The following is a 64,545-nucleotide window of genomic DNA, read 5'->3' as shown; positions in this document are numbered from 1 at the left end:
ACACACTGGGGGCACGAAGGAACAAACTGACCACACACGACCAGCACACCTGATCACCCAAGACTACAGAAGCGGACACACCACGTAAACCAACACGGAAACAAAAACACGCCCGACACAGTGAAACACAGAGACACAAGGGACAAGACGGAAACAACCTCTGTGAGTCCTTACACACTCCGTGCAAGCAGACGTACACACACTACAGTACACCTTGTAACACACTCTGACCAACACGAAACAGATTATAGATACCTAACTAAACACTTGCACAGAATGAAAACCCAAATGGAAAAACAATTGGCACCACATTGTAAAAAAATGGGCATAAGAACTTGCACAAACTTTGAACACACTTGCACACACTTGCACAAGAAACTTGCACACACGTGCCCACCCACACAGATTGCACACACTGGCACACCACTGGCACACACTTGCACACATATTGCACACCACTGCACAACAACTGGCACACACGGTGCACACACTTGCCACACTTCGAACACTTGCACAACTTGCCCACACTGCACACCAATGGAACCACACACTTCACACACATGCACACACTTGCACACACTTGGACACAACACACATCCACGTGACCCGCCACTTGCACACACTTGCCACACACGTTCACCACACTTCGCAACACACCCTTGCACACCTTGCGAGTGGACACACTTGCAACACTGCACCAAAGTGCACACCTTGCAACACACTGAAAACACTTGCACACACTTGCACACCCACTTTATTGCACTGCAACACTGCACACTTGCACACACTTGCACAACTTGCCACTTACACAAACACTTGATACACACTTTACACACACCGACAACACTTACACACAAAAACCACAACCCACTTACACACACTTACACCCATGAAACACACACTTAAACAACTCTAACAAACACTGAAACACACACACCCATACAACATTTACCACACATATCCACACATTTACACATACTTAAACACACGCTTACACTCACTTACACACATGACAACACTTACACACACTAACATAACTTACACACTCTTACACACACTTACACATATTTATAGACATTACAAACACTTGCACACACTTGAAAACACTTGCACTCACGCCACACACTTTCCAGCACACCCCACTTGACACACACTGCACACACGTCACGACTTTACACACACTTACATACACTTACACACACTTCACACACACACTTCGACCTGCGCATACATCATTTTACACACACTTACATAAACGTCACAACACTTACACACACCACACACACACACGACGACACAAACAGGACACACACGGAAATACACAGGACACATACACACAAACACTGCGCATACACTTCGAACAGGAAATCCACACACTTACATAAACGTACACCAATACACACACTTACAAAACACTTACACACGTAACACTTACTGACACAAGTTACATATACAACGCGTAATAACCCTTACACGGACCACACACTTACACACACTGAACTACGAAACAGTAAAAACACACACCCAGACACACACACACAGTGAACACACGTCACAAGGGGGAAACAACGTGACAACACACACAGGGTACACACACTACACCACACCGACACAACACTTACACATATTATGGGACACTTACGCACACTTACCCACACTTGAAACACTTGCACACACTGCGCACACAACATACACTTAACACACTTACGGACACTCGTTGCACACACTTAAACAAAACTCTTACAAACACATTGAAAACAACACACCCACCACCATTACACCATCCACACAGAGACACACATTTACACCACACTCTAAACAGATGAAAACCCGGACACTAATAACACACCCCCACTTACACACTCTAAACGACACACGCGTACACACCCTTTCACATATTTATAGACACTTCTTCTGTAAAAACACATTTGTAAAAACTTAATAGAAATGCACACTTTTGCACACACTTACACACACTTACACACACACCAAAACCCACACACTTACACAAACTACACAAACTTTAACAAACACTGAAACACACACACACCCTACACATTTTAGCAAACATATACACACATTTGACATATACTTAAACACTCGCACTCACTTACACACTGCACAGGACGTACCACACTACTTACACACATACACACTTTACACACACTTACATACTATACTATAAACTTACACACGCTTGCACACACCTGTACACACGTACTTGTAGACACTTGTATCATTTTACACTGCACACACTTGAATAAACACTTGTTTCACTCACTTCACACACACTTTGAACTTACACACACTATGCACACACTGCCAAAACACTTGAACACACTTACGTGGGCATCACACTTACACACACACACATTTACAACACACACTTACACACACTTACACACACACACACACACACACACGGACACACACTTAAACACTTACACACACTACACCACACACGTGCACACACTACACTTAACACACTTAATAAACTTACAGACACACAACTGTACACACACTACACAACCTTAACACTAGAACACCGCGTACAGGCACACTTACACACACTATACACACAGTTTGACACACACTTACACACATGTTACAGCCATTGTAAAACACAGTTCACTACAACCACACAAAGACACACACTACACACACTTACGCACACTTCCCACATTACACGACACCGCCTTACATACACTTACAACACACTTACAGCGCAGACACTCTTGCCACACACTTAAACAAACTGTTTACAAACACTATAAAGTCTTAAACTTTACAAAAACACAGGACACACTTTACACACATATACACACACTTATACACGGTAAACACAACTTACACACTATATGTACACACACTTTACACACTGCACACGGTTACACAGCACTTACACATATTTATAGACACTTAAACACAATTTGCCACAAACTTGTAAAGACATGCACACTTTTGTGCACACACTTACACACACATACACACACGGACCACTTACACACACTTACACACACTTACACACACTACACACACTTACACACACTGACACCACAGTTACAGTAACTTACCCACAATAACACAACTTACAAATACTTACACACAATTACACACACTTACACACACTTACACACACTTACATAAACTTACACACACCTACACACACTTACACACACTTAAACAAACTCTTATAAACACTTAAAAACACACATCCATACACATTTACACACATATACACACATTTACACACTTTTAAACACACTCTTACACTCACTTACACACATTTACAGACACTTACACACTACTACATACACTTACACACTCTTAAACACACTTACACATATTTATGGACACTTACAAACACTTGCACACACTTGAAAACACTTGCACACACTTCCACACACTTGCACACACTTGCAAACTCTTACAAACACTTATACACACTTACACACACTTACACACATTTACACACACTTACACACACTTAAACAAACTCTTAACAGCATTTAAACACCCGCACGCTTACACATTTACACACATATACACACATTTACACATACTTAAACACACTCTTACACTCACTTACACACATTTACACACACTTACACACTACTACATAAACTTACACACTCTTACACAAACTTACACATATTCATAGACACTTACAAACACTTCCACGCACTTGAAAACACTTCCACACACTTGCACACACTTGCACTCACTTACACACACTAACACACTTACACACACTTACACACACTTATACACAATTACACACACTTACACACACTTATACAAACACTTAAACACACACGCCCATACACATTTTCACACATATACACATATTTACACATACTTAAACACACTCTTGCACTCACTTACACACTCTTGCAAAGACGTACACACTACTACATACACTTACACACTCTTACACACACTTACACATATTTATAGACACTTACAAATACTTGCACAGACTTCAAAACACTTGCACACACTTGCACACACTTGCACACACTTGCACAGACTTGCACACACTTGCACACACTTGCACACACTTGCACACACTTGCACACACTTGCACACACTTGCACACACTTGCACACACTTGCACACACTTACACACACTTTCACACACTTTCACACACTTGCACACACTTGCACACACTTGCACACACTTGCACACACTTGCACACACTTGCACACACTTGCACACACTTGCACACACTTGCACACACTTGCACACACTTGTACACACTTGCACACACTTGCACACACTTGCACACACTTGCACACCTTGCACACACTTGCACACACTTGCACACACTTGCACACACTTGCACACACTTGCACACACTTGCACACACTTGCACACCACTTGCACACACTTGCACACACTTGCACACACTTGCACACACTTGCACACACTTGCACACACTTGCACACACTTGCACACCACTTGCACACACTTGCACACACTTGCACACACTTGCACACACTTGCACACACTTGCACACACTTGCACACACTTGCACACACTTGCACACACTTGCACACACTTGCACACACTTGCACACACTTGCACACACTTGCACACACTTGCACACACTTGCACACACTTGCACACACTTGCACACACTTGCACACACTTGCACACACTTGCACACACTTGCACACACTTGCACACACTTGCACACACTTGCACACACTTGCACACACTTGCACACACTTGCACACACTTGCACACACTTGCACACACTTGCACACACTTGCACACACTTGCACACCACTTGCACCACACGGTGCACACACTTGCACACACTTGCACACACTTGCACACACTTGCACACACTTGCACACACTTGCACACACTTGCACACACTTGCACACACTTGCACACACTTGCACACACTTGCACACACTTGCACACACTTGCACACACTTGCACACACTTGCACACACTTGCACACACTTGCACACTTGCACACACTTGCACACACTTGCACACACTTGCACACACTTGCACACACTTGAACACACTTACACACACTTGCACACACTTGCAAACACTTGCAAACACTTACAAACACTTTTACACACTTACACACACCTACAACACTTACACACACCTACACACACTTACACACACTTACACACACTTACACACACTTAAACAAACTCTTAACAACACTTAAACACACACACCCATACACATTTACACACATATACACACATTTACACATACTTAAACACACGCTTACACTCACTTACACACACTGACACACACTTACACACTACTACATACACTTACAAACTCTTACACACACTTACACCTATTTATAGACACTTACAAACTACTTGCACACACTTGAAAACACTTGCACTCACTTGCACTCACTTTCACACACTTACTCCGACTTACACACACTTACATACACTTACACACACTTACACACACTTACATGCGCATACACTCATTTACACACACTTACATAAACTTACACACACTTACACACACTACACAAACTTACACACACTTATACACACTCTAACAAACACTTACACACACTTACACGCGCATACACTCATTTACAAACACTTACATAAACTTACACACACTTACACACACTACACAAACTTACACACACTTATACACACTCTTACACACACTTACAAACACTTACACACACTTACACACACTTACACACATTTACACACACGTACACTTTACAACACACACTTACATACACCTACACACACTTACACACACTTACGCACACTTACCCACAATTAAACACACTTACATAAACTTACACACACTTAGACACTCTGGCACACACTTAAACAAACTCTTACAAACACTTAAACACACACACCCATACACATTTACACACATATACACACATTTATACACTCTTAAACACACTAATACACACACTTACACACTCTTACACACACTTTCATATATTTATAGACACTTAAACACTTTTGCACACACTTGTAAAAACATCCAAACACTTGCACACACTTACACACACTTGCACACACTTGCACACACTTGCACACACTTGCACACACTTGCACACACTTGCACACACTTGCACACACTTGCACACACTTGCACACACTTGCACACACTTGCACACACTTGCAAACACTTGCAAACACTTACAAACACTTTTACACACTTACACACACCTACAACACTTACACACACCTACACACACTTACACACACTTACACACATTTACACACACTTAAACAAACTCTTAACAACACTTAAACACACACACCCATACACATTTACACACATATACACACATTTACACATATTTAAACACACGCTTACACCCACTTACACACACTGACACACACTTACACACTACTACATACACTTACACACTCTTACACACACTTACACATATTTATAGACACTTACAAACACTTGCACACACTTGAAAACACTTGCACTCACTTTCACACACTTACTCCGACTTACACACACTTACATACACTTACACACACTTACACACACTTACATGCGCATACACTCATTTACACACACTTACATAAACTTGCTCATACTTACACACACTACACAAACTTACACACACTTATACACACTCTTACACACACTTACACACACTTACACGCGCATACACTCATTTACACACACTTACATAAACTTACACACACTTACACACACTACACAAACTTACACACACTTATACACACTCTTACACACACTTACACACACTTACACACACTTACACACACTTACACACACTTACACACACTTACACACATTTACACACAGGTACACTTTACAACACACACTTACACACACCTACACACACTTACACACCCTTACGCACACTTACCCACAATTAAACACACTTACATACACTTACACACACTTAGACACTCTGGCACACACTTAAACAAACTCTTACAAACACTAAACACACCCACCCATACACCCTTTACACACATATACACACATTTATACACTCTTAAACCCACTAATACACACACTTTACACACTCTTACACACCACTTTCACATATTTATAGTACACTTAAACCACATTTGCACACACTTGTAAAAAATATCCAAACACTTGCACACACTTGTACACACACTTAAACACACGGAAACACACGGACACACACGGACCATCCACCCGGACACACTACGGACAGACCTACTGTACCTCACAAGAATCACACACGGACACATGACGTACACACAAGGACACACACTGACACACACGTGACACACACGGACAGAAACTGACACACCCGACACACCACGGACACACATCTGAAACAAACGCTGGAGCAACACGGAAAACACACACCCATACACCAGGTACACACATGAGACACACAGTTACACACTTTTAAACACACTCTTATACTCACTTACACACATTTACACACACTTACACACTACTACATACACTTACACACTCTTAAACACACTTACACATATTTATGGACACTTACAAACACTTGCACACACTTGAAAACCCTTGCACACACTTGCACACACTTGCACATACTTGCAAACACTTACAAACACTTATACACACTTACACACACTTACACACACTTACACACACTTACACACACTTACACACACTTACTCACACTTACACACACTTACACACACTTAAACAAACTCTTAACAGCATTTAAACACCCACACGCTTACACATTTACACACATATACACAAATTTACACATACTTAAACACACTCTTACACTCACTTACACACATTTACACACACTTACACACTACTACATACACTTACACACTCTTAAACACACTTACACATATTTATGGACACTTACAAACACTTGCACACACTTGAAAACACTTGCACACACTTGCACACACTTGCACATACTTGCAAACACTTACAAACACTTATACACACTTACACACACTTACACACACTTACACACCCTTACACACACTTACACACACTTAAACAAACTCTTAACAGCATTTAAACACCCACACGCTTACACATTTACACACATATACACATATATACACATACTTAAACACACTCTTACACTCACTTACACACATTTACACACACTTACACACTACTACATAAACTTACACACTCTTACACACACTTACACATATTCATAGACACTTGAAAACATTTGCACACACTTGAAAACACTTGCACACACTTGCACACACTTGCACTCACTTATACACACTTATACACACTTACACACACTTACACACACTTACACACACTTACACACAATTACACACAATTACACACACTTAAACAAACACTTAAACACACACGCCCATACACATTTACACACATATACACACATTTACACATACTTAAACACACTCTTGCACTCACTTACACACTCTTGCACTGACTTACACACTACTACATACACTTACACACTCTTACACACACTTACACATATTTATAGACACTTACAAACACTTGCACAGACTTGAAAACACTGGCACACACTTGCACACACTTACTCCGACTTACACACACTTACATACACTTACACACACTTACACACACTTACATGCGCATACACTCATTTACACACACTTACATAAACTTACACACACTGACATACACTACACAAACTTACACACACTTATACACACTCTAACACACACTTACACACACTTACACGCGCATACACTCATTTACACACACTTATATAAACTTACACACACTTACACACACTACACAAAATTACACACACTTATACACACTCTTACACACACTTACACACACTTACATACACTTACACACATTTACACACACGTACACTTTACAACACACACTTACACACACCTACACACACTTACACACACTTACACACACTTACCCACAATTACACACACTTACATACACTTACACACACTTAGACACTCTTGCACACACTTAAACAAACTCTTACAAACACTTAAACACACACACCCATACACATTTACACACATATACACAAATTTATACACTCTTAAACACACTAATACACACACTTACACACTCTTACACACACTTTCACATATTTATAGACACTTAAACACATTTGCACAAACTTGTAAAGACATGCACACTTTTGCACACACTTACACACACATACACATACTTAAACACACTTACACACACTTACACACACTTACACACCGTTACATACACTTACCCACAATAACACACACTTACACATACTTACACACAATTACACACACTTAAACAAACTCTTAACAGCATTTAAACACCCACACGCTTACACATTTAAACACATATAAACACATCTACACATACTTAAACACACTCTTACACTCACTTACACACATTCACACACACTTACACACTACTACATAAACTTACACACTCTTACACACACTTACACATATTCATAGACACTTACAAACACTTCCACGCACTTGAAAACACTTGCACACACTTCCACACACTTGCACACACTGCCACACACTTGCACTCACTTATACACACTTATACACACTTACACACACTTACACACAATTACACACACTTAAACTAACTCTTAACAGCATTTAAACACCCACACGCTTACACATTTACACACATATACACACATTTACACATACTTAAACACACTCTTACACTCACTTACACCACATTTACACACACTTACACACACTACATAAACTTACACACTCTTACACCACACTTACACATATTCATGAGAAACTTACAAACACTTCACGCACTTGAAAACACTTGCACACACTTGCACGCAACGTTGCAACATCCCTAGAGTTCTCAACAACCCTTGCAACACACTTGCACTCACTTATAAACACGTACACACACTTAAACACAATTACACCACTACTTAAACACACTCTTACACTCACTTACACACATTTACACACACTTACACACTACTACATAAACTTACACACTCTTACACACACTTACACATATTCATAGAAACTTACAAACACTTCCACGCACTTGAAAACACTTGCACACACGTGCACGCACTTGCACACACTTCCACACCCTTGCACACACTTGCACTCACTTATACACACTTACACACACTTACACACAATTACACACACTTAAACAAACACTTAAACACACACGCCCATACACATTTAAACACATATACACACATTTACACATACTTAAACACACTCTTGCACTCACTTACACACTCTTGCACAGACGTACACACTACTACATACACTTACACACTCTTACACACACTTACACATATTTATAGACACTTACAAACACTTGCATAGACTTGAAAACACTGGCACACACTTGCACACACTTACTCCGACTTACACACACTTACATACACTTACACACACTTACACACACTTACATGCGCATACACTCATTTACACACATTTACATAAACTTACACACACTTACACACACTACACAAACTTACACACACTTATACACACTCTAACACAAGTTGTATAGGGAATGGGGGTTCCAGCGCAATCTCAACACGGGCAAGACCCGTGTCAAAAATCCACCTACGGAAACAACCCACTCCAAGTGTGGTTGGGGGCAACAGCGCAAATATGTTAGTCTATATATGGAGTGCGAAGATTGTAAAGAGTTTGTTTATGATTTCTGTGTAAAGTGCTTGAAACCCAAGTTTGTACCTACTAAACCAAATAAGTATATTTGTTGTGGTAAGAAAATGCAAATAGAAGACGACACGTCAGCACAGTGTTACGAGTGCGGTAAAAATATTCGTAATGCCGTGCCTTGTGCTACCAGGGAACAATATTATTCCAACGGAGGTCGTAAGAAGACGCCATACAAAAGAATAAAATACTTTAGGGACTGGATGAGTCATATCCAAGGTTATCGACCGATATATTTAAGCGACGAAGTAAAGAAGAAAATCATAGACCACTTAGAAGAGCCAACCCCACAAAGCCTACGGAAGACATTGAAAAAATTAAAACTAGGGAAATATTACAAAGCTATTCCCTATCTTTTGTCTGAAATTACCGGTAAGTCTATTCCCGAGGTTTCTGATATGACAAAAGCCGAGTGGATGTTTTGTCGGCTGGATAAGGATATTCCTTATTACCCTGACGTAATTTACGAAATATTTTACAAGATAGACCCCAACCACCCCCTGTTAGGATGGATTCCAAGAAGATAGTGAACGATTACGTCATATGTTTTCAGCCAATCAAAACCTTCACAATTTTCTTTCACAATTGTGAAAACGTTTCACATTTGTGAAATAGATTTGTGAAATTAATTTGCATATGAACCAGACAGCCGGCGTTCAATATGCAAATAGAATCCTGTCTTGCTTTTTTCAAAGCAGATGTTTACTGAGCAAGCTTTCTTTGAAGCTCTTCTTTTGCCTCCTGGTAGATCTTTTTGCGAGATTCCTCGGAAAGATCTCTTACGACTGTTTTTTTATTCCTTATGTCCGTCTTTAATTTCTCGTACTTTTCCTCTTCGGCTAAGATAAGCGAGAATTCTACGTCGTCTATCTTTCTGTCACGCAAAGCCTTTGAGACAAGGTCAGTGATCGTATTTACTTTAGCCCTTGACAGAGCTATTGTCGTGTCGTGTTTTGATATTTTGCTTGACAACTGTTTCATAATGCCCGTAGCAACAGCCGAAATAATACCACAGGCTGCCCCAACGCTGGCCAAAGGAACGCCAACGACTATTCCGGGTCCAGTAAGCGAAGTAGCAACGCCGGAGCCCGTTAACACAACAGATATGGACCCTGAAGTTATCGAAATCTTATGTAGCGTACTCCGGGCTCTGACGTACTTTTTTCTAACTTTTTCATAGTGTTTTGTCTGCCCTTCCAAGTAAGCCAGGATTAAGTTCGCTTTATTCAGACGAAAGTTTTCAGCGTTTAATTCGTTAGGTTCCTTAGGAAGTTCAGGATAAAGTGGAGGCGCTGATGGTATAACATCCATTATATATACTAATGTACGACGCTTTTGGGAATGATATTGAGGAGCAGCCACATCACGACAACCGGGATTACTGGAATTGGAGAGCATTTAGGAAGATGTTTCCACATGCAGACCCCAGTAAGTTCGAAAGAAGACCCGATGGTATTTACTATAACGGCTCTAGGATGTACAGCAACGAGGATTTGAAGCCTACGCTGGTTAATCAAATAGACGATCAACTGAAGCATTCGCCAATGCATAAGCCAACGCCAGCGCCAACGCATGTTGAACCCAGTTGGTCAAAGGAATTATTGCTTGGTACCAGTACTTATCCGATACCCGCAGTTTCATTTGATAAACACCCAAGCTTGGACCTAACGCTGAACATGCGGATTTCTAACAAGCATTCCTTTCCGTTAAAGGTGCGGGATATCTTCAAAGACGTACCCATTATTCATACCACCGCTAAGGAATCTCATGAATGGTTAAGTGGTCCTAACATGCGTTATTGGCCGCAGCAACTAAACTTTGCAGTTTGGTGTGCCACTAGCGGCTGTGGTGTAAGCGCAAGCTTGATGAAGAATTCAATATTTATGTTTCATTTTCACTTCACGGTTAGAAGAATACTGCATGAAATGGTTGTTATTGCGCTGCCGGGAGATGCCACGTTTTATCCAAGAGATAATAAATACAGCGTGCCGGCTTATGACAGACTTTGTAAGGAGTTTGACGTTGTAGGGAAGGATTTCCGATGCACTGCCGGCGCTAACAATGGTCTGGGGCATATTTGGGCTTATTGGGGGATTGGTGGACACGAGCTAAGTGATACGGAAGTTCATGCGTTGAATCTACGATGGAACACTGGGTATCACAAAGAAACTCACGACAGTAGCACCTTCTTTGAACCAAACGCTAAGACCACTAAGGAAGTTAGAGACGGACCTTTGTTCAAAGACGAGGGCGGTAAGTATGCAGGGGCTAATCCACTGATTATCAAAATTACCAACGACGAGCAAACAAAGCAATATCTTAATTTCATACCCCCAGAAGGTAAAGGACTAACCAAAGCCGGCCTTGCCCGTTTAAACCGCAGCATAGAAGCTTACGTGTATTCTATCCTTGGAGCTCAGGTAAACACCCGATCCAGCATAATCGGAAATACTGGCGCCGCAGAAGAAACGCGAGCCGAAGCCTTGATCTTATTTGAAAGTTCAATCTTGGAGGGCGACATTAGCAAGGGCGTACAGCGTTACCAACTAGCCATACAAAATTCTAAGGCCGAGGTTGGACTATGCAGTAGCCCCGGGTTGTTGGTTAATGCCTAGTAATTTATCTATAAATACTGGTTCTGTAGTAGGATACAACAACAAACTGCAGCGAGCTACTAAGGATATGAAGTTTGGGGTGAACGACGTGAACTCTGACACTCTTAGGAACATTCCTCACTTCGTAGAGAAGCCAAAAAAGTCACACGAAACGAAGCTACCCACAGTTAAGAAACCATCAAAGAAGGTCCTACCTGCGATACCTGAGGAATATGACCATAACTTATTAAAAGCCGGTCTAGCAGCTGCAAGCATTGGTCTGAGCTATTATATATGGCGATGAACAACCCCTACGTAACTGGAGTAGATTGCGTTTATACGACTTACACAGGCGAGAAAAAATACAACCAGGCATCTTGGGTTGATGTCACGGGCATGTCCGTGAATTTGAACTACTCGGGAAAGAAGCTGATAATATGCAGTATTTGCATTGGTACGGCGAGTGATGCAAACGTAGGATTTCGTTTCTGCGACGACAATGGAGTATTACAGCCCATGCGCGCGAAGACAAACAACAGAGAGCCTACACATTTCTCGGTAGAGCCGCCCGACACCAGCACCGAAAATCTCTCGGTTTGGACTTTTCACATGGTTGCTGATTGCCATGGGAAGGTAAAGTTGCAAATACGCGTAGATGACACGGCGTCGGCGTGCATAAATAGCATAGAAGATCAAAGAGATCGACCTTATAATCACGCGACCATCAGCACTCTTACAGTGTTAAGCCTGTGAGAATCTGTGATTCTTAAATTATATGAATCCGCATTTAAGTGAAACGCATTACGTTCACTACTTAGACGTAAAGGAGTACGCAAGGCATGAGTGGTTTGATATGGGAATGTGGGTTGAAGTTGGAGGTCCTGCGTTAGTCATTTGCACCATTAGCATTAACACGGGAATGAGCGCGAATGTGGGGTTTAGGCTTGTCGATGAGAATGACGAGCCTTTGCCCCCCTATCGAACTTCCCCGAACAGCAGAAGAGCGACCCACTTTTCGATGGAGCCAAACAAATTTAGCGGAGAAGATCTGACGCCGGTCACGTTTCATATGGTAATTAATTGTAAATATGCTAAGTTACAAATATTTCCTGATGACGGTAGCAACGATGGGTCGACGCCGGGCAGCGCAAGGATAAACAGCATTGGCGTGGGTAGCAATATTATCGATGCGGTTTGGAGTCATAAACCCATTTCCACTATGAGCGTGCTGCCGCTAGCCCCAAATTATCAGGGCGGCGCAAATACTATCTTTCATCATCCTCAATCAAGGACGCGGAAAGAGCGCAGCAATTCTAAGGACAGGAAATCCAAGGTCCCTTCATCGACCTAGCTTCTTCAGGAGTACCACCCCAATAGCGACAACCAAGATCCAAATGTTATTCCCCACGAACTTCAACAGTTCTCCGCCAGCCCTAAGTGCCAAGGAAACAACCGAACCCAGCAGCCCAGGCAAGCCGGCTGCCATCTTTTTTCCCAAGTCCGTTAGTCCATTGCCTAATTTCTTTACGCCCGCGCCTGTAGCCTTAAGCGCGGATAGGATAACTCCTACTACGCTTGAAATAGCGACCGCAAACGCCAGCGGAACGCCATACTTCAAAAGGGCTATTTTTACCTTTTCCTTGGTGGTAAGCCCCAGCTCCTTTTCCAGGTTTTCCTTTTGCGCCCGCAATTCCGCAAGGTGTACCTGAAGGGTTTCTGATTCCCTTTGAGCTGCTTCCCTTTCTTCCTCGGTACGAGTTTGGTCCTCGATTACTTCTTGCTGCCGCTCTATTTGCCTCTCCAGGTCTTCGATGGCCTGATCTCTTTGCCGGATTTGCTCCTCTTTAGTGTTAATTTCGGCAACCAACTGCCGCCGTTCCTCCAAAGAGCCGGATATGGTGATATGCAAGTTTTTAGCTTCCTCTTTTGTCAGGTCTAACTCCTGTAAGGTGAGGTCGAAAGCCCTTTGGGCTTGGTCTCTATCGCGTAGGGCATTGTCTCTTTGTCCTCTAATTTCTATTATTCTTTGGGTTTTGTCATCAACTTCTCTCTTTTGAGCATCGAGAAGTAGTCGGTTTTGCCTCATGTAATCTGCCTCCCTTTCTTTCAACGTTTCTTGCAGTTCCTCGACGCGTTTTTCTAACGCAACCTTTTCATTCAAGGCTGCCAACCTTTCTAACGCGCTTCGGGTAGCTAGTTGAAAGCCTTTTAATCTTGCCACGTCACCCCTAACTTCACCATTGTCGTCGAAAAGGGGCTGCGGTTTCGTCCAGCGGTCTTTGTCAGGAAATCTCAAGTCTTGGACGCTTATGAGGACTTTGTTTCCGCGTTCTGTGAGCCTTACGTCGTCGGCCTCGAAGTGGGAATAGCGCTGCGTTAGCTCTTGCGTTGCCCACTCTACAGTTTCCCGCGCGGCTGCCTCAGGCTGCTCTATGTTTTGAAGCTCCAAGTACTCAGGGACGGGGCTGCCGTGGTTTTTTGATTGCCACATGCGATTCAAGGCGGCCTTGAAGCTTTTTCATCTATTACCATACTTGTTTTCTAGAGCCATGTCGTAGATTAGGGGGTCGGTGTCCGCGCCTTTAGTCCATGCGTCGTATTCTTCGTCGTTAATGTCGACTTGACCTTCTTCGGTAAGGGGATCAAAATCACCTTCTACTTCCATTATATATGATAAGCTCAAAGTTAAACCCCAACGTATTACCTAAGCAGGTTGGCGGACTGAAAGCAGAACGCACCTTTCACCGGGTTACATTCACGCCTTCTAGCGCTAAGCCAGGTGAGACGCTGTATGTAGGCGTGCCCCGCCTAACGGATAACCTAGTATTGGTTCCTGGTACCCTGGCGCTAAGGTTTAACCTAGCAATACAGCCAGATACCGCAGACGCGCGTTACGTCGTCAATAATGCAGGTAGAAACCTTGTTTCCAAAATACGCGTAAAGTTCGCCGGGGAATCCTTGCTGGACTTAAACAGGTATGATTTGTATACCACGTACAAAGACTTATGGTTGACTGCATTTGACCGCGCGCAAAGGATAGAGCAGGGAATCGCCAGTGATGCCATACGCAAGGTAAGAAGCGCAACCTCTGGCGCCTCAGGAGAAGACGAAATAAAGACAGCTTATGGCACTAAATATGTCGTTCCATTAGATTTCGAAGTTATCACGAACCACGGTGCATACTACCCAAGGCAGCTAAGCGAGCTGCAGTTCGAAGTAACCCTAGCAGACACTACGAACATCCTACAGGGAAAGGACGTAAGTTCCTCAGCCGTCCACCCATACTCCGTTACTAACTTAGAGCTGCAGTACGAGACGGTACACAGCGAAGAGCTGGCTCGTAGCGCTGGCATGGAATACAGCGCTGGGAAGGCTTTCCTTTACGATCACGTCGTGATGTACAAGACCTTTAGCTTCACGAACAACGTCGAAGAGGTCATCAACCAAAGCATTAACCTACCCAGACGCAGCCTTACAGGGATAATGTTGCTGTTCGCAAAGACATACACGGCAGGATTGCGTGACTCTGAGGCATTCTTTAATCCTAACATCACTAACGTAGGCGTTAGCATTAACGGAGTACCTAATAAGGTTTACTCACAAGGGATAAAGCCTGAGGACATGTACCGGGAAGTCGCGCGTAAGTTTGGCGATCAAATTAGTCCAAAGGAATTCTTTAAGGATAAGTACGCGCTGTGGATCGACATGCGCACGACAAACGACGAAGACCTACATGGTCAGGGATTGCGGCTGGTAAATACCCAGGACGGTATTACGTTGGAGATCAAGCGCACCAAACATGCCAGCGACACTACTAAGATCAACGCGTATATCTTCGTAGTCTCAGACGCGCAACTGAGCGTAGAAATGAATCAGCTAAAGAGCGTTGCGTATTGATGCGCTGCGCTCCCTCATCCAAAAAAAAAAAAGAATGAAATATCCCTTACGTATATAATGCTTCGCGTATTTGAAAACAATGAAACTAAACTGCAATGCATAGTGCAAGGCGATAAACTTTATTTCAAAGCAAAGGAAGTGGCGGCTGCGTTGGGTTACGAGCGTCCAAAAGATGCAATTAAGGCGCATGTTTGCGATAAATACAAGGTAAAGCTTAGCGAACTTAGAGTGGAGGTGAATCGCCTCCCCTCTCATTCACAGCCTAATTCCCTGTACGTAACTGAATCTGGGTTGTATCAGTTGATATTTAGCTCTAAGATGCCAACGGCAGAGACATTCCAGGATTGGGTCTTAGAGGAAGTTCTCCCTACCCTCAGGAAAACAGGTAAATATGCAATGGACAAACGCTTTGACAGTCCTAACAAGTTGGTATTCAAAATAGAAAATGAATTTGACTTGCATAAGAAGGTCGTAAACTACATACGTCGATTCCACCCTATCCTACTGCTCGCACCAGGTCTTGGAGAACTACAGGACTCAGCTAGCAAAAGGATAGTATGTTGGCAGAAAGGGTATCAGGCGGGGCAACCCGACATCTTAGTCCTTAATGCACATAAAAAACATAATGGGTTATGCCTGGAGTTGAAGACGCCTAAGGGTAACGGCGTATTATCCTCAAAACAAGAGGCGTTACTCACACAATACGAGGCAAATGGTTACCTAACCATGGTGTGCAACGATTACGACCTTATATGTAGGGAGATCGACCATTACGCGGAAGGCATTCGTGTACCTTGTCCTTGGTGTGTTAAGGCTTTTAAGACGCAGGAGGCGTTAAGGACTCACCAAAGAATATTTCATAGATATAATGATAGTTGAACAGACACACTGGCGTAATCTGACCGTTGGTCAAACTTACAAAATAAAAAATTATGTCATGTTTGAAGATATCAACCGATTGAGGTTAATCTTGATGCATGACAATGAAGAGTGCACTTTATGGGCACCTGACTGCGTGCGGTATGTCCTTCAAGGTGAGGAATACACACACGTAAGAAGTTATGGTAAAGTGAATGGTCGATGGAAGTTTGACATCGAACGCCGCACCGACGCTAATCCATTATGTGATTAGTCATCCTCATGGGCGGTTAAGTATTGGTCTGCTATGTCGGACCTCATTTTTTCTGTCATGTAATTAGTATGGTAAATTAAGGCTCCTCCTGCGAACGCTGCGATGTAAGGTAACATCATATATTATTCATTTTCCCATGCTTTTCTTACAGCAAGGTAATGGTCTAAGGGCTTGGGTCCGTCGTACAGGCAACACCAAATATGTTGACCGCTACGTATACAGCCACATCGGTTGCAAATGCCGTCCCAGTGTTCCCTGTATTCCCATCTCACGCCCTCAACGTCGTCAAAGCATACGAAGGTCTGGTCTATTTCCTTCTTACGTCGCGTGAGCACCCGGGAGGTTTCGTGGGGACAACAACGTTCGGCTAAGTCTCCGTGGGTTTCACAGACGACATCTTCGAGGTGGTAACGACGACAGCGGTATTTATGCCAGTTCTCCTCGAAGTGAGGTTCATCGCAACGGAGACAACGGTCTTTGAGGCAGACTCTGTTCTCGCGGTGATATCGTAGGGCCTGTACAGTGGACAGTTCCTTACCGCAGTCACCGCAAAGGGTACTTACGGTCTTCTGACAGACTTTCTTGGAAAGATGGTATTGCAGTCGCTGCTTGCTACTAAAAGCTCTATCACATTGCACGCACTTCATTATATATACCTTATTTTTTATTGTTATTTTGTTAAATGCTGCAAAGAGGTCTCAAGTAAGGATCTATCTTTTATTGTTATTTAGTTAAGCCCCCATTAAAAGATGAGGTATCATTCTTTCTCATTGTTGAAACCAGCAAAAAGATAATCATGTTAACCATTCTTCGATCGTGATGATTTAACAAAATAACAATAAAAGATAGACCCTTACTTGAGACCTCTTTGCAGCATTTAACAAAATAACGATAAAAAAAGAAAGACCTATGCTAATTCCTCTTGCTGGGGCTTAGTAAGATCTTCTTTGCGACCTCTTACTCTTCTCGAACGTCGTCTAAAGTCCTTTGTGCTTTAGTATCCGCGGGACACCAATGTCCAACGAAGTCTTCTTCAGAGAATACCTTATTACAGTGACAGCAGCTGTGTTTCTTACGAGGCGTCGGAGGGGTAACGATGATGCAGTCAGCAGGTAGTTCGCACGTAATGCAGTCCATATATCTATGGGGGATATCGAATGAAGTCCTTAATGGACTCCTTAGCCCAGCCCGCCATTGTCAAAAGCGCGCCAAACCGTTCTGCACGCTTCAGACCACACATTTCATCGTACAATTCCTGTACGCGCTCTTTTAACCGGTCTATCTCTTCCCTTTGCATTTCTATGGTGTCTCTTTTATCCTTTGCGTCGGCGGTAATCCTTCTTACTGCTTCCACTGGTTCCATCTATATATGAACCCAGATCACATGCCTTGTAACGCTCTGATAGTAGGACCCACCGGCTGCGGAAAGACCCAGTTCATCGTGGAGCAGCTATTAGGATCCTTTAGATACCGCTTTGACTACATAGTGCTGCTTTGTCCCACCTACGTGAATAACCGCACCTGGGAAGGCATAGGAGTGAAAGATGACGACTTCTTCGTAGATATCTTAGATCCTAACGAGTTATCCAGCCATTTGAAGTTCTGGCACAAGCAATTCCCTAAAGATACACAGACGCTCCTCATATTGGATGACATTGCCTGTGGGGACGACGTAAAAAGGCGCACCTCCGAATTAGTGAAGCTCGCCTTTAGCGGCAGACATGACAATATCAGCGTTTGGTTACTCTCGCAGCAGCTTACTAGTGTCTCTAAGCCCTTCAGGGAAAACATAGGCTCTCTCGTAGTATTTTATACTCCAAGTAAGTCTGACCTGGAAACCATCTTAAGCGACTACGGCGGTGAGATATCCAAGGAACAGTTACACGAATACATGCGGCATTTAAAAACGCACCAACATTCCAAGATGATCTTCTCTTTGAGGTTTCCGTATTCCATAAGGATCTGCGATCTTTAATATATATGGACATTGAGCAGCTCTTAGATGAAGTCCCCACGCAGTTAGATGAAAGTAACCTCAAGGAACAACTTAACATCCTCGTGTCTTCGGGGAAGTGCAAAGAAATGATAGGCAAGGAACTTACCCATGAGCAAGTTAATAAGTTGTCAGAAGAGGAGGTTAAGAAGTTCCATAAGAGGTACGAGGCCTGCCCTTGCAAGTAAGACCACGGACGCCGTAGCAGGACTCCGCTATCCGACTTGCCACTAAATTGCTTGGACTTGCACTGCCCATAGACGACGTGGAGCAACTGCGGAAGGACATAAGAGAGGACTATGTTATCGCCCAAGAACTTAAGATAACCTGTGGGTGGTTGTCTTTGAAGTGCGGTAAGTTAATGGCAGTCGCCTCTGCGGCACTTGCACGTAGCTCAGCACGTCGACTTGAAGGAGGTACTAGGTTCCTTCGGAACATCTTGGAAGGACTTCAAGAAGGACAGAGAAGTCGAAAAGGTCTTCCAGGCAGGCACTTGCTGAGGTACCTAGTACCTGCAAGTGACTTATCAAGTACTTAGTCAAGTCATTCGCGGGAATTACCCAGACCGCCTCAAGTACCTAGTTAAGTCATCCTTAAGTACTTAGTCAAGTCGTCTTAAGTTACTTATCAATTCCTTCAAGTCCTTAGATATAAATGAGTGAACCAGAGTCGAAGGTAGAGCAGCCCCAAGAGGAGCAACGAATCACCAAGGCTAAATCTCCAGGCAGAGTTGCTGCCGGAAAGAAGCTCGCGGAGATGAACAGGAAGAACAAAGCCAAAAAAGAAGAAAAGGTGGAGGAAAGAGAAGAGGAATCCTTCATTAATCCCGGCTACGTCATCGGCGCGATAGGAATTGCTATAGCAGCAGGCAGCCTCTACTTACAATGGCAGGCAGCAAAGTCAGGGGTGAAATTGGAGCCAGCGCATTACACGCCTACGGAGCCGCCCGCGAGAAGGAGCAAAATCCCTGAAATGGAGTAATAACCTTCTCGCTTTGTAATATAATGTCAACCGCGTTGTTGAAAACTGTTGAAGAAGGCAGCTATCATTACTTCTATCTGTTGCGGGTATTGGTTGGGTAGGTAAGAAAGTGCTCAAAGAAGACTTTACTGAAGACCCAAGCAAGAGCTTCGCTAACTTTGCTAAGATGACCGCTGCCGTAGGCGGGGCTATCATGGTAAAGGATTACCTACGGAAGGAAAAGTACCTACCTAATGTATAATGGTTAGCTTAGTCGCAGGTGGAGTCATTGCAGCTTTAGCATTTACAGGGGCTAATTATGGTGGTCAATATTTGGATAGATTAGTTAGAGGCGACAAAAGCGGTGCCGCCGAAAGGAAAGAGACACGACTTAGCGCTGGAGAAATATCAAAGGGACGTGGCAGCTTGGAATGAAAAAAGACAAGCTTACAGGGATTGGTTGGATAAGAACTACCAAGACAAAATGCAGGCAGACAAGAACTTCGAAAACACAGACTACGCCTTCAAACTTTATGCGCAAGCACACCCCGACTTTAGAATGAAAAAGCCTCAGTTCAAGAATTACTACCAGCCTTCTAAGAAACAAAAAGACAATGAATTGGTCTTTGTAGGAGTCGCAGGGCTGGCCGGAGGCGTGGCTTTGGCGTATCTAATATAATGATCGTCTTTTTGGAAAGCGACAAGAATGACTTTACCACGTATTTGAATCCTCCCATCAAAGCCTGTAAGGTTCGGTTGGTTAGTTGCTCTTTGTATAATTCTTGGTATAATTTAATTAATGGCTTTGTCATCGGAACTTCCGGCACCAAACCAAAAATTACCAGATTCCCATTACACCCCAATAACACTGGCTAAGGAGCTAGCGAAGCATGGATACACTCTTACCACAGGATTGCCCCATGAAATGACATTCAAGAAAAATAATCTAAAGGACAGTTCATTGGTAAAGGCCTTTACGATAAATAGCGGCAGTACATATGATGTGAAATGGAAAGTCGCATCCTCTTATGAAGTCTATTGCGACTTGGTCCATAGTTACAACAATGGAGAAAAGTCTTCTCTTATGTCCAAGTTTCTGCCCCAAGGTAATCCATTTGACCCAGTAGAATACACTCCCATTTCTTTGAGCTATGACTTGTCTAATTTGGTAGAAAGCATAAACATCACCATTAAAGTGGACGGAAAGACGGTGGATTTTAACGGACGTAAGATCAATCTTGTTTTGGAATTCATATAATGGGCCGCGTAGAGGACAAACTTAAAAGGATTTACTATGGGCCGGAAGGCTATTGGAGAGGAGCGTCAGCTATCAAGAAACTCGCGACCGCGGCCAGGGTATCAGACGAAACGGCTAAGAACTGGTTGAAAAAACAAACCCTCTGGCAGGTTTATCTTCCCGTGCCTAAGTACATTCCCAGGCCCAGCTTCACCGTAAATACCCCCAATGAAGTTCATCAGGCGGATTTGCTTTTCTTGCCGCACGATAAGGTGAGAAAGAAGACCTATAGGTACGCTTTGACCGTAGTTGATATCGCAAGCAGATATAAGGACGCCGAACCTATAACCAGCAAGGATTCTGGGGAAGTCGCAGAAGCCCTAGGTAGGGTTTATAAGCGCGTCTTGAAATGGCCTAAGCTGCTGCAAGTGGATGCGGGGACGGAGTTTATGGGCGTGGTTACCAAGACCCTGAAAGACCACGACACTAAAATTAGAAGAGCTAAAGCAGAGTACCACAGGGGTCAAAGCATTGTCGAAAGATTCAATAAGACCCTGGCCGAGCGTCTCTTTGGATACCAGTATTGGAAAGAGCTGGAAGATCCCTCCAAACGCAATAGGGAATGGACTCAGAGGCTCCCCCAGGTCGTCGCAGCTTCGAACAACGAGGCGGCCAGGGCTACGGGAATGAAACCCAGGGATGCCATAAAAAAGAAACACGTGGAACACAAGTCCTTCATCAGAAGTTCGAGGGCGGTCTTCCCCCATGAAAAGAAATTAGGTAATGTCACGGTTCGATATCTCTATGAGCCGGGTGAATTAGAAGGAGGATCCAAAAGAGCTACGGATCCTAATTGGTCTTTGGAAACTTACCAGATCCGAAGTGCGATAGCTAAGAAGGGTCAGCCCATCTTGTATTATCTTCATGATGGTCCCACGCGTGGGTTCGTCAAAGAAGAACTGCTTATCGTGTGATGTCCGAATGCTATCGTATGCACTCCGTCATCACACATCCATCGCTTACCGTCAAATGCAGACAGTGACACCTTCTCCTGCGTGACGTTATGTATCTGATGACCATAGCTGCGCAGGCTGTTCATCTTATGCCGCTGTTCCTTGCGTGTTCGTAATACGTTGAGGTAGGACTCGTGCGTAATGTCCTTCTTAACCACATACTTTTTTACGCCTTTAGCTTTCTTTTCTACGCCGTCTAACTTTAGCACGCTGTACATCTTTGGTTTCAGACCCACGTATTCCACGATGGGTTTTCCTAACATTTCGTCTTTCATCTTCCCAATTACCTTCTTATTCTTCGCAGAGTAAAGGAAGTGCTCCTTCGGGTAACCGCTGGTGTCGTACTCGTCTATGTCGGGGAGGCAGTCTTTGTAAACGTCTTCCGTTTGCACTTCTAGAATTAGGGAGTCGGTGTCTGTGTACAGGAGGCGACAGCGGTCTCCGTACTTTGGCTTAAGCTTATCGTAGTAGAACTCGTACATAAGCAGCTTCGATAGATCCAGCACCGTAAAGCCTGTGTAAACGGGCTTGTTTAGTAAGAGGTTTGCCTTTTCATGTGAATCACGTAGAAGTTCAGCATTTCTACGTATCTAACGAAGCCTGGCTGTGACACGTATGCTTCTGCTTCCTCTTTGGTGCTGACTATTTTTACGCTTACGCGCTTGCGGATGTTCTCCATTGTCTTTCCGAACACGCTGTTGTTCATCAGTTTGAAGAGATTTTTCTCGAAGTCATTTTTCGCTGCGGTACGCTTTTGCGTGTTAAAGTCAATGTAGGGGCGCATCCAGGGTTCCTGCGTGAATTTTAGGACTCTGTGGATCTTCTCTACGCGCATTCCGTGTCGCACGTAGAACTGCAGGTTGCGGTAATGTACCACATACTTCTTCTTATCCATCAGGTTCATAGTTAGTTTCCTGTACGGTTTGTAACCAGGGCACATTTGCTTTTGCAGCGGACTTAGCTGCTTAAATGGTATCTCTATCGCTTCTGGTGCTAAGGGGAACTCATTGTGTTCGTCGTGCAGGTGCTCTGGGTACTCCAGATCCACTTCTAAGACGTAACCCTTGTCTTCCTCCTTTCCTACCTGCATGTAGAAGTCTATCGGCTTCACTGGATCCCATTCGAAGTCTCTCACAGGTAGGTACTGTGGCATTGCCCAACCATAAAGGTTATTCGCATCCAGGTAGTAAATGTATGTGGTTGGTTTCTCTGGGTCGTGCTCTACTAAGGGGTTGTTTGCGCGGGCGTAACGTCGGCTGGGTCCGCATACGCCGCCACGAATACCGTCTTCCATAAACCGATACATGTCGTACTCCGTTAGGAGATCCAACTGCGCATTTGTCTTCTTTAACAAAGCACTCCAGCTGAGCCCAGGAGCCGTGTAGAAATTAGCGGGATCCAATCCGTAATATTCCATAGCCATCTTTCTGAAGCTTTGGAAAACATCTGCGAGCAGCACTACGTCAGACCTTAGGTAGATGTCGTGGTAGTCACCCATGTTCTCACAGGAGTACTTTTCCCACACGTCTAACGCATGCTGGTACTCCTCATCCTTTATACCAGACTCGTTTAGGGTGCTGTAGAAGCGATCTTTGGGTGGTAGGGGTTCTTTGAATCGATCCCAGGAGTCCATGTATTCGTATGGGTAGACTCCTTTCCTTTCCGCGCCGTATTGACTGGAAATGGGAAAGTTGGTGTTATACTTTACGAGGTTTGCTAAGGAGTCCGCCATAAACTGCTGCGAATCTAAGAACTTTAGCTTACCCACAGTTACGGACATGTAGCGCTCTTTGTTGTTGGGTATGCATTTGACGTCGGAGCCGTCTGTTCCTTGTAGTAGCAAATGGGAGTCGTAACCGCGGAGGTTGTGAAAGAACACCGGAATCTCCATATCTGGATTTACTTTGAAGTTTATATTGCATTTCCAATGAGCCGCTCCTCTGTATTTACCCGTGATGTGGCAGTGATCCCTAACCTTATCCACATAGAAATCCTCAACAAATGCTTTGTGGCAGTGAATGCAGTGCGTGGAGGGCTTTCCCGGCTTCTCACCTTTCTTAGCATACTTCCCGCATTTAAAATGAGCTTCTCCTAGATACTTTCCATCTTCATCCCACGCTTTCTTGGCTCGTCTTCCAAACTGAAGAAGCGTATGTTGGCAAATGTGGCATTTTTTTGCCTTGTTAAAAGCCTCCTGGTTCTCTTTGGTAAATTCCATCTTCTTTGGACGTCTTAATTGTTCTCTAATCTCCCCCTCCTCTTCTCGCAATGCTTCTAGAAACTCATTAGCTGCGTTCTTACCTCGGTAAATCACAGGAGGGTTTGCTTTACCGTCTGATCTGACTACTATGTAACCAAAGGAGCAGATCTCGTGTAATCCTACCTTATTCGTGGCGCCACGTTTCTGCTCTTCCTTAGTTATCAACGCTTCGAAGTCTGCATATATCACGTAAGGTACTTGCATCTGCTTTTGATGGTCTGCGTATGAAAACTCTTTGTTGGTGGGCATCTGGATCCGTTGCGCCACTTCTTCGACTCCGCGGCAGATCTCATCGTGTTTCTTTAGGGTATTTAAGGATGTAAATGACAGCAAGCAGCAGTCACAGAAGTACTTTTTGCCTTTGTGCTTAGTATGTCTGTAGAATAGTCTGCTAATGTGTTTAACCCATGAGTAGTGTCCGCCGTGGTAGAATAAATGTACGCGCTCTCCTTTACTTTTTGACAGAACTAACGGTACTATCGTCTGCTCTCTGACTCCGTAAACGTTAATTGCTAGATCGTTTATTTCCTCAAATATGGGGATGTCTATCAACTGCATGGGAAATTCCACACCATCCCACTCTAAATCATCTGTGGGATACTTACTTGTCCTACAGGGATCCTTCTCTGCTGGATACAGTGCAGACCTGATTGCCCACATAAAGCATCGATTGTCTTCATTCTTCACGTTTACAATAGCCTTCTTCCTTTCTACCCACGTTGGTAGCGGTACGTAACTCCCCCCTCGTATGGGTACGTACCTGGCTATACTTATCTCTATTCCTTCAACCTCCTCTACTGTCCAACCCGATCCTTCTTTCGTGTAGTTAGACAGCGACTCCATTATTGCTTCTAAGGCTTCACTGAGTGACCTATCCAGATTCGTGGATTCTAATATCACTAACGACTTTGATCGCAACATTGCTGTCGTCATTACCTCGTCTTTTGACAAACTTACTTCTACCATTATGCTCGCTTTCAGGGCTCCTAATTCTTCTATACCTTTTCGGAGAGTCCTTTTAACCTTCCTTTCTGACTGACGCCAAAACTGTCTAACGTCAATCTCACCGTTACCGGGTATTGACACCGTGCTGAAGTTGCTTTGGGATTCCATCTATATAATAGGAAATATTTTATACCTAATACCAAGCACTTTTTAGGTCGTCGTAGTCGTACTCACAGTCCTGACAATGCCAAAACAATTTAACCTTAGTCTCAAACTTCTTACCACATCCACAATCATAACTGCTCATACACTTCGTCTTCATTTTCAAATGCTTTTTCAAATCCGCTTCTTTCTTAAAAGTTCTCTTACATTCTTCGCACTCCATATATAGACTAACATATTTGCGCTGTTGCCCCCAACCACACTTGGAGTGGGTTGTTTCCGTAGGTGGATTTTTGACGCGGGTCTTACCCCGTGTTGAGATTGCGCTGGAACCCCCATTCCCTATACTACTTGGGTGCCGGCACGTGATGGTGCAAAACCTCATTGACAACAAACATAAAGATACTAGTACTGTTATTTGAAGTGTTACGCCAATCGTTTTGAAAAAACGACTTCCAGGTCCAAAACAAAAAGTATTTCCGTAACCATTTTTTTACTTTTTTTTCATGACAGGATTTGTTGTCCAAAGTTCTAACAGCTTAAGGTGGAGGTTGAATCATCAAGGAAATTTTTTGTTTTTTTGTTGGACCTGGAAATATGTCACAACTTAACATTTCCATATGACAAGACAAGAGTGACGAACCTTGGCTAGTGTTCCCTCCACACAGTAACCAGCAATAATGACACCGTTACGTCGATCCGTGCACCATTGTTCAAATAGCTCACGTGATAGGCCACTCTACAAAAACAAAAACACTCCATGAAATAAATCAATAAAGAAATTACCTAAGAGCCATTGCATTCATATTTGGAACACCTTGGTTAAATCTATAAAATAAAATAAAAAAATCGAAAAAATGGATCAAGGATGGTCAAATGAGCTCCAATTGAGTCTCGGGTTCGATTTCTGGACTCGGCATCACATGTGAGGAAAGTTTGTTAGGTCTCTCCCTTGATTCAAGGGTATTTTTGTGGAATCTAACCCTTGATTCAAGGAATTTTCTTGCGGCTTTTCTCCAGGTTCTCCAGCTCAGGAACCAAACGGATAGTTGACCCAACTAAGCCATTGGGGAGCTTACTGTAAATGATTGAGATATATCTAAAAGCATATTATTTACCTGCATCATTCCTGGGCTTGCCATGACAACTGATGGCCCGATGTCATCAAATTGATCAATGCTCTGTGCAAAAAGAGTTGTTAATTAATCTAATTAATCATTAATCACTAATAATAAATAGTAATGATTAATTAATAGTTAGCATAATTTTGGAATTGAATATACAGTTTTGTGCACATTGATTGGTCGAGCAACCAGTGATTATGGGACGACAAACACTGCTGAAGCTGAAGTAATACTAAAACGTTTCTTATCCTAAATTTCGTCTTTTCTCTGATATTCAAGTCTCATATTACTAAAACATTTATAAAATTCAGCACTCCACCTTTGGCAAATAATTGTTAAATATTATCCACATTGCATATTTTACATTATTCAATACTCATACTGACACTGTTTTTGTAGCAGTTGCACAAACATATTCTTACCTTTAAATTTGAAATGTGCTTGAACACAAATGGGTTGGAAATGGCTATCTGAAATAGGAACAAAGACGCATTTGTTACAATATTGAAAATTAATGATTCTTGATCATTGTTTTCTTGAAGATACGCATAAGTCAACACCAATGTATATTTGTTTGAAAACGCATACCTGTTTCTTGATTTTGTCATTCATTGCATTAACATAAGTCTGGAAGACTGAAAATAAACAGATCAAAATTTAGAGCCGCACCCAGTAATTATTAATAACCCTAACCCTCTCTTCAGAAAGCTTGTTGTTTAAAGTCCTCAGAACATTTTCTTGCTATTTACACATGTACTACCCATTCCCAACATGAATATTATGCTCAATGTAAATCAGTACCTGACATGCACTTCTTGGCGAGCTGTGAAGCATAATATATTGGGATGTCATGCAGCTCTGGATGGTTCTGCCAGTATTCATCTGATGATACAAAGATGACAACAACAAGCTTGAGAGGGAACTGTAGTGGTAGTGTGTGTGGAATTAACCTCATGGAGTTTATGAGTAGTGGTGTGTGGTTGTAAAATATAATTTTAAGTTGATATAAGTTTCTGAAAACAATGCAACAGTTCTACATGTACACTATCAAAAAACCTGTTCTAGGTTGCATTTATTGCTTTAATAGTGCACTTTTCAAGTATCTGAGAACATTTTAAACAAAAAGAATATGCTGAACCTTAAAAAAATTCAAAAATGTTGAATGATATTTCTGACCAAAGAAGGATATCTCCTTACTAAGGGTCGGTGTCCACTGGTAGAATGAAGCTTGGGATTGGACAAAATAACAAAAACAAAGAAAGCATGGATTATGGTTAACAATGTGTATTGTTCTACATGTGAGCTGCGTTCTTTGTTTTATTTCACCATTCATTGTTTGTTCATCCACTCCCAGGCTTCGTTTTGCCGGTTGTGGATTACCCCTTACTCATGAATCTCATCAAACCTTACTTACCAAGAATAAGGAGAAGTTCCTGAGCACGGCCAAGGGCAAAGACAGGAATCAAGCACCGACCACCGCGATTGACAATATCATGTACAGTACCTAAAGATATTCATTACCATGACATTACCAACTTTAACTTAAGGCACATGAAAATATGTCTAAACATTAAAAATAACTAAATGTACCTGTAAAGCGAGTTTCTCTTTCTTCACGCTTTTCATGAATATGTGTTCCATATGTTGCTTCCTGCAAAGGTAAAGTACCTATATTTAACATCGGTAGCTCCTTCAGTTGAAATTCAACTGCTATCAATGGAAGCCATCAGTGCTCTGTTTTTTAAAAGTATTTAAATTAAGCTGAAGCTACACGGATTAGAGAGAAGTCGAAACAGACATGGAGATCCTAAGGATTGAACAGTGGACCTCAAGCTCTGAAGGTCGCGCACTAACCAACTGAGCTACTCCTGCTTCTGCAAAAGACAACTTAACACATCAAAAAACAGTGGCAGGTTTGTCAACTGCAAGGTTTAGTAAATTTGTATGCATGCAAACTGTAAAGAAGACTAATTAGAGAATACAATGTGCAAAAAGAATTTCAAAGACTGATTTTAATCAATTTATACTTACAACAATAAGGATATCTGGAGATATAGTTGGTATTTCAGCAGCCATAAGATGTCTGTCTTCTTGTCTTGAGAAATCACCTGTGTACAAAATCTAAAAAGACAAGCAAAAAACCTTCATTAATCACTAATCACTACTGCAATGTACCTCCTTGCTCTTTACCTTGGGCGTAATGTTTTCTCATTTCAGACCAAGTGTCATTCTCTTGAGAATAAGATTCTTTGTTTGAGTTGTATCCATATTCATGTGTCTTCTCAATGTTACCATTAAACCAAGAAATGTTACTCTAGGGAATGACATATGGTCTGAAATGGGAAAACACTACACCCGAGCCGAGGAGGTTTATTTTATCAATACCCTGAAACAACATAATGAGCTAGTCAAAGTCTGGGAACAGCTTACTAACATCAAATTCAAATAAAGCTTTTCAAGGTTTTGCGGAGGGGGGAGGGGGGGAGGAGGGGGGGGACTAGAGAATCTGGAGAACAACCAACATGGAATAGACTCCTTGCAGTATGTCAGAATGCAGCTCAATCTGGAGGACATAACAATAGGCTTAAAATTCTCAGGAGACATTCCTTTTTTTTCCCCCTCCAAATTGAGCTGCTTTGATGTGACATGCAAGAGAGAGACCTAACAAACACTGCTCACAGTCATGTGATGCTGAGTTCGAGATTCAAACCCAAGACCCCAGAGGTGAGATGCAGACTTGTTCACTACCCATACACCATCTTTCATTCCCAGTTTAAATCAATACATACCTTAACTCCTGCTATTTCAATCATGAACATAGCTGCTCCCAGAACATGCCCAGCATGATAGCACCAGAACTTTATACCACCAACTTCTTTTTCCTTTTGGTTTAAACAATCGTTATAAATATCTATTATTATATATCTTTATATTATATCGTTAAAAGTTTTTGGCTGATCGAGCCATCATCAGGGAATGGTAGCAAATATGAACGACAACTATTTACAAATGAGATGTTACCATAACCGAAAACAAAGTGAGCTAACCAACTGAAAAGCGCAAGTGAAGTTACATAAAATCATAATGTACTTATCAAACTCATTAATAATTCATCAGGAAAACACAACAGAAATCACGACCGTGAAGAGTGTTGTAAATCTGATACAAAATTGTGTTCATTTGCATAAACTTTAAGTTGGATTTTCTTGGCCAGATTCACTTTAATTTTGAAAATTTTAGTGAAACACAAAGGAACTAACCTAGACGTTTGATAAGTAATCTACAGTATTCGTGTCTGTGTTGTATCAGATATACAAACTCACGCCTACGTCTCGGGTTTGTACATCTGATACAACACGGCCGCTCATACTGTATATATTACTTAAATAACTTACTTGGTGAAAGTGAATTGTTTCTATCTTATCCATGCTCTTTTCCAAATCAGACTCAGTATACAGCATATCTTCAGCAGCAATATTACTAAACAAATTATCAACCTCATTAATAATTCATGAGGAAAACACAACAGAAATTACGACTGTGAAGAGTGTTCATTTGCATAAAATTTAAGATGGATTTTCTTGGCCAGATGCACTTTAATTTTGAAAATTTTAGTGAAACACAAAGGAATTAACCTAGACATTTGATAAGTAATATATACAGTATGAGTGGCCATGTTGTATCAGATATACGAACTCAAGGTGTAGCCGGGAGTTTCTATATCTGTTACAACATGGCCACTCATACTGTATATATTATTTATCAAATTATGAATAATTGATGAAAAAAGTATATGGGAATGGATGCAAACCACCAATAATATCTAAACTTTCAGAGCCTGTTGTGCGGAAGGTCATGGTTCAAGTCTTGACAGTTGGCTAATACTCAGGGTTTTACAGTAGCTGAGGAGAAGTTGCTGCCTTTATAATTACATCTATGAATATTGACCAAATGTCAAGTGTTATCCTATCTCAGTATATACAATAACAAAGTTAATTTATTTATCTAAATATGTGTAGTTCCAAAAAATATCCATACGACCCCTCACGGAGGAATTTTTTTAAGACACTCCCCTACCCCACGGAAATTCCAATTTTCTTCCATACAAACTCTGTAATTTTTGCTCTTTCTCTGACCCCCCTACTCTTCAGAAATTCCAAATTCCTCTGTGGGGTGTGTATGGATGATTTCTGTAACTACACAATAATATAAAATAAATCTAAGAATTGATTTCTTACCTGACTTTTACATAATCTGATAGCAGCCACCTAAAATAAAAATATTTACTTAATAAGTAACGTAATCATATCAATAACACTTTCACTCACACACACTTTACCACTTCAAGGTAAATTCAGGTGGATATAGTGTTTATATGGCCAATGATTGTCAAACAGTCAGCCAATGAGCCTGAAGCAAGATGACGTTTTACCCCCGACTCTATACCATAATAGTTTTTAAAATTCTTTCATATTAAAATTTTTGATTCCGTAGAGAATACAGGAACAATAGTCATAATTAAAGAACAAAAGCAATGTGAAAAGGATTACGGTCTAGAGACGGGGGTAAATCGCCATCTCGCTTCAGGCTTATTTTGAACCAAAAGTAAAAGCTTTGATTGTAGGGAGAGAACAACACTCAAACACTAAATACGTAAACTGTATCAGACTGGAAATTCAATAAAGAACACAGGCTGACCTGTAAATAGCTTTTGTGGCATGTGTCATGAACACTCGTCCCTTGAATGTTGTCTGAAAGAAATTTGATAAAGTATTCAATTTTTATATTTTTTAGTTGATTTACATCACTTCCCAATTACATGGACAAAATCATACAGTTTGTATTCATGATGAAGAAGGTTTTGGTGGACGTCAATCAAGGTGTTTTCATGACCTTCCATAGGTATATACAATGTATGTCTTTGTCAAACTCATTAACAATTCATGAGGAAAACACAACAGAAATCACGACCGTGAAGAGTGTTGTAAATCTGATACAAAACTGTGTTCATTTGCATAAACTTTAAGTTGGATTTTCTTGGCCAGATTCACTTTAATTTTGAAAATTTTAGTGAAACACGAAGGAACTAACCTAGAGGTTTGACAAGCAATCTACATATTCGTGTCCGTGTTGTATCTGATATACAAATGCTTGGCTATGCCTCAAGTTTGTATACCTGATACAACACGGCCACTCATACTGTATATATTACTTAAAAACTCTGTGTTTTTCAACAATGTTATAAAAATGCTTTGACTGCATGATGTCTACCAAACCCTGTTTTGTCACAACCGCAAATCATGCAATTTCATGCACGAGTAACTACACACTTATTGTAACTCACTAAACAATCCAGATGTCATTAATTTAAGTATAATTGTCCTTCAAGTCATAAAAATAATGGCAAGACATCAAACAATGATTGTCCAGAATAAAAACTTGTCTGGTCAAATCTTTCCAATCATTTTGATCAGTCATGTTGTGCCAGAAAAGATGAACATATATGAACAAGCTAAAACTAATTTGGCCCGTCATCATGACCAGCAACTTATTGGCCATTATTTTAAGCCATAGTCCATGTGTTTTACAAGAAGAGCACTCAATCACCAGTGGCAAACAAGTGGCAAAATTGTCTCATGTAATGGACATATCATATATTATTTGTACCTTTTCAAGTAGCCATGGTAGTGCACCACAGTGGTCAAGATGGAAGCTACAAATCAAGAATAAAGTTTGAATAAGAAATAGAAGGTTTGCATTGCAATCTGCAGCACTTCGAAACTACAGTAAGCGGTGCTTGGCGAGGCAGGATGAGGTGAAGGAGAATAATTGTATGCCCTTTTTATAAATCATCAAATAATATTATTGAATTCCCTGTTGATGGTTGAGGGTTTTCCTCAATGTTGCGTAGAATATTTGTGTTCCAGTAAAGTTCCGTGAAATTTTAAACTTTTTTATTGTTAGCATTGTGCATTCTTTTTTTTTAATTGCTGTAGGTTTTTGTGAATATTTTGACAATGAAATGAGGCTAAACCTGATTAAATGAGTCTTATAGGAACACAGGGCAAAGACTTTTATGTATTTGCAAATAGCATACATGTACATGTATATATTGTGTAAGTTTCAAAAAAAATCCATACCCCACCCACTGAGGAAATTATGGAGGAAGGAAGGGGGTCACAGAAAGAACAAAATCACAGTTTGCAGGGCCGTAGCCACAAATTTCTGTTTTCAGTTTTTCTTATATTTTTTTATTATTTTTCTTATATTTTTTTCCCCGAAAGTTGGTCCGGACTGGTGGCTACGGCCCTGGTTTGTAAGGAAGAAAATTGGAAGTTCCTAGGGGTAATGGGGTCCTTTTACAAATTCACTCTGTGGAGAGGGTATGGATATTTTCTGAACTACACATTGTCGTTACTCTACTTACTGACTAATAAGAAGAAGATCTATTTCTGCTGTATCAATCTCATCCAGGAAGGGTAGTGACTCAACTCCCATCATCCCAGGGTGGATACCACAATCCAGCTAAAACCACATAAAAATGTAGATAAATATGGCTATTAAGAAAATTACATCACATTGACTGCCGTCAATCAAAAATACGAAGTTTGGATAGTGCTATCCGATTGATAAATCCTTATCCAGTGGATAAATCATTAGGGTTAGCCAATAAATACTCATGAATTTTTTGAAGAATAAAAACAAAAGAAAATGAATCATCTGGATGTTTGTCACACTGAATTGGGAAAACATTTTCACACCATAAATTAGGTCTGTTATAATCAAAATTAAAAATAACCAATTTATTTGCATTATAGCGCAAAAGAAAATATAAGAGGTTAAAACTATTAAGAATATCTCCTAAGATCATATTGGCATTTAGAATAAGCCTGAAGCGAGATGACGTTTTACCGCCGACTCTATACCATAATAGTTTTTAAAATTCTTTCATATTAAAATTTTTGATTCCTTAGAGAATACAGGAACGATAGTCATAATTAAAGAACAAAAGCAATGTGAAAAGGATTATGGTCTAGAGACGGGGGTAAAACGTCATCTTGCTTCAGGCTTATTAAATTTTCTTGGAGGGAGGAAAACCTTAGCCTGCATCACATCCGGAATTTGCAGGCTAGGAAAACCTTTAGACCCTGGAGAAAAACCTGGAAGCAGAGGAGAACCAACAAACAACCTTAAAATGCATATGATACCCAGCCCGGCAACACTTGAACCTGTGCATTGGCAAGAGGCACACATCATCTGTGCTTCCCAATAGGTAGTGTGGTTCATGTAATTTATGGAAATGGAATAGGTGCAAGCTGCATTGTATGACGATTTGAACTACATATATACTCTAACAAATTTACTCCTTACGCTACAATTAATATTATATAAAGTAAAACTAGCAGATTTAAAGGATATAGGATCTAACTACGTTCAGCTATACTACTGTCAGTTTAAATGGGTCTGAATGGATAAGCTTTAGTTATCACACTTACAAGAACTTTTTTGCCTTTGAATTCCAAAAAATGGCATGATCTTCCGACCTCTTGACCAGCTCCTCTATAAAATCAATAAATATAGAACATCAACCAATCCGTAAAACAAAAGAAAATCAAAGCTTTATCAAGTAATTTGGCCTAAAATGCAACTCAAAAAGCTCCAAGAAAATCGAGTTATCAAACAACCTCGACAACTAAAGCACGTGGAAAAACATTAGTTTCAAAACATTTCAAGGTATTCTTTTTCTATTTGGCATCCTTATTACAATACGTAGTCTATATATTATAAGTGGCTGACTTACAGTGGTGTTATTCTGAGCAAATCACTCTCTTCAGCAGGAACTGTTCCTTCGGCTTTTCTCTTCACAGAAGCCGCCATCTTGAATTCAGAAGGTAAGCATAGGAAGCCCAATACTACAGTGGTCGACTATATAAAAATATTCTATTGTACCTTTGATTGATTTTCAATTTCCCGGTATTATACTGAGGACACTCTAGCACACTATCGTGATTTCAAATACAAGAAATCTAATAAAGAATATATTTTGCTGTTTATTTTCGTCTTATGCCTTTTTAAATTGGATTCCCTGTGGCTGAGCCCATGTGAGGACTGGTACAAACTAAAAAACGGGCGATAACTTTTTCACAAAAAACTCTTTAATTCATTGAATATTGACGCTTATATAAAATTATCCTTAAACGATGATATGGAAATGGAGATGAATTCTTGTCTTCTATCTAAATTTGATCCAAAAAGGTTCTAAAGATTTGGGAGATCGAAATATGCTTTATTAACCTATTTTCAAATTTATATATCAACGTTGTCTCCGTGGCGCAATCGGTTAGCGCGTTCGGCTGTTAACCGAAAGGTTGGTGGTTCAAGCCCACCCGGGGACGCATATTTTTTTGGCCTTATTTTTCTGCTTTTTATCCACTCTTTCTCGTTTGTAATTGAAATATTCATTTATAATTTTTGTCCTCAGCTTCTTACCAAGAGGCAATTAAAGTAAAAATTTTGTATGAGTACTATAGCAACGGTAACACGGCTATTGAAAAAATAAACGAAAAATAATTTTTCACTCCCGTACGAATTTTATTCGCGATTGTAATTCGTACGGGAGTCGGTTCAGCAAATATCATTACCAACATATTTCACTCCCGTACGAATTATTCGCGATTGTTATTCGTACGGGAGTCGGTTCAGCGAATATTTACCACCATTTTTCACTCCCGTACGAATTATTCGCCATTGCTATTCGTACGGGAGTCGGTTCAGCAAATATTTACCAACATTAATTTTTCACTCCCGTACGAATTATTCGCGATTGTTATTCGTACGGGAGTCGGTTCAGCAAATATTTACCAACATTAATTTTTCACTCCCGTACGAATTATTCGCGATTGTTATTCGTACGGGAGTCGGTTCAGCAAATATTTACCAACATTAATTTTTCACTCCCGTAAGAATTATTTGCGATTGTTATTCGTACGGGAGTCGGTTCAGCGAATATTTACCAACATTTTTCACTCACGTATGGATTATTCGCAATTGTTATTCGTACGGGAGTCGGTACGGTTTTAATTTTTAGCCATGTCGACAACGGTACGTTTTAACCTCCATAATGTCCAGCATTTTTTAATTTTCTAAGAATTCTTTTTTTATTAAGTTTGCAGCAACGCGTTTCTTATATTTGTCGCAACTTGTTTCTCTAATATTAATTTGCCGCAACTTGTTTCTCTCATATAACTTTGCAGCAACTGGTTTATTATTTGCGGCAACTTGTCTAACTCACTGAATGTCCCTTGTCAGCCACCGAAAAAAAAACACTTGATTAAAATAATAAAAGACTAAATAACACTAGTAATAGTAAGAGTAAATGACTTCTGTTTTCTGGTTACTTCGTCTGTTTGTCACTTTTTAGTTGTTGGGCATCTGAAAATAGAAAGAAAAGCAAGATGATTGCATGACAAAAATTGGGTCGACTAACGAGCATAATTCTTGAGGTACCTTATAGTACGAATGGAGAGGGGAGGGGGAGGGGGAGGGGGAGGGTGGCTTTGGGGAGTAGCCAACCACTTTTGGAGTTTGAGGAATAACAAGGATAAAGAAAAAAGTAAAGTCTAAAAAGGGCGCTATGTGAGAAGAAAAATTAGTCAAATCTAATTAATCGCCTCATTTGTTTATTCCAATGCAAAAGAAATCTAAAGATGTTATTTAATGACGACTTCACTTACTTTATTAAATTAAAACTGCACAGAGTTTGTACCAAATTTAGTAGACAGCTCATAAAAAAAGGTATTCCAATATAAAATTTATGCCAAAATCCGAGCCAAAAGATAAATAACAATATAGATCGTATACATCTGACATCATTTTAATTGAACTATTTTGTTTTAAAACATATTTCAATTTTCTGTTTGATATTTCCAGTGTTAAAACAATCGGTGTAAAATAACAACGCTAGACAAATAATCAAGTCAAAAGTATATTATAGTCTTCTTCATTATGACCACAAAAACGTCATGTTTTCATTTTAAAAATTAAAACTTTTCAACCGAAACATTTACAATGAATAACAAAGTCAAACGATCATAGATAGACTTCTTTCGTTTGCTTTAATCTTGAATAGAATTCGTGTAATGTTTTGTTTAACATGTCACAGACAACTAATTAGCCATTTTTCCTGTAAGAAAACATCATGAGATTTACAGTGACGTAATGGGTAATTGTTGTTGCCTTGACGACTAACAGATAAAGGTTTTTCTTGGCAACCGCTGGGTGAACTGATCTATTTTCTTTAAATATGAAATCTATATAACTTTTTTAATGGATTTAGTATCGTGCGGGGGCTTTAATAGCATTTTTCTGGAGCGATAGGTTTTCGTGCTGTGAATCCTGATGAAGGCTTTCCACTTTTTTTTAATTTTCCATTATCTGCAATCTGCAATTTTTCTCAGTCTCTTCCTCTCTTCTTCTTCTTCTTCTTCACCTTCTTCTTCTTCTTCTTCTTCTTCACCTTCTTCTTCTTCTTCTTCTTCTTCTTCTTCTTCTTCTTCTTCTTCTTCTTCTTCTTCTTCTTCTTCTTCTTCTTTTTCTTTTTCTTATCTTCTACATATTGCCTTTTTTTAATAGACGTGTGTTAGTTCAGAAGAGGCCTGAAAAAACTCGTTAGAGCTAAAATTGCCTACATTAAATATATATATATATATATATACATAATATATATACATATCAATACTTAAAGCTTATTTTTTCAATTTGAATGAACCTTAGCCGTGGCTACAATTAAACCACAAGCTGGTGAAATTTGAGTGATGCGGTCGCTATCCAATAACACGTTGAAGTTTTTCGAACTTTTGCCGTAGATGTGACATGCAGTCGCCCACCGAGCGGACATACATAATTTATTAATATCTCAGAATGATTATCATTGTGAAGGGATAAAACCATTTCATTAGGGTACCGTGAGTCTTATCAATTAATGTAGCTTGGGAAACTACCGTATGTTTCATAGTTCTTCGCAATAACCTGGCATTGAGAAAGGAAACCATTTTCAAAGAGCCATTCCTTCGACGCCGTCAAGGCTAGAGACATCATGAGTGTCATCAGTGCCGGTTTAATCATGCTTCTACTAACCACTGTTACTGAAAGCCGTGTATTCAACGTCGCTATAATACTGAACATAAGTGACATCAAACAAAATAATATTTTGTCTGAGGCAACAAAAGTTATTAACCAAACGCAGAATGAAATAGCTGGGAGTTCATCGACAATTCGTTTCACTGAGCAACACCTTCCTACGTTTCCTTCAACGCCAAAAAATGTTTTGGAATCGCATCTTAATTTTACCAGCAATATCACAGCTACCACCGATTTGGTAATTTTCATGGAAATATCAATAAACTCCCTAATCCTCGCGGACATCCTCAAAGATTTATACATTCCAACGATTGGAATTCAACATAGAGAAATTGGAGTACTTTCATCGGTAAGTTCAAGTGTATTTGACTAATTTTGTCGGCTTACTCTCTACCATTCTCGCTAAGATTCAGAAGTCTAAACAATTTACGTACTTTCAGAAAAAATATCAGCATGAATATGTATGCTATCGCAATGAAAATATCGTTTTTCACTAAATTTTGATCAGTATTTTTTTAAGGTATGATAGATAGTTTTATTTGATGATCATATCTCCATCCATTTGCACCATTCTGACTCGAATTCAAGGAACCGTAAAAAAGGCAATTCTCGACACAAAAATATAAGTGCGCGAGCGATTTATTGTATAACTTAATCTAATGTACATAATTATTCACAATCGGTAGTTTTTTAGCTTGGGTTGATTTATATATATATATTTTTTTTTCGCGGATCTTGACTTTTGAAATTAAGGAGAACTTAAATCATGACCACGGTACACTAGTCTTCAAAGAAAGAAAACCCATGACGCCAATGATTTATGTATATGCTGGCAATGATCCAATTATCCAGTTTACTATATACAAGTTAAAATTTATTCTCTTAAACTTGGAAATCTAAAAAAAATGAATACGGTTGAGTAACTGACTGATGTTGAAATCCATGAATTTGAAAACATTGAATTTCTCGATAAATCATAAATTTAATCAACTCGAGTTGGACAGTACTGTTATATATTAGGAACAAGGTTAATAACTAATATTTATGTTCTTTCATTTTCTAAGGGTTTTCGGTATTTATTGAATTTAAATTTTTAGATTTGAAATGCGAGTGTCTGCTCTTTCCATTGTGGTGACTAATGCCTACATTTGAATTACAATAGTCGTATACGACTTACGAAATATGTTAAAGCGAATACGACTTTCAAAGTAATCGTTAAATCAAGAATGAGATTACTTAAGTGGAAAGGTTTATTTATATGAAAACGGGATATTGGAAAGCCAAGTTGATTAACTTGTCTGTCATATTTCATATCTAGGAAGCGATCAACATATAGTTGCTCTGTGCTGATATCCTTTCATATTTGCTTTAAGAAATAAAATTGGGACTGTTTTTAGATTGCCTTCCGGACTAAAATTTACTTAAGAAATTGAATTGCAGCAGAAACAATTTTCTTAGGCAAATAGAACGAAAAGTAAGGTAAGATTTATTAAAGCTTTTCTGTGACAAACGAACGCGTATTTCGTATAATAACACGATGACGATTACCAAGAATGTTTTGAGGACTTTCAAATCAAACTTATTCAAGAAACGGAACTTTACAAGAAAAGGTTTTGTTCGGAAACAATCATTAAGGAACTTAGAAACTCCTTGCAATTGTTACCAAGAGCTGAAAGCATCTCTTGCACAGCTGCTTGGACCGGAATTTTGTAAAAGGCGTCAATAGTTTTATAAGTAAATGAGTTTTTTCACAATAGTAATCATAATTGTGAATATACACCCACCTCAGTTTCAACTCATTTGCAAGTGAGTGAAGTAAATGAGAAAGTTTGCCACCATCCAATAAATATTCGTTATTCCTTTTTTGTCTTCAATTTATTTTTCTTGATCTTTTGGAAATATGGCATGGTTTTGATTTTTTCCACATAGTTTTCGCAGACCGTGATCGGTGAGCAAAAATAGTATAAGACGATAATTCCATTGTTGTAGCAGTAGCAGTAGCAGTAGCAGTAGCAGTAGCAGTAGCAGTAGCAGTAGCAGTAGCAGTAGCAGTAGCAGTAGCAGTAGCAGTAGCAGTAGCAGTAGCAGTAGCAGTAGCAGTAGCAGTAGCAGTAGCAGTAGCAGTAGCAGTAGCAGTAGCAGTAGCAGTAGCAGTAGCAGTAGCAGTAACGAGTGACGCAATTATTGATATTCCTTATTAACTTGGACTACCAATAATCTCTAGTTATTACAAAGGGACGACTGAAAACTAGGAACTCGTAATAACCAATATCAAAAAACATATTATCATTTGGACGTGAAATTGATGAAAGATTCAATATCCTGTTTTCAGTCTCAGAACATGAATTGCGGGAGGATTATTCGGTCTGATTTGAAGCGGCTTTTTCTTGGTGTTGTTGGGCACCATGTGCCATGAAGACGATAAAACAATAGCCAAGAATAATGAGTTTAGAGCTTAACAATACCCTGCAATGCAAAAACCCTAACCCAAAAATACAATAAAACTAGCTACACCAATAAACACCCGATAAAGCTGACAATGATACCAAAATATAGATTGTTTTAAAAGGAAAAGATATGATGGATAAATGGATGGATGGATGGATGCCATTCTCTAGAGCATCATTTCTTTATTTAACGGTTGCGCATGAGAAGACACATGAACTATGAATATCTTATTCTCGATGACAGGGCAGAAAAACGGGTTCTACTTTCGACGTTTATGCGTTAATAAGCTTTATATTTCATAAACAGGCTCTTTTGGGGCTGATTAACAAAATACCAAAATTTGGGGAAATTTAAGGAATGTGTATTTGAGATATAACGCCCTGAACGTTGGGAGAGATGATATTTTGATCAGCACAAAAACTAACATTTTCGCTAATACCTCGAAGTAGAATTGCTCGAGAATAGCAGAATTTTGTGAAAAGTTTAAATCATGCACAAGAGACACAACTGAAACACTAAACGTTTTTTTTTTAGCATGAATGAGAGATAAAGAAAAAAATTGCGAAAGTAGCAGCCTTTTGTCGTTTTTCTGCTCTGTCATTCTCGATAGAATGACATGGTCGATCTGGAATAGGAACGCATTACGACCGAGGTAAATTGTATATATCGTCATTGTATATGGGAGGGCATAGAAGAGTGTTACTCTATATACCCTAACCTTGATTGTAATAAATGATATCGATACTAAAGCTATCAACACATCAAAAAGCATTGATATTGCTCCACCACGAAGTCGTCAACTGTATATAGAGGAAATTTTTAAACTAATGAGTAAGATGATTAATCTATCTCAAGTAGGAAGCTTTTTGTTAATATAAAACACACCGGTGCGTGTATGGATGCTGGAAACGGCGTCTTTATTCTTTATCTTATCTTACAAAATGAAAACAATTTTACCTTATTAAAAGGGAATAAGTCCAAAGATTTTTTATCATATTCAACAAACCACTGTTCAAATTGTTTCCTTAGACAAAACATTTCCTAATACTTTACGCCAACATCAATTATGCGTCATTAACAAGTTTATGGGTCTATACTTGGCCATTGAGAGCTCTCAATACCCCATAGTTAAAGATCCCTAAAGCGATAAAAGACATGACATAGGCTCTTGAAATGCACCATTTCTTTTGAAAATAGATCAAACGAGATCATGATTGTCGTTGATGTGAGTAAATTTTTAAATTCAAATTCTAGGGACAAAGAACTATAACTTTTGAAAGGATTAGGATATTTAGGAACTCCGGGAAGTACGGTAAGACAATAAAGCTAAGAAGGTAAATGCATGCGGGGTAAGGGGGGGGGGGGGGGGGGGGGGGGGGAGGGGGATACAATGGGGGAAAAAACACAAAATAAAAACAAACGGCAAACAGATGAAAAATGAATAAAAACCATACAAAAGTTGTTGACTGCGAAAACACTTTTTCCACATTTTCAAAGAAAGAAAGAAAGAAAGAAAGAAAGAAAGAATGAATGAAATAAAGAAATAAATAAACAAAACGCTTAAATGGTTCAAGTTGATAAGAATCATTATAAAACTTTTCTATTCTATTTTGTTTGGTTTAGGTTGACAATTGTTTTCTTAAAATGCGTGTGTATTTGTTTAATTTTCTTTACACCTACACACTTTTTTTAAATCGTCTTAGCTTGATTTTTGATAAGTGTTTCTAAATACATTTTCTTGCTTTTATCATGCTTTCAGTCCATGCACGCAGTGCTTTGTGACGTATGTAGGTTTTTGTAGGTTAGCATTTAAGGTGACTCCATATTCTTCGTTTGCAATAGACGTCATAGCCGCCATGTTGGAAGAATTTGACAAAAGATTTTTCAATGAGTTCTCTTGTTATATCTTCCAACATGGCGTACATCCCTTTTGTTATTGTGCTCTCTTGGGATTGATTGCAAACCAAGAATAGTTTTTGTAAACTGACGCAATATAAAAATTTTTGGACAACAGAAAACTTTTTATCTTTAAAAATCGATATTTCTTTAATATCTTGGTTTCTGTAGTCACGATTTTAATAAAAAGCTGTCAAAAGATAGGTAACAAAACAACTTTTTTATTACACAATCTAAAAAAGATTAACCACGGGAAACTCGAGATCTTAATATCTTAATGGCAAAAAGGGCCAGTTTTGTGGCAGACGTGTCGCTGCTATGGTAACTATTCACGAAAAATGATTCCTAAACTCATAGTCTTTAATATGGTTAGCGTGTCAGATATCAAGATATAGATCTGTATTTGCTATGAAAGAATTTCTATATCTATTACTATAAAACCCGAAACTATATGAAGCCACCTAAAGTGATGTGCTCGCCTTCAGTTTTTTCTTTCTTTCTTTCTTTCTTTTTTTAATTACAATATTTTCAGTTTCAGTTCAGAATTGGAAAACTAACGTGAATTGCTTTAAATGACATCCAGCTGCGAAAAACAGGCTTTTATACCTTTTTTAAATCTTAACACTTAGAAAAGTACGTTTGACAATAGCTTTTATTTACGTTTCCTTTGCTTTTAACGGAGCCTTTTTCAATCGGTTTTTGGTTAATCGAAATCGGTTGGAAAAGTAACACGAACGTACAGTCTTAAATGATATCCAGCCATGAATATACAGGCTTATACTGAAATCTATTCAACCCTTTAACAATAATAAAAGGTACTTAGGTAAAGGTTAGTATTTCTGAATTTGTGTTTGGTTTTTGAGATTTAGAAAATTAACTAGCATGAAATTGCATAAAGGTGATAATTTTGAAATCAAGTTAACACAGAGTAATTGAGTCTCGATATAATCAAGGAACACAGCGGTATTTTACGAAAACATACGAAAAAGGAGAAAGTTTCCATTTGATGTCAAAGCGGCCATGTTGGTGTACCAAAACAATACAATTTCTATCCTCGGGGAATTGAACTCTATTTTTATGCAAAAACTGTACAGAAAGTTTCTAATATTTGGTACGCCAATATGACTGCCTTCTCACGTGAGTGAAAGTGCTCTAATTACGAATAAAAAAATATTTTTATTGTTTTAGGAATCCCTTAATCTCTTCACTCGAGTGCCAACACAGTCTTTGATTCGCGACACTGCTTTCGTCATCAAAGACATCATCAACAAAATGGGGTGGCGCAGAATCGGCCTGTTAACAACCGCCGACCAGGAAGGACTACAACTTGCAACAATATTCCAGAGTTTTTCATTGGATGAAAACTGGGAAACATTAGAAATCGCATGGATAAGTTTTGATACAAATTTAAATAGACTCTTTCAAGATATCGTCGACTTTAAAGCTGATTTATTGGTGATCCACGGACAAGGGGGGGAAAATGAAATATTCGATGCAGCAAAGTTTCTCACTTGTCCATTGCTCATGACTAGTTCTGTTTTTGATGGAATTTCGACGGAAAATACACCTTCGGGAGTTTTAAAGTTGAGCCTTCGAAAGACAATTCCTGATGCTGATCATCATTTTAACGTACAAATGCTGTCAGAAAGTATGGCTCTTGTTCAGAATGCATTTGGTGACACAGTTCAGAAACTTTGTGAAAATGATATCGATCGCACAAACTGTGAAAATGCGCTCAACAAACGTCTGGTAAGAGAGCAAGTAAGCAGGTAAAGTAGAACAATTAACAGCATTAAGTCTTGGAATACCTGTTTGCTGCCCTGCCACAGGTGGCCTAGGCCCTGGAAAAACGAGGAAACATGTTTGCCGCACGCATGCCTTTTCCCAATGTTTCCCAGTTTAGCCACATGAGAAACATTGCTGCGTGCAACAAATTTTGCTTCCAAGACGCAAGAATATTTCTGCTGTGCGGCAGAAACATTTCATGCTTCCAAGACGCATGGAAACAATGTTTCCCTACGTTTCCTCGTTCAACCACAAAAGTCAACACTTTAACACTTCATTACGCGCTCGCTCTATTTTCAGAGTGCGCATGTGCTAACCGATGTTGAGTAAACATGTTTCCCAATGATTCCTGACAGTATTGCCACCTTTGTAAACACTTAAGAAAGCATGTTTCTGGAAGCACGTTTCCTCGTTTAGCCAGGGCCTACGCATGCATCCCACATGGAAAGGAAAGAACATTGGAGCTTAGTCCTCAGTGATACGAGCGATATATCAGGTCTGCTGGTCATAGCAAGGGGTTAATCATTTAACCCTTAGGCTTTTGCCAAGCTTCCTGATCAGTCTGTAATTTCTTCCGGGATAGCGGTGTCGGGGTCGAAATCTCTAAGTCCATACATAGTTAATAAATTCCCCTCTATTAACTATGGTCCATACGACGGTTCAGCACTCGATGTCTAGAAGTATGGTCCTGGTTAGAAATTAATAACATAAGCATAAAATCTTGATTAACTTAAAGCTATTTTTAAGGTTTTTTAAATTGCTATTTTGATGTTGCACGTCCCATCTTAAAGGGCTTTTTCACTCACGTGAGAAGGCAGCCATATGCAATAGAAACTTTCTGCTCAGTATTTGCATAAAAATAGAGTTCAATTCCCGGAGGACAGCAAATGTATTGTTTTGGTAACCCATAATAGCCGCTGCCATGTCACGTGAAAACGCTCTATATACCAAACCTTGAATTGAACGCATTATATTCAAAGAACAAAATATACAGGGAACTTAAATGTGCGTACCATGCAAAGCAGTAATACAAATCATACATTTATATGTCATTTTAGCTACATTTCCAACTATTCCAAAGCTGGATCTGTATTTTTTATTCCTGGTCCAAAGGATTTACCAGCTCAAGTCTTCGACATATGGAATTTGAGAACAGACTTACGAGGCCATAAATATTGGTTGGAAATTGGAATGTGGACTCCGGCTGGCATCGCTCTCGATTCTTTCGTAATCCAAAACGAAAAGAAGTTCACGCCATCGTTACATAATCCAAGACCAACACTTCGTGTTCCTGTGGTTGGCGTTCCGACATGGATGGAAGTTGGTGAACCTTATAATAACAAACCAGAAGGAGAATGCCTCAGTGGGAAACCTTGTTATTCTTATGAGAAAATTGGGAACTCAAACGAAGTTACAAGGATTAAACACTGTTGCGTAGGCGCAGTAATCGATCTTATAATTCTGCTCGAAAATGATCTTGAATTCAAGTCATATATTTATTTTGCTCCTGATAAAAAATGGGGAATTTACAACGAAACTTCAAAAAATTGGAATGGGTTGATGGAGCAGTTGACGACTGGGAAAGGAGATGTGACAGCTTTGCTTGGAATAGATAAAGCGAGGTATCAAAGTGTTGGATTCACTCAACCCTACATGAATCTGGGAATGAATATCTTGGTGAGAAAAACGGACATACCATATTTCTGGGGTAAGTGTTGAAATGAAATCAAACTCTGCATGAAACGACCTCGGAGATGAACTAAAGCTACACGCCCTCACAGATTGAACCCTGAAGCAATGCAACCACTGGGCTGATCTAAGTCATAGCATTGATAAGTCACAGATTGAATTGCGCTGAATTTAGCTTGTTAGGTTTTGCGGAGCGAGGAAAACCAGAGAACCTTTTTGATAAAAAAAATCCTCTAACAAGAAACATAACAAATAATTCTATACTCACATGTGATTCTGAGTCCAGGAATCGAGCCGTAGACCCCAGGCGCGAGATTTAAAAACATTCATTAAAAACTGACTTTTGCGTCTTTTCTTTTAGCAATGAATTGGAAGTTTCTGGAACCTTTCAAGATTGAGTTATGGCTTACAATCACATGCGTCAGTAATATCTTTCTTCTAGTAATCTGGGGACTTGACAGACTGAGTCCTCATGGTCATCGACGAAGAATCTCGTTGTTACAAGAGGAGGATTCGCCAACAAAGGACAATGGGTTTAGTTTACTCGGTAAGAACTGAACCGGTGTTTCCGAAGGTCAAAAGAAAACTGGGCACGACGTAGCTGCGCAAAGCGTTGTGGGGCTAAATGAGTTTGATAAGAGGATCCTGAAGGAGAAAAATGGGAGATTCACCTTTTTGGGGCTTGAAAATTAGAATTTTATGCCCTGGGAATGGGATTCTTACCAAAAAAAAAAAAAAAAAAAAAAAAGGGAAAGGGAATGAGATTGAGATTGAGATTTGAACAAAGATAGGCTGGAACTATGGGATCGGTCAAAATGGGCGCTGGGAAACTTTGGATTAGGACACCCCTTCAGGATCCTGGGATAACGTCTCTAGATTCAGTCCAATGATTCTACGCAGTACGAAGTCGTTATCAGTTTAGCTTAATTTATAAAAGAGCTAGAACTTTCCAAAACGGGCTCTTGTTTTTAAGCATCGCTTAATAATTTCAGACCTTGCGTCCTTTGCTGATGATTATGATCACAAGGGAAACAGGCTCTGGACTTACTGTTCTTTTTTTTATTGACTCGAAGTTGTATACGTATCTTTTTTAAATTCCGATATAATCAAGCGAAGCCACTGAAATAAAACCTATATGCCTCAATAGATCAGTACCTAAAACGTAAAGCTAATTAAGTCAGTTTTTGGATATTCTTACTCAACTTAATATCTTACTGCGGCTTTCCATATTCAGCCAACTCGGTAGTTACAAGCTGCACGCCGAAATTTTGGTTTTTCGCTGCCGTCAATCAAAAATAATCAGTCAGTACCTTTTATTTACTGGCGGAAGTCAAAAACCAATTTCACATCATGCCGTTGAAATGTCGGAGGTCGCACAATATCGGAAACCGAAGTAACCACGATTTGTTTCTTTGTGTTTCAAGATTCCATGAGTTATGTCTGGGGCGTGGCGTTCAGCAAAGACATCGGAGCAGAAAACACACCTCGAAGTCCCAGTGCACGTTTCGTCTCGATCTTCTTTGGTTTTATGGCGCTTATTCTTGTCAATACATACTGTGCTAATCTAACTGCAGTCTTAATGCAAGATAAATTTTCGTCGCCAATCAATGGGATTCGAGATAAGAAGGTACGTGTGACCATAGGGAGCCCATTGCAAGTTTTTTTGGGGAGCTGGGAAGTGCTGCAAAAGACAGTGAAACTGCAAAGGGTTGATAGCTGTGGATATTGAAGACAAAAGCGCGCAAACAAATACATAGTACTGTGTGAAGAGAGTAATGATGAAAAGGTAAATTATACACCGTGAAAAGATGAAAAAACTTACTGACGTTTCGGACGCTAGTCCTTCGTCTTTTACTCCGACGAAGGACTAGCGTCCGAAACGTCAGTAAGTTTTTTCATCTTTTCACGTTGTATAATTTACCTTTTCATCATTACTGTTTCATTAGAAACACCAACGCAGCTCACACTAGTTTTTAGCTAGTTATATCTTTTTGTGTGAAGAGAGGATGATTTTTTTCCTCGATTTTCTAAAAACACGGAGATTGTGTTGAGTTATTCACTTTGATGTTTGTAGTCGACAAACCATTTGCATTTAAAATCCCCTAGATTATATGGTTAGATGTACTGACCGATCGACCATCTCAATTGGCTCCGAAAACGTTTTTGAAACAGGAACATATACCTCTTAGACTTTTCAACAATTTTTAAAAATACTGATATATGACCTTGGCCTTCCCTGCGACGCTCCACCGCCCCCCTCCCCTCCCCCCTGCCCCCCAAAAACGTCGTATGTGCCTTTCCTTTAGTATTTCATTCTTTGTCTTGGTATTAGTCATTCCAAGGCCGAGGAAACAATGGGTCGAGTTGGGACTGCAGTGCATTGTGGGGATGTTTTAGATTACATATATTTTCAAGATGGCGTTAGTCCAGAGCTGGACCCACTTTTATCGATTTGCGCGCGGCGGAGACGAACCGAGTAGTGAAAATAGACTGGTAAGAATTGTAACGATAACAGTTTTCTTTGTATTTCTTTGCGCGCGCGGTATTTCCTTTTATTTTCGAGATAATAAATTAAGCAGATGGTGAGAAAAGTGGGTCCAATTCTGAAAAGATGGCGTCTTTTTCTTCCCCTAAAATAGCCCCAAAATGCACTGCAATGCACACTTAACCCATTTTTTTTCTAAACCTCGGAATGGTAATAGAGGTTGATACCAAGAAAACGATTAATAATACTTTATTCAAAAAAATGCAGATTACGTATTTTGAAAAGGAAGACATTGAGGTTAGCCCTATATAAGTCCCCTAATTTAAAATAAATAAATAATTTTAAGAACTAATAATATATATATATATATATATATATATGTACAATACTAACTTCGAATAAAATAAAAATGAGAAAATATTAATGAGAATATTTTTCCTTCAACCCCGGCTAATTAATATTTACCCACTGCCGGTTTCCTTCCCAGCTTGTCGATCCTTTACTCTATCCTCCAGACGGTTTCCAGCTTGGAGTAGTGCGTGGTTCTCTCGAGGAATGGTACTTCAAGAATCACAAAGATACTCAGATCCAGCTACTATATAATGTCAACATTAAAATCAACCTCGTTGATGATTATGAAGGCGGATTTAGACAACTACAAGATAGGTAAGTCAACATACCATCGACTGTCTCTTGTTTTCTCACTGGACTCTGAAGATGACTTCCACTCAGATTGCCCTAACGTCAGTCACCACCAACAACAGTCTTTCTCAAGACTACACTCACCCGGACGATCACACTTCACAACAAACTTCAATATGGCGTGTTGTGGAGTACTCTTTTTCCTTCTCGTCTCGGGTGTTGTTTTCTCATTTCACGCCACGTGTCATTCCCTTGAGAATAAGATTCGTTGTTTGAGTTGTATCCATATTCATGTGTCTTCTCGTGCACAACCTTTAACCAAAGAAATAATACTCTAGCGAATGACACATGGTCTGAAATGCCAACACATTATTATTACGCTCAAGTTAAAGAAGGTTTTTCTCTATTATTATTTCAAGGAAACTCGATGGTTTGGTTGGTGACGAGATATCCCTCCAAGCACAGGCAAACTTAGCCAACTGTGACTACAACCTCATTGGAACAAAATTTTACGAGTTCGGCGTTGGTTTCGCATTCAAGAAGGACTCTCCCTGGCTACACAAAGCGACTCTGTCAGTCCTCAAGAACCAAGAGAACGGAACCATTGAGCATATCAAAAAACTTCGCTTTCCTTCAAAACCTTGTGAGAAACTTTCTTTCCGGAGGTTTAACATCGATGACTTCAGTGGTCTTTTCATTACCGTCCTGTTGGTGATAATGTTTGGGATACTCGCTCTTGTTGCAGAGCTCTTTATAATCTTTATCCTCATAAAGTACTGGGAGTTTCTTGGATGCTTTGGCAGGAAACTCAGGTATTTTATATTTGGTGTCAAAGAGAGTGATCGCCATTTGATCGATATTCAATGGATATCGGCATTTGGAAGAAGTTTTGGAAAAAGCTGGGATGTCAACATCAAAACGCCACAAGCAAGTCTTAACAATGGCCACATTATGTACCAAAACGGATTCTCTGCTAAGAACGGTATCAAGAACGATGGGTTTTTTATTTCGGATGACTTTAGTAACGGTTTATTTAGTGCTACGAGAGCTTCAGGCAGGAGTTTAACTTCTCTACATTCGTTTGAAATGCGTGAAGAGACTACACAACGAAGCAGCCATTCCTCAAGTCAATATAATCGACATAAGAAGAATAAGAATAAAAGCGTACGGATAGCGGAAGCGAACGATATTCGACAAGCGAACACAGATGGAATGGTATATTCAAATGGCACCGAATTGTAATAATAATAATAATAATAATAATAATAATAATAATAATAATAATAATAATAATAATAATAATAATAAATTATCGATGCTGAATAATTTTTAAGACGTACATCCAACTCGCTCATATTGTATTCACCAAAATGAATTGCTCTGTACCAATCATATTGCATGTAATATATATCTCAGTTTCTCAGTTTCAGTAACCAATTAGAAGCGTTGTACATAAAATAAACCATATACGGCGATACACAGGCAGCCCAAGGAAAGTTGTTTTTATAGGAAAAAGCGAAAATCTTAAGAATAAAAGATACATAAACTCAACAAATCAGTTTACTAAGTTAATTCATTTTAATGACGATTTGTACGAATCTTCAGTTGATTCTCATCACAGAAAGTTGTTTAACGAAGATTTTAACTTCAACAATTTTAACTGGCCACTATTAATTAACCCGCGAATAGTTTCCTAGTTGAAACGGGGAAGGTTGGAGCAGAGGAGAAAGAAGTCCCATCTTCACCCCAATCCTCCCCGTCCCAATCCAGGAACGCCTACTAAATTTTAACGTGTCTAACTGCATTCTCGTTCCCAGATCCTCCTCCTCCTACTACAACCGAGCAGGATCTGGGAATGAGGATGGTCTAACTGACAATGTTATATACCATGAACAGCAATGCAAGTGCAAGTGGTTTAATCGGTGTTGAAGCCAAAGCTCCACTAGCGTACGGCTTATTAATGGTCGCAAATACTCTACATGGACCCCCGCTGCCATCAGTAATGAATTGAGGAGCAGCGTAGACTGTTGCACCTTTTGGAGGGAGTTTATCCAGGTTGGCAAGGTTCTCTAAAGCAGGGATGTTTTGAGCCAAAAGAATTTGGTGTGACTTGAAGTCTTTAGACTGACCGTAATCCACAGACGCCGTGTCTAGTCCAAAGAGTTTGATTTTCCTGTTCTTAACGAGCCATTGAGCGGCATCGGGGTGTAGTCCTAGAAAGTAATTTTGAAAAAAAAATTTCTATACTTATTTTAGGATCTAGCTCGAAAACTGGGCTCAGAGGATCGATGGGTAGCTATATATAGGTGGTTGGTGGGTAGCTATTATATAGGTGGGTGGGTGGGTAGCTATATATAGGTGGGTGGGTAGCTATATATAGGTGGGTGGATGGGTAGCTATATATAGGTGGATGGATGGGTAGCTATATATAGGTGGGTGGATGGGTAGCTATATATTGGTGGGTGGGTGGGTAGCTATATATAGATGGGTGGATGGGTAGCTATATATAGGTGGGTGGATGGGTAGCTATATATATAGGTAGGTGGGTTGGTGGACTTGAGGGGTCTAGATGGGGTAGGCTGCAAAATGGGGGGAATCAAGCTGAAGCACACTTTCACATGTAGCGCCGCATGTGATTGGATTATGGTGTTCCTCATATGGAACCAGGGGAGGGGAAGGGGGGGTAAGTTTGAGCCGTTTTGACTTTAATAAGACCACAGGGAGACCACTTTAGATAAAATTCAGAGGTGAAAAATAAGATTGAATCAGAGACGTACCGGGGAAGTGAAGGAGGCTTGTGTTAGTGCCATCTGTTCCAAGGTATTGCTTAGCGTCAGGCCAGTATCTTCCCCATCCAGTCAAGACAAGCAATATAACGTCATCAGTGATCGTCCCATGCTTCTTCTCCCAATTTGTAATATCATCGACCATCAAATGACTATCAGGATTTCCTATAGTTTTTGACGTGATGTCGATAACTACAGCATCGCCGATAAGCGTATTCAGAGGAATCTCATCCGTGGTCCATTTTCCTTGAGCGAAGTGAATTGGAGCATCCAAGTGAGTTCCACCATGCTCAGAGCTCGAGATATCATATGAAGTGTAATAAAACAGCTGTTGCCGACCTTGGAATACCAACGTGTGCTTAAAACGATTTCCACCAGGCCAATAAAGAGTGGTGTTGTCGAACTTGTACGTCATTTCTATCCATTTAGCCGGCATACAAGTGGAGATGACTAGCAGACATAGAAACACGGACACCAAAAACACTCCTTTCATAGCTCGTAGCTGAAACAATTGAACAAGTAGGGGAACATCATCAATCAGCTGATAGAAGCGAAACTATCGCCTGATATTTCAAGTGGACAAAGGTTGCATGGGAATACCCATAGCTTTTTTTTTCCAGAAGGAAGTTCATGACAGAAGTCACTCGTGCCAGTCACATTGCATGCAAGCGGATACTCGTTCTTAAGGTGGCTGGACCCCCTCACGCTTGACTTAAACTAATATTACACAAAATTGCAAGACTATTGAACTCATTTAAAGCGGTCTAAAGCTAACGAGAAATACAGATAACATTGATCGTTTCCCAACGATTTGATGCTCTGGGAATTCTATTGTTTGCTAATGACCATAACACCAAATTCTTTCGCACCATGCACGGTCTGATCTCGCTTGGCCGCTTTCCGATTTAAACCCGAAGCATGGTAATACACAATTTTTTTTATTCAAATGTGGGACGTTTGTCACAACTGTGTATTATCATGCTTCGGAAGTAAATCGGAAAGCGGCCAAGCGAGATCAGACCGTGCATGGTGCGAAAGAATTTGGTGTTATGGTCATAGGATTAACAGAGCATCAAATCGTTGGGAAACGATCAATGTTTTCTGTATTTCTCGTACGCTTCAGACCACTTTAAATGAGTTCAATAGTCTTGCAATTTTGTGTAATATTAGTTTAAGTTCTAATTTGTATCCTGACGTAGTTTTGGGAGAAATGATCAGCGAATTTTAGAATAATGGAAGATCTAGTAAGATTGACTAGAAAACTGCGATGAAAAGTGCGCATCAAATGTTTACCCCGTCTTCTGCACTATACGTTTTCACTGAAAATCGCTTAAGTCGATTACCTTCAAAATGTTCCTTTTAAAACTAGATACAGAGTAAAAATAAATGAGCAATGACTTTTGTGAATATATAGCTCTGAAATATTAATTTCGACCGTATGAAATCCATTGTTTAGTTTTGAAGTAGATTATGCACTACGTTCAAATAATCTCAAATATCTCATAATTAGCTAGATAGATTATTTCAAAAATCCCTACAAATGGAGGCATTTAGTATATAATTATGTGGTACGAAGCATTTTCGTGTTGAACGCTCTGCTAAGGCTAAAATGATTTCCTAAACGTAAACAAATATTTCATCATAATCACGTGTTATGACGTCCGATCTCACTAAAAATTGCATCAAGCATTAATTCAATCTTTATGTGACTTATGTGTAAAAAAGATTTGCAATCGGATAAAACACGTTTATGCACCAGCGTTCCAAAAGTGGAAGGTAGCGGTCAAGCGTGAGGGGGTCCAGCCACCTTAAAAAAAGAGTGCCATTTATTCATAAGAAAGATCTAGAACAAAGAGATTTACATTGACTGAGCAATGAGGATGTCAAGAAAAAGACTTGCGAAAACACACATCGAATGATAATACGATTATTGAAATCGATAGAATGAACGTAGGAATCGTTGAGAAGGAAGGAAGGTAGGAAGGAAGGAAGGAAGGAAGGCAGGCAGGCCGAAGGAAGGAAGGAAGGAAGGAAGGAAGGAAGGAAGGAAGGAAGGAAGGAAGGAACGAACGAACGAACGAAGGAACGAACGAAGGAACGAACGAAGGAACGAACGAAGGAACGAACGAAGGAACGAACGAAGGAACGAACGAAGAAATGTTAGTAAACAGGATCTCCCAAGAAGGGTCGGACCTTCCAAGAGCTTTGCTGATTCGTTTTTAATTGTGTTCTTCTCTACTTGCTCTTTACACCACACGTTTTTCAATTCTTAGTGCGAAGGTTTTCAAGCCTTATTCAAGTCAGACATAACCCAAACAGAACTTCCTGAGATGAACTAGCTTAACATAAACATTTGCCAATTAATATAAGGAGGGCTAAAGGGTGGTCTAAAACAGCTGCGTACTGAAAAGAACTTCCTAAGGATCCAGCCGAGCATTAACCTAAACAGTTCTGTGTGCGTCAATATACGGCTCACCTGATTACAATATCGATCAATGAATTATAAATGCGTCATAAACGAATGCTAACTTGAATACAATAATAACTCTGGCCATGACTTTAGCCATATTACTTTCAATGTGTAAGTACAAAGTTCATGAAAGCTATATTTTTTGTCCATATAATCCTCAATGGAAATGTAACTTTAAACCGTTGTTTGGCCCTATAGCATGAACCACTATTTAACCAAAACAACTACACAGCACTTTGACAAAGAAAGATAAAACAAATCAAAACTGTGACATAACAGAAAGAAAGAAACTTGCATCTGAACACATTAACGATCCTTTAGAGCTAGCTTTGCTGGCATTCCGAGTCCTTGAAAGATTCCGCCCTATCTATTCACCAAAATATGCAAATAAACAATAACAATCATGACGATGATGATGGTCATAATTACAATAATAATCAATAATAATAATAATGATGATGATGATGATGATAATAATAATATAAAACAAATAGCATTTGAAACGTTCTAATTAGACTCAGACAGACTCTGTACTCAAAAACAATGGAAAAAATTGCCCATACATTTGCAATATTTGCTCTTTGGAATATTTGGTCACTTTCCTCTCTTTCCTCTCTTTCCAAAGGAAAAGGTTGTGCTTAAAAGTAAAGTTATATAGCACAAGTAAAGCGTGACACAACATCCTAAATAATCCTGTAAATCTTCTGTTCTTTCGCTATAAAAGTACATTGTGTTTTCGAGGCTACGTGTCTTTTAAGGTGGCTCGACTGGGTTTTGTTCGATTTCACCTCATTCGAAAAAAAAACCCTAAAAAACACGAGATTCCTTTGACTTTTTTTGACAAACGATATAGTTTTGTGATTGTGGAATACTAACCCTCATTTAGATGGATTTATTTAGCATTTTGCTTAAAATGAAAATATCTTATCGATTTTCACATCATTTTCATTATTTTGAGCAATTTTTCTTATCCTATATTGTAAGGTTAATATCTCTAATGGTACACCGATTTACACAAATTAACTACTATAGTGACAACTAGCAATGCTTAATCTTCACTTTTATCAAATAAAATTTTAGGGCACTCGAAAATTCGGATTATGGCAAAACGAAATGTAACCCCTATTTACACAAAATAATAACAACTTAAGTCGCTAGCGGTCACGCTATATGCGGAAGGAAAATTATATTGAGGTGAAATCGCGTAAAGAAATCGGTGATCCCGAAAAATGGATTTCGGCGCAGTTCTCCTAAAATATTTTTCCGATCCAAGTAAAACTCATACTGACAAAATTTGAGCGATTTCGATTTTTCGCATTTTGCACCCCTCAGGTGATATTCACGGACTATTTTTTCAGGTATTTTTTCTGATTTTTTCAAACTAAAAATAGACCTCTTGGGGGGTCGTTTGCTTAAAAGACCATGTGGCATTCCTTTGAAAAACTATGAAGATTCGTTTATTGCATATACACCTAATTGAAAAAACGTTGTTGGGTTCAGAAAAAGGGGGTATTACTAAAACGAGTAACGCAGTAACGAGTAACGAGTAAACCGAGTAACCAGAAAACGAGTAACATGAAATTGTTTATACATTTAAAAATCTGAAATGAATAGTAATGTATGATAAATAATCATAATTTGTATTCTCTGTTGTGTTTTAGTCTAGCTTTTTTATACAAATGCCGTCTGCAGTTTGTACCTCACAACCTTTTATCTTAATTCAAACAGACAGGAAGCTAGATCAAACTGACGGTTTCCACGAGTGCAAGTTATATTTTTGTAGTTGTTTAGAAGAATCGATTACTTAGTCTTTTGAGTTCGATGGAGAATGAGTGTTGTACCTAGTGTTCACCGCGTGGTTTCAAGGATTCCTTTTGACTTTGATTTATTGTCGTTTATCATCTCTTCGTCAGAACCAGATTTTGACTTTGGTTTAACATTGCTATTTCCCTGCTATACGAGTCTCCTTCGTTGGCGAATATTGACCAAGAATATCGCCAACAAGGGAGACTCTGCTAGCAGGGATCGAATATTGCTATTTATTTGTATAGGAAATCACACGATCTCGAGGTACGAGTGATGCTTTCAAAATTGGACGAGCATTTAGGCGAGTACGATTTGGTAACTTTCAAAACATCACGAGTATCTATAAATTCCGAAATATACGAGAAGATCGTGCGATGTTTTGTTTATAATACGCTCAACCAAATTGAGCAACTTATTGGAGACTCTACAGAGTACAATTTGGAATTTAACTGTACTCCTCTATCTTAATTGTCTAATAAAAATCGAATAATTTTGTCGAGTGTATAATAAGACATAATAAAACGCTTTGTAAGATTAGGTTCAATATTTTCTCATCCAATTCTTGCTACTGTATGGCTAAAATGTTAGACTAGATAATCCATAGGCAACATAACAGTAAACCTTCAGAGAAAATCTTGGAAGAATTCCCGATCAATTTGTACAATGATGAATGCGGAAGTGCCTGAACGGCTGACCACGGAATGTTCCTTTTCGATCTCCTGAATCCCTGTGTATTAAATAGCTTTATTCGTAAGAAATTTTAGTAAATATTTTATGATCATTTCAATATAATGATTTTAAAAGTAGTAATCTGATTTTAAAATGTATAAACAATTTCATGTTACTCGTTTTCTGATTACTCGGTTTACTCGTTACTCGTTACTGCGTTACTCGTTTTAGTAACACCCCAGAAAAAGGTTATATCATAAAAGTTGTAGCAGTTTTCCCTTCCTGTGCACATTTTATGCAACATGGCTTTGGCACGTTGTTAATCTAGGTCGACCAACTTTGCTCTACTGTGCATCTCTATATGCAAATATTTTACATGTCTATATGCAAATATAATACACATTTCGGAGTGCCGAAAATCTAATTCGGTTTTAGCTCATGATATGACCTTCTCGAACCCAACTACGTTTTCTCAATTAGGTGTATATGAAAATAAGAAAGAAAGGACACTTTTTCTCGAAGGAATTTAGTAATTTTTGGCATTTCTTTTTTATCTGTGTGACCTCGTATTCAAAACAATTTTGAGAAGAGTCCACTGATTAGTTCTGAAAATCGTTTCGCAACCGGGCACTAGCTCAAGCTTCAGCTAAAAGCTACGTGTAATGTTTAAAATAATGAATATCGGCTGCAAATCAAGCTTTATAAATATAGTCTATGGTTCATTGAATTCTTTATACATGATCCAATAAATCCTGCTAAAATGACCGGAATGTAAATTCATAAGACTTTGTGTGATGAGTTCATGACCTTCCTTCTGAATAACGACATTCGTAAAGCGAGAAAGTATAGTATGAAATCAAGGACTCACCTTAAATTCCGGATTCTTAAAATATTATATGTGACCGGGACAAACCTTAATCTCCTACGCAGTCTCTCGATGGGATACCACAGGCAACCCAAGCTCAAAACATTTATAAGAGAATGTATTGAAGAAATAGAAAACGCGCGCGGTGCTGTGTGCTGTCATAAAGCACGCGGGGGTTGGCAGAACACGAGAGAAGTGTTAGGAGAAGCACGTTGCGTAGCGGAGTGCTTCTGGACAATTCTCGAGTGTTCTGTCAATCCCCAAGTGCTTTATGACTGCACACAGCTCAGCAAGCAAGTTTTTTCTTTCTTTTATAAAATTCAAATTACAATAATAGATAGGAATGAAGCAAGGGAAAGTGCGCGCGCGTGCAATGTGCTCTCATAAAGCACGCGCTCCAAACCAATCAGAACGCGACATTCATAACAGTTATTTTATAAGGGGATTTAGAATATGCCGTATTTTATTTGGAAAAACGTGAATAAAAGTTTATCTCACCTGTTGTGTGAATTTTTTTATTTTGAACTCCTGCATGCAGTTTCAGCTAGTTTTGATGGGTATTTAAGGAAAAAATTCTAACACTTAAAATTCCAACACTTCTAAGTGTGGGAATTTTTTTCTTAAGGTGACTGCCTACTTTTGGAAATTGATTTAAACGTTTTTTAAAACTTCGATTTTCCGAATTGAAATTTAATGCTGATTCCAAATCTGGAAAGAAAAATTGGGTGTCCCGAGCTTGTTTTCGAGATAATCACCATTTAATGGAAGCCTACGCGGGAGCATTAGGAGCAAAACTTGCGTCACAGTAAGTGATTAGAAAAAAATTAAGATTCATGAGATAATAGTTACTTGCAGACTATATGATTACACGAATGACGGCTAGTTAATCATTCTACAATAATACATTGGTATTTTCGACAAAAAGACAAAGAGATACATTGATTTGTTATATTTTGTAGTTTCAGTGCTCTTAAAAAATCTAATTAAGTCGAACAAAATTCCCTAAAAAATCTATTTTTTCATGTGTTACTGATTTAAACTTTTTCTTAAATGTTGATATAACCTAGATTTGTAGGAGTTTTTTCGAATGAGCTATTAAAAAATAGAGTCCCGTGCCAAATTTGAGGGTTTTTCCCTGTTGAAGCTCAAAACGCGTATGTTTCTTCAATAAAATCTTGTAGATTTTTAATTAGCGGTTTTTGAGCGCGCGCGGACTTACATTAAACCACGAAACGAAACGAAACCAAACGATAAAATGCGAAACGAGGATTTCGCATTTTACAAATCTTTAAAATGCGAAACCGTCATTTCGCATTTTACAGATGTCGTAAAATACCAAACGACACACTGTAACCTAAGACTTCGTAATCTTACTCACGAAGTTGGATGAAAACTATTTAGCTCCATGTCTTAGAAAATTAGAGATTACTTTGAATGGTCATTTTACACACCCGGGCTGCAAGTATACCACACCAAAACTATGTCATAGTATACACCTGGACTGCAAGTATACCACACTAATACTATGTCATATTATACGCCTGGACTGCAAGTATACAACACTAATACCATGTCATATCATACACCTTGACTGCCAGTATACCACACTAATACCATGTCATATTATAGACCTGGACTGCAAGTATACCACACCAATACCATGTAATATTATACACCTGGACTGCAAGTATACCACACTAATACCATGTCTTATCATACACCTGGACTGCAAGTATACCACACTAATACCACCTCACTAATACCATGTAGTATTATACACCTGGACTGCAAGTATACCACACTAATACCATGTAATATTATACACCTGGACTGCAAGTATACCACACTAATACCATGTCATATTATACACCTGGACTGCAAGTATACCACAACAATACCATGTAGTATTATACACCTGGACTGCAAGTATACCACACTAATACCATGTCATATTATACACCTGGACAGCAAGTATACCACACTAATAGTATGTCATATTACACACCTGGACAGCAAGTATACTACTCTAATACCATGTGATATGATACATCTAAACTGCAAGTATACCACACTAATACCATGTAATATTATACACCTGGACTGGAATTATACCACACGAATACCATTCTATTATCACCTTGACGTCAAAGTATACCACACTAACCACCTCACTAATACCAATGTATTGTAATATACCCCTGGACTACAAGTATAAACCACACTAATACCATGTCATATAACCCTGGACTCATATACTACACTAATACCATGTGATTGATAACCTGGACTGCAGGGTATACCACACTACTACCATTTCATATTAATACACCTGACTGCAATATAACCCACTAATACGATGTCATATAATGACACTGTACGCAGTATACTACACTAAACTCTGTCATATGATTAACACCTGGCCTGCAAGTATACCACAACTAATACTATTTATATTATAAGCATGGAACATCAGTATAAACACTAATACCATTAAAAATTATACACTGGACTGCAACTATACCCACTAATACATGTCATATTAGACACCTGGACTGCAAATATTACACACTATACCATGTCATTTTATACGCTTGGACAGACAAGTATCCACTCTAATACCATGTCATATTATATAACTGCACTGCAAGTATAGCACACTAATACCATGTCATATGAATACACCTGGACTGCAATATACCACACTAATACCTGGATGTCATACCATGTATTATACACCTGGACTGCAACTATACCACACTAACCACAATACCATGTGATTATACCCTGGACTGCAAGTATACCACACTAATACCATGTACAGGGCTATTATACACCTGGACTGCAGTATAGTACATATAACAGATTTATACACACTAATACCATGTACCATATATTATACACTGGACTGCAAGTATACCACACTAATACCATGTCATATTATACCAGATATAACCATACATCATATTATACACCTGGACTGGTATCACACGTATGTCATAATAACCACCACTCTAATACCATGTCATATTATACACCTGGACTGCAAGTATACCACACTACTACCATGTCATATTATACACCTGGACTGGAACAAGTATACCACTACACTAATACCATGTAGGATTATACACCTGGACTGCAACTATACCACACTAATACCATGTCATATTATACACCTGGACTGCAAGTATACACACTAATAGCAACCGGGACAGCAAGTTAGAACTACACTAATACAAGTGATATGATACACCTGGACTGCAAGTATACCACACTAATACCATGTCAATTATACACTGGACTGGAAGTATACTACACTAATACCAATGTCATATTATACACCTGTTCTGCAACTATACCATACTAATACCATGTCATAATATAAACCTGGACTGCAAATATACCACACTAATACTATGTCATATTATAAACCTGGACTGCAAGTATGCCACACTTATACCACCTCACTAATACCATGTAATATTACACACCTGGACTGCAAGTATACCACACTAACACCATGTCATATTATACACCTGGACAGCAAGTATACCACACTAATACCATGTCATATTATACACCTGTACTGCAACTATACCACACTAATACCATGTGATATTATACACCTGGACTGCAAGTATACCACACTAATACCAGGTTTTATCATACACCTGGAACTGCAAAGGATGCTACAGGTAATACCACCTCACTAATATCTGTAGTATTATACACCTGGGACTTCAAGTATACCACACTAATACCATGTGATATTATAACACCTGGACTGCAAGCATACCACACTATAACAGGTCATATTATAACACCTGGACTTGCAAGTATACCACACTAATACCACCTCACTAATACCATGTAGTATTATACACCTGGGCTGCAAGTATACCACACTAATACCATGTGATATTATACACCTGGACTGCAAGTATACCACACTAATACCATGTCATATTATACACCTGGACTGCAACTATACCACACTAATAGCATGTCATATTATATACCTGGACTGCAAGTATACCACTCTAATACCATGTCATATTATACACCTGGAGTGCACGTATATCACACTAATATCATGTGATATGATACAGCTGGACTGCAAGTATACCACACTAATACCATGTCATATTATACACCTGGACTGCAACCATACAACACTAATACCATGTCATATTATACACCTGCACTGCAAGTATACCACACTAATACTATGTCATATTATACACCTGGACAGCAAGTATACTACACTAATACCATGTCATATGATACACCTGGACTGCAAGTATACCACACTAATACCATGTCATATTATACACTTGGACTGCAAGTATACCACACTAATACCAGGTCTTATCATACACCTGGACTGCAAGTATACTACACTAATACCACCTCACTAATATCATGTAGTATTATACACCTGGACTGCAAGTATACCACACTAATACCATGTCATATTATACACCTGGACTGCAAGTATACCACACTAATACCATGTCATATTATACACCTGTACTGCAACTATACCACACTAATACCATGTGATATTATACTCCTGCACTGCAAGTATACCACACTAATACTATGTCATATTATACACCTGGACAGCAAGTACACTACACTAATACCATGTGATATGATACACCTGGACTGCAAGTATACCACACTAATACCATGTCATATTATACACCTGGACTGCAAGTATACCACACTAATACCAGGTCTTATCATACACCTGGACTGCAAGTATGCTACACTAATACCACCTCACTAATATCATGTAGTATTATACACCTGGACTTCAAGTATACAACACTAATACCATGTGATACTATACACCTGGACTGCAAGTATACCACACTAATACCAGGTCATAATATACACCTGGACTGCAAGTATACCACACTTATACCACCTCACTAATACCATGTAGTATTATACACCTGGGCTGCAAGTATACCACACTAATACCATGTGATATTATACACCTGGACTGCAAGTATACCACACTAATACCATGTCATATTATACACCTGGACTGCAAGTATACCACACTAATACCATGTCATATTATACACCTGGACTGAAAGTATACCACTCTAATACCATGTCATATTATACACCTGGAGTGCACGTATATCACACTAATAGCATGTGATATCTAATAACACCTGGACTGCAGCTAGTATACCACACTTAATACCAGGTCCCATATTTATACACTGACCCACCTCACTACTCATACCTGTATCTTCATATATCACACCTGTCCTGCGTAATTAACCACACTAATACCTCACTTAATACCATGTATATTAACACCTGGGCTGCAAGTATACCACACTAATACATTGGGATCATATTTTTACACCTGGACGCAATTATCGACACTAATCTAACTATGTCATATTATACCCTGGACACCCTGGAACTGCAAGTATACCACACTAATAGCATGTGATATTTACACCTGGCTTGCAAGTACCACACCTACCTACCAGGTTCTTATCTGCACCTGGACTGTAAATAAACCAAGTAATACCATTTCATCTAATAATACTAATATCATATCTGACTGCAGTATCCCACACTACCAAAACACCTGAGTGCAACGTTTATCACACTAATATCTTGATATTGATCTGGACTGCACTAATACCACACTCATACCTGTTATTCTTATACAACCTGGTCTGCAACCAGTATACAACACTAATACCATGTCATATTATACACCTCCTGCACTGCAAGTATAACACCACACTAATACTATGTGATATTATACACCTGGACAGCAATTATACTACAACACTAATACCATGTGAATATGATCCAACACCTGACTTTGCAAGTATA

The 64,545-nt window shown here is 39.4% G+C and overlaps 3 protein-coding genes and 1 non-coding gene across 4 annotated transcripts; 2 read left to right on the top strand and 2 right to left on the bottom strand.

Moving 5' to 3' along the window:
- Positions 1–27,474: 27,474 nt before the first annotated feature.
- LOC116301399 (cleavage and polyadenylation specificity factor subunit 3) lies at positions 27,475–35,874 on the bottom strand. The gene is made up of 16 exons (XM_089025411.1): positions 35,793–35,874; positions 35,488–35,551; positions 34,419–34,516; positions 33,659–33,704; positions 32,690–32,742; positions 32,230–32,259; positions 31,387–31,471; positions 30,781–30,873; positions 30,023–30,112; positions 29,582–29,642; positions 29,406–29,495; positions 28,793–28,873; positions 28,580–28,626; positions 28,414–28,461; positions 27,986–28,048; positions 27,475–27,606 (listed from the first exon to the last, which is right to left on the bottom strand). Exons 1-16 carry the CDS (start codon positions 35,867–35,869, stop codon positions 27,475–27,477), a joined length of 1,158 nt encoding a protein of 385 aa, XP_088881537.1. The 5' UTR covers positions 35,870–35,874.
- Positions 35,875–36,313: 439 nt separating this feature from the next.
- Trnan-guu (transfer RNA asparagine (anticodon GUU)) lies at positions 36,314–36,387 on the top strand. The gene has a single exon. It is a non-coding gene; the product is annotated as a tRNA-Asn (tRNA).
- Positions 36,388–38,906: 2,519 nt separating this feature from the next.
- LOC116301393 (glutamate receptor ionotropic, NMDA 1) lies at positions 38,907–51,630 on the top strand. Its single transcript, XM_031710446.2, has 7 exons — positions 38,907–39,479; positions 44,663–45,243; positions 46,318–46,967; positions 47,310–47,495; positions 48,373–48,575; positions 49,921–50,099; positions 50,495–51,630. Exons 1-7 carry the CDS (start codon positions 39,087–39,089, stop codon positions 51,315–51,317), a joined length of 3,015 nt encoding a protein of 1,004 aa, XP_031566306.2. The 5' UTR covers positions 38,907–39,086; the 3' UTR covers positions 51,318–51,630.
- A 4-nt stretch (positions 51,631–51,634) lies between these two features.
- On the bottom strand, positions 51,635–58,740 carry LOC116301395 (uncharacterized). The gene is made up of 3 exons (XM_031710448.2): positions 58,675–58,740; positions 52,853–53,363; positions 51,635–52,288 (listed from the first exon to the last, which is right to left on the bottom strand). Exons 2-3 carry the CDS (start codon positions 53,352–53,354, stop codon positions 51,942–51,944), a joined length of 849 nt encoding a protein of 282 aa, XP_031566308.2. The 5' UTR covers positions 53,355–53,363; positions 58,675–58,740; the 3' UTR covers positions 51,635–51,941.
- Positions 58,741–64,545: the final 5,805 nt, after the last annotated feature.

Source organism: Actinia tenebrosa, unplaced genomic scaffold, assembly GCF_029948245.1.
Source record: "Actinia tenebrosa isolate PJP-AT-01 unplaced genomic scaffold, QUT_ActTen_1.0 utg1719__unscaffolded, whole genome shotgun sequence".
Classification (NCBI taxonomy): domain Eukaryota; kingdom Metazoa; phylum Cnidaria; class Anthozoa; order Actiniaria; family Actiniidae; genus Actinia; species Actinia tenebrosa.
This window is presented reverse-complemented; position numbering and strand designations above follow the sequence as displayed.

Excerpts from the sequence above, each read along its gene's own strand:
- LOC116301399 (XM_089025411.1), bottom strand. The coding sequence starts at position 35,869 with ATGGCGGCTTCTGTGAAGAGAAAAGCCGAAGGAACAGTTCCTGCTGAA. Across the intron at positions 30,874-31,386 it reads AAACAATTCACTTTCACCAA|GAAAAAGAAGTTGGTGGTAT; the intron begins GTAAGTTATTTA and ends TTAAACCAAAAG. Across the intron at positions 29,643-30,022 it reads CTCCAGATATCCTTATTGTT|GAAGCAACATATGGAACACA; the intron begins GTAAGTATAAAT and ends TTACCTTTGCAG.
- LOC116301393 (XM_031710446.2), top strand. The coding sequence starts at position 39,087 with ATGAGTGTCATCAGTGCCGGTTTAATCATGCTTCTACTAACCACTGTT. Across the intron at positions 46,968-47,309 it reads GGACATACCATATTTCTGGG|CAATGAATTGGAAGTTTCTG; the intron begins GTAAGTGTTGAA and ends CTTTTCTTTTAG. Across the intron at positions 47,496-48,372 it reads CAATGGGTTTAGTTTACTCG|ATTCCATGAGTTATGTCTGG; the intron begins GTAAGAACTGAA and ends TTGTGTTTCAAG.
- LOC116301395 (XM_031710448.2), bottom strand. The coding sequence starts at position 53,354 with ATGAAAGGAGTGTTTTTGGTGTCCGTGTTTCTATGTCTGCTAGTCATC. Across the intron at positions 52,289-52,852 it reads AAGCCTCCTTCACTTCCCCG|GACTACACCCCGATGCCGCT; the intron begins GTACGTCTCTGA and ends ATTACTTTCTAG.